Genomic DNA, 60,948 nt, shown 5'->3' with positions numbered 1-60,948 from the left:
TCCAGCACTTCACCACTGAGAAAGGAATGAGAAACTGAGGCTTTCTGAGAGTATGCCATGGTGCAAGGTCACACAGCTGAAGGAGCTGGGCCATTCTGCTGCTCCCCACTTCCTGTGACCACAAGGCAGGCGTGCACGGCATGACGCCTAAGTGGCTGCAGTTCCGGCAAGTGGCTCAGTATGGAGCACACGCAGGCAGTGGCGACTCCCACACCAGCTTCAGACTGCTGTCCTTAGTCAGTGGTTCCACGAGCATCTTTTGGTCCCGAGAGAACCTGGAGTAAGACCTGGAAATAGCTGAGTCCTGCCCCTCCCTCTTCACACACACACACACACACACACACACACACGCACACGCACACGCACACGCACGCGCATGCACGCACGTAAGCACGCACGCACACAGACTGTGAAGAAAACTCGGGTTGGGAGACCTTAATCTATAAAGTGATTTCCGCACAAGCATCAGTACCTGAATATGGTCTGCAGAACCCATGGAGCAAACGCTTGTAACCCCGGCACTGGGAAGGTAGAAACAATTGGATCCCTGGGAGATCACTGGCTGACTGGCTTAGCTGAATTGGCAAGTCCCAGGCCAAGGAGCGGCTCTGACAACCTGGGTTCAATCCCCAGGAACCACTTAGTGGAAGCAGAGAACCCATGTCCCCAGACCTCCACCCCACCCCACCACATACACACATACAACACGCACAAATGTAAAAAGCAAACTTTAAGCCTGGGTGAATGAATACATCGGGGGTTGGGGACCAGCCTTGGCATACACATGTTCACTTGGTACATGAACACACACCAACACCAAGACTGATGAATTAGCTCCTTTCGACTCTCACTGCCATCTTTCTGGGTGAGAAATCCTGCGGACACTGACTCGAGGAGGCACAGAGGCCTTTCTGACGTAGATGTCTTCAGGAACTTTTGTTGTATCTGTGCAGGTTTATAATAGCTCCGGTCTTCTTTTGTCTGTGGGGTTTTCTTTTAGAAAACAGGACGTTTTCATTATTCATCTAAGACAAGAAACGTGCAGCCCTTGAGACGCTTCCCTCCATAAACTGTAGAAAATAAATCCATCCATGTGGTTTAGGGAAATGGACAAAGAATAATAATGTTAAAAATAATTTAAAGCAAATTCCCAGGTGCGGCCCTCTCTGACTCTTTCTGCATAGAGTCCATTATCGGCCACCCCTCTCCTTTAAGTGACCTGCCTTATCTCTGTATTACTGTTTACCCAAATGAACTCCTTAATTTCGCTGTAAACTCGGTGCTTCCTGCCTCTCCATCCCCAAGTTTCCATGCAGGAAGAGCTTTTGTTCTCATCTGTCACAACGCGGCAGCTGAAATCGTCCCCAGCGCTAACGGAAGCGCCATAAATCCACGATAAACGCGAACGTTTGAAAATTAAAATTCCTATCTTTATACATATCTTTTAAAGTGGATTCGGGTCTACAGAAATATATTAATCATGAGCCTCGGAGAATGGCATGCTCATCAGCGATGGGGCTTTATCTGGAGCCTTCCCCACCCTCCTGCCTCTCCCTGACTGTGATAATCATCACTTGGGATCCTGGGTTTTCATCCTGTTGTCTGAAGTCATCTCCCTGGAAACAGAGCCTGTACCAGTCTTCTGTAAGTGATACCTTTGCAGGGGACCAGCAGAGTGAAGCAGGGCGAGGGAGTTGAACATGGATGACTTGCCTGACTCTGTTGTCAACAGGCCCCATCCTGACCGCCCCCAGGATATGTGGAGCACGTTGATGCCCAAGTATCAGTCCTACCTTGAGGCAAATAATTAACTGTTTCTCGTCTTGAACCAGATAGAGCCACATTGGAGAGGCGGGGTAAAGGAGAAAAGCATAGCTTCCTAACTGAGGCAGACTATTTGGCCAACATCAAGTCTCTAGAAAGGGGAATAAGGCCTGGGCCAGCCAGATGGCTCTGCGAGTAAAGGCACTGGCTGCCAAGAGCCTTTCCCAGAACCCACATTATAGAAGGAGAGAACTGAGTCCTGAAAGTGGTCCTCTGACCCGCATGAATGTACATGTACATGCACACCCGGGCACGCACACGCGGGCACATGCGATGCATGAGCACATGCACACGCACACACACACATATGCACACAGAGGGGAGGGGGGATAAATGTGGCATTTGTTTTCTTTTGTTTTCTTAAAGCAGGAAGGAAGTGAGATTTGAACAGTTGGCAGTGAACACTCACAGCAACTAGGATGTCAGTGCATTTTACAAGGAAGAAGGGGTCAGGGCAGGTCTTCCCTTAAATAATTTTACTAAAATTTATATGTCTTCCTTATATATGTATTGTGTTGTGTGGGCATGTCCGTCCATGTGTATATCTGCGTGGGCAAGCAGTGTTAGCTTTCTAAAAAAGAAATCATTAGATTTTGGTTGATATACAACATGTCAGGATGTGACCAAACCGTACTTATTTACCAACGTCCGTACTGATGATCTGTCGAGCTATTTCTAGGTCTTCACTGTGATTACCGTTGTTTCTATGACTCTTCTCACATAAATCTCCCATCGAATCTCTCAGGTTTGCTGCTGGGGTGGAAGTACCTGGGTCATAAACTGTAAGCTTCGGGAGATAGTGAGGTAATGGTTTCCACACTAGTGGTTTTACTAATTCATCTGCCCGCTAAGAACGTGTAAGAGACCCTTCCGTTCGCATCCACTCGGACGTTTCCCTTTCTGTCAACAGAATGAGCAGAGTGGTATCTCACTGCTAGCTCGTTCTGAACGCCCTCCATCCCTCGCCATCCCTGTCAGACATACTTCCTTCCTCTTACGTGATATGCTTGCTCAGATAACTTTACCCAATTCCCCCACCAGGTTATTTGTGTTTTCTTCCCTATCTCCAGGCCTGCATACATTCTTTGTTGTGTGACTTATAACTTGCTTGGCTGTGTCTATTAAAAAATTAATGCCCTTGGTTTTATTCTAGTCACGCGGCTCATTCTTTTTTCTCATGCTTACTTAAGGAATCTGAAGAAAAATCTCCATCTGAGGGCAGGGGCCAGAAACGGAGCCAGGTTACAGGTGGGTCACAGAGGCAAGCATTGTGTTGAGTACAAAGACGTCCAGCTGGCGGGTGTGTTCTGGTTATAGAAGTAGACATATCATTCTATTAGAGCTGGGTGCCCATTAAAAATTCTAATCATAGACTGTAATTAACTTTCCTTGCTCCGACGCCTGCTCCTTAAGCAGCCTCCTGATTATAATTTGGCTGCCCATGTATCTTGCCTACAGGGGGAGAATGTACTGAGAATATACTGTTCAGGCCGACGTGAGGATCCAATCCATTAAACAGTTACATGCCATGATGTAAATTAATAAATTCGTATTCTGATTTTATCATCTGCCTCATCCGGGCTCAGGAGGCGTGAGTCAGCATCCCCGGGTCTAATCAACACGGAAGCTGTGGATATCAAGCTTCTGGGCTGAAAACCAAGGAACTAGAACCAGCCAGAGTGAAATCACCAAGGTAACGTTGCCCCAGAGGCCCCTCTGCCTGATGAAATAGGGCCTGCGCACATGTCATGCGATAGGGACAGGGATTCAAATTTACTTTTGACATTATAAAGAGCTGCATATTCAAGACTGTGGCTCAGTTCCATTCAGGTGAAAGCAAAGAATAAAGGATGATCATAAACCTATATTGAATATTTATTGGCTTATGAGGACACACCAGATGCTGCCCAAATCCTAGGCAGAAGGTTAAGATTTACAGACATGATTGAAAACAGGAAGAAAAAAAAGCCCCCCAAAAACAGAACCCGCAACACAATCAGGGCAGATGGTATGTGCTAAGGAGAGATCAGGAGGTGTCTGGTTGGTGATGAAGTCTTGTTCCCGGTTGGTACTCAGGGTCCAGGATGCAAAATAGAAGGTGACCTTGAACACAGGAGGAAAGAAGCCAGGAGGCGGAAACACAGGGGACACCAGAGCTCAAGTTGGAATGTGCTGAGGGCCTGAGATTGTCCAGGCTATAGGGATGATTTAGGAGCTGTGGGGCAAGGGCAAGATTTCTGAAGTGAGTTTAAAAGGCAGAGCGGAGAAGAGGCCAACAGACAGATGGTGCTCACCGAGTGATCTGGGAGTCTACTCCCCGTTTCCTCCGTGACTCGTGTGGGCATCACCTATAGTACAACTGACCTTTCTGAGAGTCTCAGTAATGCCAAATATAAAGAGAAGAGGGTAACAATAACAGATATCATCTGAACACTGAGCTTTGGGATGGACAAGAGTGCTCAAGCCAACAACAACAACAAAATAATAGAGAGGAGCCAGGTGTGGTGATGCCCATCTTTAATCTCTTTAATGTACTCCGGAGGCAGAGCCAGGGGCATCTCTGTAAGTTCGAGGCCACCTTGGTCTATATAGCAAGTTCCAGGACAGCCATGGCTACATAGAGAGGCCCTATCAATAACAACAACAGTAATAGGAGTAGGAAGAATAAGCAGAACAGAAAGACCAATGTTGATGGTTCAATAGGATTTGTTCCTCAAAGAAAAGTGTGTTTCTGAGCTGGGCCCCACTCTTGGGGAGACTGGGGTAGAAGCACTGCTTGACCCAGGAGTTTCAGGCTAGCATGGGCAACATAGTAAGACCCTGTCTAAATGAAAAAAAGAAAGAAAAACAAGTCAGAAAGAGGGAAAATACAAGGAGTTCTAAAGATAAGCACTGTCTCCCCCAGCAGTTCCCATAGCTCCCCCTTGGAGCCAGATCCCTGGCCTGGCTAGACGTAGAGACCAGAGCCACCAGAGGTGTTCCAAAGGTGAGGCAGCCACATCCATGCCACCAGGAAGTAATGACTATGACTGGGGCCTGCCCAACCATGCATGGGTAGAGAGGCATACCAGGGGCTAGCAACATAGCAGGACCAAGCACTACACTCATGGGAGAGCTCCTCACAGGCCCACCAAGATGTCACTCTCTAGGGAGCAGTGCTGACAAGAGAGCCAGCTGAGGTCTCTACTAGCCAGGAAGGCTCCAACCCACGCAGGAAAAGTGATCTTCTTTAACAGCGGCCTCCGTGGTGGCTTATGGGTAAAATACAAGCGCTCCTTGACTAGTAGAGGTTGTCCTGCACATGCTCCATGATCGTCTTCAGTCCTAGCCAGGTCTCCTCTGCTGTGGGGATGATCTGGCTGGCCGGCAAGAGGAAGCCATAGTGCCCAGTGTCTCTCAGCTCAAATGTGAAGGCATACTTGATGCCGTTGTCATACGCCCAGTCGATGCTGCTCCCGCTAGCTGGGTCTGTAAGTCAGAAGAGGATACCATTGAAGCCGACTTCCCTCCAGGGCACTGTGGGAAAGGGCTAGTGCTCTGTCTGGGTGGTGTCTAGGATATCTGTGCACTGTGTGAAGATGTGTGGCTGTGATTGGTGTAATGAAAAGCTAGACGGCCAATAGCTAGGCAAGAAGTAAAGGCAGGATTTCCGGGGATAGAAAGGAAGAGGAGGGAATCGAGGCACTCAGGAGATGCTACGGAGATGTGGAACGAGTCAGACACACAAAATGGGAGAGAAGTAAAAGCCATGTGGTAGAATGTAGATTACTGAAAATATGGGTTAATTTAAGTTATAAGAGCTAGTGGGAATTGATAACATCTCCCTGGTGTTATTTGATAGCTGGTGGCCCAAAGGAAAGTCCAATTACAGGATGGAGTTCTTTAGAATCCAGAGCTCTTTCTGGAAGTCACCAGGTCCTAAGACATATATGTTCAAAAGGGCACATTGGCTCCATCCATAGGGCTTATCCATCTTGCACCATGAGATTCTGTTCAAGCCTCAAGCTAAGAGATTTTAATCCTCATTCCCAAGGCTGGGGAGATGCCTCAGTGGGCAAACTTCTGCAGTAGAGTTCAGATCCCTAGACTCCACACAATGTTGGTTAGACATGGTGGCCCACTTCTAATCACAGTGCTCGGGAGGCAGAGACAGGGTATCTTCACAGCAACCTGGCTAGCAAGACCAGCTGAATGGAAAAACTCTGGGTTCAAGAGACCCAGCTTCAATAAGGTTGAAAATGATTGAAAAAGACAGTGAATTGCTCTACCTGCATGTTCGAATATATGTATACATGTGAACATGCATAAACACAAACATATAGCATGTATACATATGCCACAAAATGGAATCACCATTCCCATTTTCTTACTAGATCACTGCAATCCTCCAGGAAACTCAAACCTAGCATGTTCGGGACAGAAGGAGACAGGCATCCCCCTCTAGCCCCAGCGATCCCTGTCTCCTTGAAATGGTGCCCTGTGTCATCCTGTTTTAGACAGAATAAGGCTGGCCTCATACCCGGAGTTAACAGGCTACTGCAGAAAGTTGTTATGCCAGCTAATGTGGGTCTGCCTTGCTTGTCTTTGGGCCACTGGTCTGGGGAGAACCAGCTGTCACTGTTGTAAGGATGCCCAGGGTGCCCAACAAAGAGGCTCAGTGAAGAAATGCAACCTCCTGCCAGGAATCAGCATTAATTCACCGGGCACTGGAGCGAGCCACCCTACACGCAGACTGCTCCCTGAAGTCTGCTAGACTGCAACCTGGGAACACAGCTGGACTATGACCCTCCTGCAAGACCCTACCCCAGAGCTGTCCACATAAGATGTTTTTTTAATTTTTGACCCACATAAACCGGGTAAGAAATATTCATCATGTTAAGCTGGGAAGTTTTAGTCTAGTTTTGGTTTTTTGTTTTTTTTAACACAGCAAGAAATAACTGATACACAGGAAAAGGAAACACATTCCTTGGGACTTCCCTTGCCGGAAGACTTGGAAGACATGGGAAGTCTATTTTTCTCCTTCTTCCCAGTCACACTACTAGAGCAGGAAGTGACCTACAAGTGGAAAATGTACTGTCACTCATAAAATGACAATCATCACTAATAAACTGATGACGGCAGCAGATGTTCTCTTCCCAGCATCCGCCATGAGCGGGTCCCCCATGATATCTTTATCTTTAAAATCCAGTGATTTTTTTACTGCCTTAGTTTATAGATGGGAAAAGTCAGGTCTCCGGGTGGGAAAGCAGCTAAGAAAATACATGCAGAACATGACAGAGCTGGAATTTAAGCCAGTTTCCTTTCAAGTGGTCCATCCAACCAATTTGAGGTCCATCTGGTGGATTAACACATCTGATAACGTAAGATCAGTCCCTTCCTTTCCCTTATTCCTGAGAACTGTTTCTCATGGACATACTTCCCTAAAGATATAGCTTCCGCGGAGATTGTATGTTCCCAAGGGAATGGAATGGGCTCTGCTATGCTCTCAGAAATCCTTGTGTGATCCCCACAATATGTGTGCCCTGAGAAAATGCTCCAGCTAAAAGCAAACAGTACCTAGCATGTCCAGTGGTTCTTTATATGATAAACTCAAATACTTCATAACATACTTGTAAAATATCAGAAGGAAGCAGATAAGATTCAAAGTGATCATGTTCATAAACTCCATTTTATTTAATTCCTTACTCAATGTGTACCTACTCTTGCTTGTTTTTGCACGTATACATGTATGGGTGCTCATGTGTACAAATGCATGTGCAGACGCATGTATGTGCATATGCATGTGGAGACTGGAGGTCAACCTCAGATGCCATTTCTCAGTGCTGTCTACCGTGTGTTTCAAGACAGGGATTCCCACTGGCCTGGAACTCACTAGTGGTGCTAAGTTGTCTCCATCTCTTTAGCACGAGCTTAAATGTGTACAACACAATGCTTGGTTTATATGGGTTTGAGGGATCAAACTTAGTCCTCGTGTTTGCAAGAGAGCCCCTTACTAACCAAGCTATCTCCCTAAATCTTTAAACACACACACACACACACACAAATACGCATGAATGCATGCACGTAGGCACGCACATGTGCATGCAGGAATATACTATTAACACCGTTCTACACGTTCTAATTTTCAATTAACACTTGATGATCATTCTCCATCAGCACACATTGATCCACCTAATTCATTTAAGGGCAGCTTCATGCTCCCCTGTATGACTGCAGCAATTGTGTTATGGTCTAGCCCTCTCCTAATGGGCATTTTAGATGAACACCAGACGTTCGTACTGATAAGTAACGCTGTCACAAACAAAACCATGGTTTATCATAGTCTCATGAGCCCCAGAGTGTACCAGCTTAGAAGCCCCTGAGTGAATCAGAATCAGTAAAGAGAAAAGGAGCGAGATGCTTGGGGACAGGACAAGTGGCCACGACAGCCTGACAGGAGGAAGGAGACATAAGACTCTGAAGAGCAGACAAACCTGTGGGAGGAGGTGGGTGTCACGTGACAGACATATATGAGCATGACATATATGCATGAGAACACTACTATGGAGCTCATTATTTTCTATAATAACTTTAAAAAGCATTAATTTAAAAAAAAAGCAGACACAAGACTTAAAGCATAAAATGGGGTGAAGCTAGTTAGCAGAAGGACCTTATATCCCAAAATGACATATCAGGTCCTCAGGATGTAATAATTAATCCTCAGAAAACCACTCAAGCGTGGGGGTGGGGAGAGGCTGAACTCTTTTCTCTGTGCTCTGTTTAAGAAGGCAAGAGAGTATGAATTACTTTCATCTAAAATGATGACGCTAAGGAAGGGCTAGCACTTAAAGGTACAGATGTCAACCACGGATGTGGCACATGCCAGAGCCCCTGGCTGAGACAGACTTCTAATATACAAAAACCAATTCCTCTTCTAGAAAGCAACAGAGGCAGAGAAGACCTGTAAGAGGACCGAGTCTTGAAGTTTTCCCCGCTCTTAGACAGCCTGGGGAGAGCCCTCCTCCTCCTCCTCCTCTGAGGCATCTGGTGAGTATCCCTTGACTTGACACAGCTCATGCTGGGGGAAAGAATGTGTTTGATGTGGGAGAACAAGGCCATTATTTAAACTGATGTCTGACCCAAAAGCAGGGACCCTGGTGACCCACAAAGATCTTGGGGAAGACCTCCTCAAGGGAAACCTAGCAAGTCTTGCTTCACTCTCTCATCGGCCATCACTTCTGGCTGATTAAGCAGGGGGTGGAGCCAGTCTCCAGATGTGTCCTCTGAAGAGTTCCCATTTAACCACACTAATAGCAATAAACTATGAATAATTAATGGATTGTTGCTGCAATTAGCAAGACAAACACCAGCATCGTGCTAACTGCTTTATGTTGCTCTGTAGCTACACACACAGAGATGAGAGAGCTGAGATCAGAGGCAAAGGAGACAGCGGTTGCTATGGAGAAGGCACTGCTGAGGGACAACTCCATACAAGGGAGCAGAACTGTTCTTCCCATGTCGACATTCACGCTTGCCATTTAAGCCAGAGCTGCGCCGTATGACATTCCCCCATCTCTTGAAGACAGACTCCCAAAATAAGAGACTTGGCAAGATGTCAACAGAAACTGCCCAGATGAGACCAGAACAAATAAAGTCCTCCAAAAGAGGCCATGGGTGACAAGCTTCGAGGCCATGTTTAGATTCGGGGACTTGGTAGATTTCTTTTCTTTTTTGCGAGATCCTGATCATAGTTAGAGGACTCCTTACCTCTTGTTCATTCTAACACCCATATCATATCACTACCACCCATCTCCCGACACAAAGCTGGGAGTTTCCTCTAAAATGGATCGGGAGCTGGGGAAGCAACTCAAGCACGAGAACCTGAGACTGGATCCCCAGCACTCACACAGATCAAAGCAAACATGGTGGTGTGGGTCTGTAACCCTCGTGTTGGTGCGCAGAGACAAGCAGATCCCTGGAACTTGCTGGTCAGTCGGTCTAGCCAATCAGTGAGAGACCCAGTCTCAGAAGAGAAAGTAGGAAACAGTAGAAATTAGACAGCACCCAACATTGACCTCTGGCCCCCACATGCACATACACACATGTGTACACACATGCACATGTGCAGATTAAAACACACATACAAAAATGGCGGATAGGCTTTTGATAACTTTTTGATAAAACATATCAGGATTCTTAATCCAAATGAGGAATGTAGAGTCTACCTGCTGACAGGTCCTAACTCATCAAGGGCACATGATAAACACGAGAGCGGTAGTGACCCAGGTGAAGATGACAGACTACAATAGCCATTTGTCACAAAGTCCTAGCATGAATTCTGGTCTAGAAGTAAAAAGTAGAAAAAGACAAGATCTCCTGAGTAAATTGGGAGCATGGGGCCCTTGGGGGAGGATTGAAGGAGGGAGGAGAAAGGTGGGAAGGGAGCAGAGAAAAATGTAGAGCTCAATAAATATCAATAAAAAAATTCTGGTCTGCTCTTCTCACTGTCCCCTTTTGCGTGTGCACACACATCTCTGTCTCTTCCCCTTCTCTCTCTGTGTCTCTCTCTGTCTCTCTCTGTGTCTCTCTCTGTCTCTCTGTCTTTCTGTCTCTCTCTCTGTCTCTCTCTCTGTCTCTCTCTCTCTCTCTGTCTCTGTCTCTCTCTCTCCCTCTCTCCTTTAATAAAACTTTATGCCTATTTTCTGTGTCTGTGCCGTTAACCTACCTCTGATCTCTCGGAGTCATCCTGAATTCTTCCTCTTCCCTCTCTCTCTTCTCACTGTCCCTTTGTGTGTGCACACGTGCCTTTTTCTCTCTTCCCCCTTTCTCTCTCTCTCTGTCTCTCTCTCTGTCTCTCTGTCTCTCTCTCTCTGTCTCTCTGTCTCTATCTCTGTCTCTCTGTCTTTCTCTCTCTCTCTCTCTCTCTCTCTCTCTCTCTCCTTTAATAAAGCTTTATGCCAAAAAAAAATTCTGGTCTAACTACTAAAACAATCAGACAATAACAAGGAAGTAAAACCTACATCATTCTTCCTGCACCCTTTCAAGTTTCCTCCCAAGGCGCTTTCTAAATACCTCCCACGCAGGCGTACTCACAGACGGTGGTGCAAGTTGGTCCTACTTGGTACTTGGTGCCCGAGTGGGAAGCCAGAGCTTCGGCTGCACTCCTCGCCACGTCATCCTGGGATGTGAGCAGAGATCAGTGAGCTCTCGGGAAGCATGCGCTAGAGACTCTGGCTGGAAGAGCTTCCTGCAAGTTCTCCTAAGGCCTGGAGAGCTACTTGCCAAGCCTGAAGGGATCTAGTTAAGACAGAGTACTGAGATATCCTATGGGAGAGGAAGGTCATGTTCAGGAACATGACTGAAGGCCAAGTATGCTCAAGAGAAAAGCCTTGAATAGAGAACCAAAATTTGGTCCACATCTAGCCATGAGTCTGGGTGGGACTTCTTCAACACACAGACTTGTGGGCTAGTGGTGGCCTGGGAACAGAGTGGAGCCCCAGCAGATCAGCATAGGGGCAAAGGCCTGCAGCTATCCTGAAGATGCCATTCTTACTCCTACTGGTCCACCTATAGATACCTTTCCTATTCCAGGAGTGAGTCACAGCTATGACACAGAACCCCAGGCTATGACCTATGACCCTTACTTCTTCCTTAACCAGAGCGAAGGTGCCTCCCCTTCCCATTATGGCGCCAACCACAGTCTTTAGCAAGTAGTGAACCTGTGTCATGTTCTAGTTAGAAAATCAAGTGTGCAGGCTGGACAAAGGCTTAGAACTCAGAGAGACGAGAGAGGGACTATCTCCTTTCTGTCCCTAGTGGGTCTGATGTCACAAATCAAAGCACAGGGAAGTATTCTCTAAGGCGCCTATATTTACCCTCAAAAGCTAATATAATATAATATAATATAATATAATATAATATAATATAATAATAGATCAGCCAGCCACCTTGGCTGTGCCAAAGTCAAGTGGTCGGGGACTAGGCAGAAACCCTCCATCACTTACCAGCTCCTCAGCATCTGGGGCCTTCTTGACTGTGTACCCATAGGGATACATCAGCAGCTGTGAGTAGCTATGCAGGTCAATGAAGCATTTGAAATCCCCGTGCTTTTGAATAAAATCCACCACTGACTTCACCTCCACTTCGGAATTGGGGTGGGAGCCATGGTACACTTCAGAGCAGGGGTTATGGCTGGCCCCTTCTCCTGCGGAGGAGAGTTGATCAGTAACAAGTAACCCAAAGGCCAAGAAGACAGACATGAGGACTGTCAACCCCAAGTCTGACTGGAATGGTAGACAGGGATTTATCAAGATTTCCCTAGGAATCTATTCATGGCAGGTACAGATTCTGGGGAAGGGATAAGGAGGGAGTTTGGGGGTAGGGGACGTTGCTACAAATGAGAAGGAAAAGTATTGTGACTTCTTTAAGTGGATAGAGTTGACCTCGTATTGTGCTAATAGCAGTTGTCATAAATAATTAATGTCACACTCAAGAACAAGTTGTAATTAATAAGTGTGCTTGATAATTAATATGAATACCAATAAATAATGAAAATGACTCCATTTATTCTGGTGTCAACTTATTCTATTGGTTCAGGTCTTAATGGCCAACTGCTGCCAAAAATAATCTATTGTTGTGGTTTAAAAAAAAATCCCTTGATTACTTAACAGGTATTTAGATAGATTGCTTTCTGCATTGTTTCACAGGAGAGCATGCCTTGGCGTGAGTTTGTGTGTGTGTGTATGTCTGTATGAGTGTGTGCATGCGTGTGTGTGTGTGTGTGTCTGTGTGTGTGTGTGTTTAAGAGCGAGAGACAGTCATGACTGAGTGGCTGGCAGACTGGCTAGCTGGTTACCATCCTCCAATCATTATTTTCCCTGTGATTTTTATGACAGTTCTATATAATTAAAATAAATCCACTCAAAACAAAATACTGGGATATACCAGGGTATAGCTCAATGGTAAAGAGCTTGCCTGGCACACACAGGCCCTGGATTTGATTCCCGGTACAGCAAAACAGTAAAATAAATACAGATAATTTATTTTGTTTTGCTTTTGTTTTCAACACAGGGTTTCACACACAGATTTTACATAGTCCACATTGGCCTTGAGCTCGTAAATTTAAAACTGGAGGGTGAAGTTTATTTGGTGATTTTTTTATCAGTTATGTAATCTTGAGATTATCCTTGAGTTTCAAGAGCAAAAATCCATTCGATGGGCAAGAAGAACAAAATACATGTACAATAGGTGGTACTTTTGTGGGAATGGCTTTTAAGCAGCTGGATCTCAGAATCCAGATCACCTAATTCTTGCTTTCCATGTCTGCTAGCTGCTGATTAACACTAGCAAGCAGAAGAGGGGCTGCTAGAATTTAAGTTTTGCTACAGGCTCTTGCCCATTAGGGTGACAGTGCTAACTGTTCTCTCTTGACTTGCCATCAGGAACCCATCTACTCAGCCACAATTTGCTCAGGCAAAGCTGGAATGGCCAGGGTTAAAGAGGGGCCTTGGAATCATGCATCTAAAATGCGTGTGGTTTTTAAAATATTAGTGTGAAAAAGCAGTTCAGTAATGGAGCACTCTACTAGAATGTGCAAAGCCTCACCACAGCAAATCAATTAGGTAAATAAATAAATATTTGAAATTAACATAGCCATAATCATAATGCAAAGACCGTCTGACCCACTGTTTTCTCAGGACAGAGATTATTGAATCATTTCCTTTCAAAATTACAACCATAAGACTTAAAAACAAAACCGAACACACAGACACAGAGAGCCTCAGGGAGGTCCCGGGGTCTCTCCGTGAATGGAAGAAGACCAGCAGGAAAACTGGCTTCCTATCCCACACTGCAGGAATTCGTGGACAGGTTCATCCAGTGCTGTGGGGGTTGACTCCGTCTCCCCACCTACCTGCGAAACTGGCATTCCAGTTTCTGTTTGGATCAGCTCCAATACAGCGGCTTCCTGGGTTCCGGGACCGTGTCTTCCTCCATAATCGGTTCTGAAAAAGCCCCCAAACACTCAAGGTATGTCAGGATACAGGAGCATACTCTGCTTTCTCTGGGAGCTAAGGACCACAACAGATGGGCTGAGCTGCATGTGCCCTGCCTAGACTCCAGTCTCCATGGCCTTGGCATTCTGCTGTCAACCCTCACGGGGGAGATGGTGCACCTCTGGCTTTAAGAAGAAATTTGGGGCCAGGTATGGTGACACCTTTAATCCCAATACTTGAGAGGCAGAGGCAGGTAGATCTCTGTGCATTTGAAGCCAACCTGCTTAACATAGCTCCAAGCCAATCAGGAACACATACATGATAAGACAGCGTCTCAAAATACAAACAAGAGACAGTGACCCCCTCAAACTGCCCTGATGAGAACTTTCTATAGAAGAACCAAGCTGGTCCCATCTGGATGTATTGAATCCTTATTGTCTTGTGCAGAAAGGGAAGCAATGGCCACTGAACAGCACCCATGCCACAGACGTACATGGGTCCTATTATAGTCTGAGGCAGTCACCTGAACTCAATCATGCTCTCAAACAGGGAATAAGGGAACAAATTAAATCGCACAACAAAGAAGCCATCAACCAAACGCGGAATGTAAGACATTCCAGGAAATTACTTAGTTTCTCCAACAAATGAATGACATTTTAAAAGGATGTGTTTGGGGTGCCACTGGATGAATAAAGACATCAGAGACACAGCCGCAGCTCCCGTGCACAGACCTTATTGGATCCTGACTTCGACAAATTGACTCCTAAGAGATGTGTTTTTTTTAAAATAATGGGGGAGTGTTTGAGGATATTAAAGAACTTCCATTAATTTTTCAAAGGTGACAGTGCAGTAGTGGGTTTGGGGTGTTTTTTATTATTATTATTATCAGCAGCTAGAGATGCATGCTAAGGTCGTTGTAGATGAAATAACATGATGTCTGGGATTTGCTTTAAAATATGTCAAGAAAATAAATTGTGTGGGAGAGAAAAAGATGAATAGAAGATAGGTAAAACGTTGAAAATTGTTCAAGACCCACAATAGAGAGTTCCTTAGACTATTCTCTCTAAAATAATAATAATATATTCCCTGGTGGGTCTCAGCTCAGAGGATGACTGGGAGAAGAAAAACCCCAAAGGAGCATCTAACACATGCGTTGGTGGAATTCATCTCCAAAGGCACTAGCAAAATACGGAATCCAACCAGGGAGTTGAGCACAGGCCCTAGCCGTTTAGAATTACTCACATGGGTTTGTGTGTACACATATCCGTCAGGATTGGCTACAGGCAGTACGAAAATATCCACTTTCTCCAAGATGGAGGTGACAGCTGGATCCTTTTGGTAATCAGTCACAATCTAAGCAGAGACAACACCCTTGTCAGCAATATCACGGCAGGGTGGGTTTGTAGGTCCATCCAGGTGTTTCCCTGAGATGTCCAGCACCCTGCTAGGATGGATGCTCTTGAATGGCCTCTACCCTCTGAAGCCCCCACAGGTTCTCTGTAAAGCCCTCCCGAGTCCCTTAAAGCCTGGGGACAGGACTGCATGACAATATTAACTGTCGAGTGACAGGAGGTGGCTCTGTTCACTCCTTCCACGTACTCCGCCCTTCTCTCCCAGCACTGACTCAAAGGAGTTTCTTGAAGGAGGCAAAATGAGAACCCAGGGACCCTGCAGAGCTTGGAAGGGGATGAAGATGAAATGGATCTCAGTTAGGTACTGAGTGAGGGCCTGGTCCCTTTCGCAGGGCCCACCTTTGAAATCCGTTAGATTGTTAGCAAGCCGGGTCACTTGAGCACAGCGAGACGGCTGACGGAGGAGCTTTGACGGTTTACTTCCCCCACCTGAGAAGATGCCAACCTACTAGGTCTGTGCAGAGTAGCTTCCTACCTCCTCCCCTGGGCCCAGCTACACAGGATGGATCTGTCCCCCCACCCCAGGCCCACCAGAACCCTTGGCTAATTCCGGGCGACATGACCTTCCTCGCAGTCCAGATGGCAGTGGCCTGTGAGATCCACTCACGGGAATGGATGCCTGCATTCAGCCAAATGGCTGGCCTCTTCTTGCCTCCTCCCGTGCTGAACTGCAGAAGGGAAGAGAGGTCGAAAAATGACCTGCCGGTCCCCGTCTCTCCTCACCTCTCCTCTCCCCAGCCCGCCCCTATTCATTTAATTCATTTAAGATAATTCAGAGACCAAATGTTCCTGAGGGCACCGTCTATTTATCGGGCTTATCCGTGACCTGGGAGCTTAATTGGTTGGCTGCAGCTCTGGGCAGCCCAAACCTCTCCAGCTTTGAGAGCAAATGGAAAGGAGAAACAATTGGTATCGTGGGTCAGAATGCTAGTGTGGTTGGAAAGAATAGTGTGTCCCTTGAAAGATCTCGAATGGTCTCCCAACAGAGAGAAACACAGGGTGCACAAACCAGACTCTTCTGCTGATGTAATAAATGAATTCGGTTTTAAATTGCCAAGGAAGCTTCACTATAGCTCTTTGTAAATAGTGGTAATGAATTCTGCTTCCTGCCTTTGCCGTAGCACAGGGGCTCTATGGGTCAGAGCTTGGTGCTAATGAAGCCGGGGTCTCTATCAGATGGGCAAATAATCTAAACGTAATTATTTTAAAGGAGCCAGCTCAGTGGTGTGTCTCCCCTCCTGCCGGTTACTTGCCATAAACTTGGCTTCTACGAAGCTAAGGGGTTGGTAAACTCTTAGCATCTCCAGTTGTTCTGTGGTTTTTATGCCCAAATTCCTTTCCATGCATTCAGCTGGATTATTTACACATTTTATGTTATCGTCATAGCTCTCTACCTCTTTTGCCAAGACAGACGTGAATCTGTTAGAAATATCTGGAAATGGGCCTCCTTGCAGCCAACAACCCGAGGTTGGGCTTAGAGTTACATCTACTCTGATGTAAGCGACCTGAGATCTGTGCCTAACTGGCTAGGTGGGAGTGAAGGCAGACTGTGGGCATCTGAGAGTCTTAAGGAACACTAACAGCCTCTCCTTTGAGCCTCTCAGAATGGGATATGCTCTTTCTAACACCCCTACAGATAAGAGCAGGGGATTCAATCAGATCAAAATATCTGATTAAGCAAAGATGACTTGAAACTACAATCCCTTCCTGAGAACCAATGTGGTTAAAAAGCTGGACTCTCTTTGGCAGACCTTAGCTGGGTACTGGAAATTACCATCCAGAAGTTTGTGTCAAGTCAGGACCCTTAGAAGGGCCTTAGGCCTCACCTTTAGAACATACATGGGTCGCTTTTCAAATGTCTCTCCGATCTTCACTCTGCTTGCCAGGTCGGGGAAGTCTGTGGCAATACTGTCCATCTCGTGGTAAATCTGAAGTGTGGAAAAGTGAACCAAGGGCACTTTTTAAAGATTTTTTTTAGTGTTTTGAGTTGGGGTTTTCCTATGTAGCCCACCCTAGTCCTGAACTTGGAGTCTCCCTACCTTACTCTTGCGAAAGCTGCAATAACAAGCATGTGCCACTACTCAATAATATTTTAAAATTCTGTTCCATTGTGCAAGGCACACACCTTTAATCTCAGCACTCGGGAAGAAGAGGCAGGTGGATCTCTGTGAGTTCAAGGTCAGCCTGGTCCACAGAGTAAGTTCCAGAACAGTCAGGGCTATACAGGGAAATCCTATCTTGAAAAATCAAAAATTAAAAGAATAAAAAATAATTCTATTCCATTATGGGCTGGGTATCTGTGAGCCTTATCTTGTCACTCTTGAGTTCCTTGTCGAACCTTGGGGTTGGCCACATTACTGGCATGGAGTACTAAGACAGGGGATTGCCTGCACAGCTACTTTCTGCAGTTTTCTAGAGGATACACATGTCAGTTGTCTGCAAAGTTGTAGTCCACTTAGGTAAAGCAGAGAGACTTAAACAGATACTGCTTCAAAGTGTGGTTCTTGGCATCATGCTGTACTGGATCATCGGAATAGGCCTGCCTACCAACACTAAATTGTTCTCTACCAGAAAACAAAACAAAACAACAAAAACCATTCACAGTGTGTATGTGTCCCCCACACAAACAATACAAATAAAGTATAATATAAAATTAAAAAAAGAAGCCACATGTGGTATGCCTTTGATCCTGGCACTCAGGAGACAGAGATAGGTAGATCTCTGTGAGTTTGAGGCCAGCCTGGTCACAGAGTAAGTTGTAGGGTATCTAGGGCTACACAGAGAAACTCTGTCTCAAAAAAAAAAAGCTAAAATAAAATAAGAAATATAAAGATGGCTCCATGAATAAAATGCTCACCATGCAAGAGGACCTGAGTCCAGGTCCCCGAAAAACACATAAAAAGTTGGGCAGGAAACTGGTCATCAAAAGGACAAATAATCCAATTTAAAAAGGGGGTACAGACCTAAACAGAGAACTCTCAGCAGAGGAATCTAAAATAACTGAAAGACACTTCAGGAAATGCTCAACATCCTTAGCCATCAGAGAAATGCAAATCAAAACGACTCTGAGATTCCATCTTACACCTGTAAGAATGGCCAAGACCAAAAACACTGATGACAACTTATGCTGGAGACGTTGTGGGGAAAAGGGAACACTTCTGCATTGCTGGTGGGAATGCAAGCTGATACAGCCCCTTTGGATGTTAGTGTGGCGATTTCTCAGAAAATCAGGAAACAACTTTCTTAAAGACCCAGTAATACCACTTTTAGGTATATATACAAAGGATGCTCAATCATACCACAAGGACATGTACTCAACTATGTTCATAGCAGCATTGTTTGTCACAGACAGAAACTGAAAACAACCTAAATGCCCCTTGACCAAAGAATGGATAAGGAAAATGTGGTACATTTACACAGTGGAGTACTACACAGCAGAAAAAAAATAATGACATCTTGAAATTTGCAGACAAATTGATGGATCTAGAAAACATCATATTGAGGTAACCCAGACCTAGAAAGACAAATATCATATGTACTCACTCATAAGTGGCATTTAGACATAAAGTAAAGAAAACCAGCCTACAAATCATAATCCCAGAGAACCTAGACAACAAAGAGGACCCTCAGAGAGACATACATGGATCTAATCTACTTGGAAAGTAGGAAAAGACAAGATCTCCTGAGTAAATTGGGAGTATGAGGACCAAGGGAGAGAGTGGGGTGGGGAGAGAAAGGGAGGGGAGCAGAGAAAAATGTATAGCTCAATAAAAACAATTTTAATAAAAGAAGAAAACTGGGCGTGGTGGTGTGCACTGTAACTCTAGTGATAGGAAACACAGACAGGAGGATCCCTGAGGCTCACTGGCCAGCCAGTCTAACTAATCACTGATCCCAGGTTCAATGAGAGCCCCTGTCTCATAAAAATAATAAATAAGGTAGAGAGTAACAGAGAAATAAAATTCTTGTTTATCACACAAAGGTCTTGGAAGGTTGAGTATGTAACTCAGTTAATAGAATACTTGTTGAGCATTCATGAGCCACTGGGTTCAATCCCAGGACCCCATAAATCAGGGGTGGTAGTACACACCTATAATGGTAGCATTCAGAAAGCAGAAGGATCCTGAGTTCCAGGTTATCCTCAACTACATGGGAAACTGAAGGCCATGCCAACATGCTATGTAAGACTTTGTCTCAAAACAAAGGGGAGGGGGGACATCTTGAAAATTCTTCCAACCCACAGACCCTAGAGACTGAAGAAAAAGCAGGCCTCTGGGAACAAGATGCCATAGGCCACGAGAAAAAGAGAGTCACCCACAAAAAGTTAAAACAAGCTGACTGTGGTGCAGCCCACCTTTCATCCCAGCACTCGGGCCGCAGAGGCAGGAGGATCTCTATGAGTCTGAGGCCAGCATGGTCTACAGAGTGAGTTCCAGAACAGCCAGAACTACACAGAGAGACCCTGTCTCAAAAAAAGAAAGGAAGAGAGAGAGAGAGAGAGAGAGAGAGAGAGAGAGAGAGAGAGAGAGAGAGAGAGAGAGAGAGAGAGGGAAGTTAAACAGCAGACTGTGGCCATTGATGACTTAGCAGGCACAAGCTACCACGTCTGACAAAGTGAGGTCTGCATTTGACTCCTGGCACACATATGATGGAAAGAGACAACTGGTTGTCCTGTTGACTTCCACATTAGTTCCATGGCACATGAACACCCATACACATAGATAGATAGATAGATAGATAGATAGATAGATAGATAGATAGATAGATAGATAGATAGACAGACAGATGAGAGGGAGATAGAGAGATAATAGGCAAGAAATGTATAGGTAGATAAATGGAAAATATTTTAAAAACCTCCAAGCTATACCAGATGTGAGGTGCAAATTCACATGTCAACCATCGCCACACAAAGACTTGAAATCAGAAACCCTGGCAGCAGCAAACATGGGATTCCCACTGGAGACCTAGAATAGCCTAAGTGGTACCAGGACATGAGCCGCTCAGAGTTGGTTTTAGGAAGAACCCAGAATGAGCTGGCCGAGAGAGAGAGAGAGAGGGCACAGTCACAGGCCTCTGGGAACAAGAGCTAGCTAGAGGTCACTTCACTGTACAAGGGGCACCCGAGTCAGTGGGAACAGAAGCAAGCAGATGAGAAAGTAAGACAGACAGACAGCTGGAAAGGTAAGTGAATGGCCTCTCTTGGTCCCTAGTTGACATTTGCAACGGGCTAGCTCAGCTGGGGAGGGCACCACATTAGTGAGGCTAATGTGTTATGGGTTTGATCCCTGTGTGGGCTCTGAGCTCTGCTTTCGCCCGTGGCCTGAGACTGAACTGAACTCCTAACTTTATCCAGCTGTTTTGCAGATGTATGTCATTGGTCACAAGAGGGCTCAAGGGGCAGAACTGTTGGAAGTGTATACAATAAACAAAGCTACTGACAACCATGGGAAAGAAGTAGAAATAGTTGGCCAGCCTTTGAACTAATCCCTCATCTGGAAGAAAAACAACTTGAGGTATACGCCTCATGAAAAATTTGCCAGGAACATGGTGTTTGCACATAGAGAACAGCACGTATTAAGGTAGAGGAGGGAGATGAGCAGTTTAGATTTGGGAGGTGGTCCCGAGCTAGGAGAGTCTGCAAGCTAATGAAAGAGACACCTGGGACAAAAGAGACCCACATTGTGAATGATACTGTTCCATTCGGAGGTCCCTTTTGACTTCTCAAGTTCCAGTATCATATGAAATTATCCAGCTCCAAGTTTTTCATTTGAAAGTTTGGCTTACCTTGAAAGTCAGCTACATAAAGTGGTTTCTAACTACACACAGCACCAAATTGCACCATGGAACGAGTATACAGTATAGGGAGTCATGATAAATGAGTGGAAATATTTGGTTAACCTTGGAAATAACCGCTTGTCTGCTTGCCCGGAGTCCATGGCATTTGATTCTGTGCTAGGGATTCCAATGGGGGAGAAGGCTGAATTACAAGGACTGAAACGACCATTATATCATGGTTTCCTTTAAAGGGCTGCTTGAACGGGGTGTCTGATGGGGAAACCGCAGCTGTGTTTCACGGGCACATAGGTGCTGGTGGGGGTTAAACAACCAGAGGGGAAGGCATTAAAAGTGCACACATTTCAGCCCCTTCCGTGAAGTGATACCGTGCTGAAGTTGGATGGAAGGAGAGAGGTTACAAAGCTGGGCAGGCGGAGAGTGTTGGCCTCAAGTGTGCTTTGAAACACTTACGGCTTCCAAGGAATGGTAAGATCCGTAGTTGAAGCTGTCGCCACTCCGCTCTTGCCCTTCACTGTGTTGCATTTCTTCGTCTTCATTATCTAAAAGGGCCTGAGAAAATAAAAAGACACAGCAACATGGTAAAGAAGGGATCCCCTGGAGATATAGGTTTTATCTGGGTGCAAAGATTGGCCAAGATGGCTTCACCCTCAGGGTAACAAGCAACACAAATGTCCAAGGTCTAAAGGGGCTAGAGGCCGTAAATTATACAAACCAGAGATTACAGTTCAAGAGAAGGTAAGTTCATGCTGCATACAGCTAAAAAAATCTCTTTCATCTTAACTATATCACATTCTAATGCTACTAATTCCCAAAGGGTTTCCATTAATTCTGTGGGGTAAGACAAAGGAATTATCAGTGTTCATAAACTTAAGGTCTTTACTCCCTAACATTCTTGGTTCTATTGAAACTTTTCTGCATGTAAAACTAGTGCAATGTTCATACCCAGAAGGAGAGCTATTTGTTGATTATGCAGTCAGTGTGACACAATTAAAAATAATAACAAACCATCCTGCCTTTCATTTAAGAAAAAAAAAGAGGGAGGGTCAGATTTTTTCCCATATATCTATAAAACCTTGCTTTTTAATATCCGATTTCCATTATCCCCCACAAACCCGCTTGCTCCCTGGAAGTAACATGCGCGCAATTCGGCTTTTCTACAGTATGAAATCTCTAGGTATCAGCTCGCATCTGGCATCCAGTGGTTCTGAAGCACACAGCTTGAGAAGCCATTCAGAAACAAAGAAATTCTTATAAGCACTCATACTTTGAAGGTTCCTGGCAGATGTCTGAGACATGTGAGGATGATTAATAAGCTCACAGCTGCTCACACCATCAGGAAAAACCCGGGCCAAATCAACAATTAGTCCATAACCCTCCTCAGTGAAGGAGAGAGTGTGAGTCAGGGGCACCATCCTGCTGTTGAATGTAGGTTGTGGGGCCGTATGGCGCTGTTCCCTCTGCTGGGAGCTATTGGTGACATTCCCGCTTTCTCAAAAGACACCTCTTCTGATTGGTTCCCAGTACTCCCCCCCCCCCACACACACACACTTGCCTTCTAACTTCAGATATGAAAAAGGGAGATGAATGATTACCTACGGAAGCATCTATGGTGTGCCAGCTACTGTTAGATGTATTCTATATAGCTGATAGAAGCATTACCTCTATAAACAGTTGAAGTGGGAATCATGATCACCATTTTAGCAAGATGAAATGGAGGCTCATGAGGGCCCACGCTTGCCCAAGGACACAGACTAGTGGTTAGCAAAGTCAGGACATAGATGGAGATCTGTGCAGCTACCTATCCCTACAGCCCACTCACCCCGGAACGAGTTATTACACTCTGCTTCCATCTGTCTCAACTTCTTCACCTGGGAAGCGAGAAAGGATGACACTGGACATTCTTAAAACCTCCCAGGTCCAGTCTTATTGGTGGCTTCATCTTATTATGCAAGACCAGCGAGAGTTCCTGGCCTACCCACCTGGAGGTCTTCAATTGTCACCGAGTAGTCTAAGCCTTGGGACTTCAGGAAGGACTTGACAGGCAGCAGGCTGACAGAGGGGACGAGGATGTCCATGGGCCGACCCAAAGTGGAGGGAGATTTCCAGACATTGAGCTGAGGCGAACAGAAACGCATCCGGTTAAAAAAAATAACAAAACAAAACAGCTCGGGTTAAAACACGACATGAGCTCCGGTTCTTTAGAACCACCGTCGGAAGCCAGGGTGACCCCTGAGTCCTGCCCAGGGACAGACATCCCCCATTTCACTGGCATATCTGGTCAGACATGCGGCCCAGAACCCAACAAAGCCCAAGAGGCAGCGAGGGCTACAGGAAGCCAGAGCCCGCCCCTCAAGCCTCCCAACAAACAAAGCAGCAACACTGAGCCCGGCAGGCCTTCTCCCCTACACCTCTCTCACACGCTGCCCACCCGCATGACTGGCATGTTGGCTAATGCTCCATTATGAGCGGAAAACACGCGGGGATAAAAACAAACACAAGGATTGTTCCCCCTCAAACTCGGAATGTTCCAGAGGACGAAGAAGAACCACATACCTTAAAGTGGTCCGAATTCACTAGCTGAGTCAGTTTTCTGATCTCGTCTTCATTTCTGACATTAATCCTAAAAACTTGGTCCCTGGAGAAGGGGAGGGAATAGGGAGAGGGCGAGAACGGTAAGCGCTCAGCTGGCAAGTAGACCCCCAAACCCACCATCCCAGACAGGGCTGTTCTGCGTGGAAGGAAATAGTCTAGTCTTTGGTTCTAATGTATAGCCATTAAAAACAAGGCTGTGTGGCAGGGATGGAAAAGTACTTATGTCTAACTTTAAGGGGGATATTAAGTGAAGGAGCAGGACGCGGGATTGTATGCACGCCATGATTACGAGTATGAAGAAAGCAGACGGACTGGAAGTAAAACAGACAACGGAAATCAAGTAACCGCTGCCAGGGCTCGTTTGGGTCGTGGGATTATGGATGGCTTACTTTTTCCCCTCTTTGTATCTGTTTTCTGCAATGTGGTCATATTACTTTATAATGAAAAACATATATATTTTTTACAGAAAGGAATGTCCCTGAGTGAGGCTCCAGGCTAACTCAAGACATAAAGAAACACTTCTTCACTGTCAAAGGCGAGGGCTGAAACCCCAACGGAGGGAACCTTCAAGCCTGGAAGAGTGGGGAACTTTTGGGAACAGACCCTCTATGCCGGGAGGCCGGGATGAGTGCACTAACTATTCCTCCCAGCCCCACAATTGTGCTTTGCAGTGGAATTGAACGTGGACTAGGTAGGGTATGAGGCTCAACCTGAGATTCATGGCTGCCTAGCGGGCCCTGAGAGCGCCCGGAAGAAGCCTATTTAGTGGCAGCCCCCCCTCCTGTCACTTGTCCTGTGCTTGTTTCCTATGCATCATTCAGCTTCTGCAGCGTTGGCAGGGGAAGAGGGCCCCCAAGTCCTGCGTGGGTGGGAGAAAGCTAGGCCTGAAAAGCCTTCTTTGAGCTCTCAACTCGCAGAGAGCCAGCGGAGCCATTAGGCGTTGCTAGGTGACGGCTCAAATGAATCCGCACTCGATTCTGTCACATGCGTCATCTCTGACAGGAGTGAATGCCGGAGGAGCTGCTGGAGAGGGATGTGGGCTGAAGGACCTGTTGACAGAGTAAATGGTTCTGTCACAGGGAACTAAATGTGAGGCTCACGTGGAGGCTCCTCACCAGAAAACCGGTTCAATCCGGATGGACTTCCAGTGTTTCACTTAGTTCTGGAAAGTTCAGATAAGAGCTAGGCCGGGTACAAAAGACGAGGCTCACTGCAGAGCTGTTCTCAACACAGGTGACCGGACTGGGTAAGATGCCAGTACCCAGTCTCACACCTTTTCACCCTAGCCGTCCTCCTGGGGTCCCGGAGGGAGGCAGCTAACAGCATCCCATGAAAACAGCAGAGAGTCCTACAGGAAGCCTAGTTTGGCTTCTCCGCTGGACCTGCAACGGTTCAGAGTTTGTACATGTCCCACAGATCTCCAGTTGAAAGGTAGCAGGCTTTAAGAGGTCGGATCTAAGTTGGTTTTGTGGAGTCGGTTCCTAGAAGAGTAAGTTTAAAAGACGGAGCATGGCACCCAAGACTCTTTGGCATCCCATCTTGCCACACGATCCCCCCTTCTCACATATGCTACCTCCATAATGCCACACACAGCCACACACAGGAACCCTCACCGAAGGCAGGATAGACAGGGTAGCCCAATCTTGGACTGTCCACTTCCAAAGCTATGAGTCAAATAAATCTTTTTTTTTTTTCCTTTGAATGTGTTCCAGGATGTCAGTTAAGAGTAATTACTAACCTGACTGGACTTTAAATTACCCAGGAGACAAGCCTCTGGGCACACCTGTGAGGAGCTATAGAGGTGAGGTGGGAAGAGCCAACCTAAAGGAGGTGGCCTCAGGCTTAGGACCTAGACTAAAATAGAAATGCAGTTAACATGGGTACCCGTGGCTCCCTTTTACAGATGCAAGGGACCAGCTGCTTCAAGTCTCTTCCACCATGACCTCCCATTAGGATGACCCACATCCTCGAACTGTGAGCCGGAATAAGCCCTTCCTGCCTTAGGCTGCTTTTGTCAAACTATTTTATCACAGCCACAGAAAGAGTAACGAAAGCACCCAGCTTCAAGTATTGTGTTATAGAAACGGAGAGTTGCCTAATACGTAACCCACGGGGCCTGCAAAGAGTTGGACTACATACAGCCCAGAAAAGATGGAGTATCAGACTACATTTCTCTGTCGCAGGCGAGCAGCCTTGAAGAGGGTTTGGTGGAGAGGAAACACTCGTAACTGAGAACGAAGGCCAGTTTGGCAGACGCACACCCTGTGTCCACTATTTCCAACACTCCAGAACAGGAGTGTCTTTAAGATGAGCATGCTAGGTGCCAGAGAGGCAGTTTGGCAGTTAAGCGCACGAACTGTTCTTGCAAATGACCCAAGTTAGGGACTCAGCACCCACAGCTGATTGGCTCACAACTGCCTGTGACCAGCTCCAGGGTAGCTGATGCCTCTGGCTTCCTCAGGCACTCGCATGCACATACCCAGATGCGTAATTGAAACTAATAACAAATCTTTCTTCAGTGCACATGCTAGAAGGAGTGACATCTTGGGTGGCAAATTAGGCCTTTTCCAAAGAACACTGGCCAGAGTGGTCACAGAGAAAGGGGGGTGGTGGTGGAGAAGGACCAGGGAAAGAAAGAGGGACAGCTGAAGAACTCTTTGGAGTATGAAGAGCAGATGACACATTCCAGGCTCTAATGTGTACGCATGTTCCTCTCTCCAACGTGGTGATGTCACAGCCGAACTCCCATGCTTCCAAGCACAGTCCATGACACATGGGACTTTAGCGGCTCTGGAAAAACGTTCATGGCCCATTCTCTCACGTTCTAATGAGCCAAGCTACACAGGTCAAAGACTCACACACCTGCCGTGTGCAGGAAGAGGCAAGGCAGACGATCTGGTACCCCATGGAGCACCTTCCCCGTCTCCCCCACCTTTGCATGCTCTGGTTCCAGCTCCCCTGAAAGTTCACGTTCATTCTACGCAGATGCCTTTGTGTGCCTTTGTACATGGTAAGCACCTGGTAGGCAGCACCTGGTAGGCAGCACCTGGTAGGCAGCACCTGGTAGGCTCCAGCTAATCTTCAAGACAAGGTCATGTGACGCATGAAGCTTTCCCTAACCACAGCTAAGTACAATAAATAGCTCTAAAAACTGGTGGTGGTGGTAGAGTAGGGTCTGCCATCCTCCTTATGAGCATCCGCATCGTGGTGTCGAAAAGAAGAGCGGCTACCATGCAAAGGGCAAACTTTTTCATGCCTTCATTGACCTCATCTCTGCTGGGAAAATTCCCTTTCCGGCTCCCGAGGGGGCAGCTGGTTGAGCTCAGCCTGCTGCACTAGCTGGAATTCACTCAAAGACCTTGCCCTTCGGCTCTTTCTGGAAATGGCCATTGGCCTGGGGGAAGGGAACTGTTGGGATTCGCAGGTGTTTTTTCTGCCCCTCCTGCCCCACGTGATTGTTCTAACAGCTCTTCTGGCTCTCTTCAACTCCTAGGACACCGAGATATCTTTGGCATCATGACCGGTGACATCTGCTCACTCACCCTCACACCTGTCCCATACTGGAGAAGCTCAGTCATTGTTCTGGCAGCTCAGCTTCTACCCCTCCCCTATTACCAGGAAGACAGCTGACAGTGGTCAGTTCTCTGTGCCTCTCTCACCTACATCCCAGCCCAGGCTTAGCAGCTGTGACTAAAAGTATTAAGAGGTGACCTCAAGAAACCCTGGGATGCTTGCCAGCTACCAGCTCTGCAACTACTTCCTGTTCTCCACCTGCCCAACACCTCCATGTATCCTGGCCACTGTCTCATCCTTAAGACACCTGAAAAGTAGGGCAGGTGATACCAGGAGAACGAGAGAGACTGGGGAGCTAGGAGAACCAAGCTGCAAGGGCAGGAGATAGGGTGGGGGGAGAAACCACCATCCTCATGTCCGTTACCCAGTCTCCAGCCCGGCTTCCCAACCATAGAGATGCTCAGAGTCCAGCTCCCCTACGGCCTCTCCGGCCACTGAATTGGGTGTCCACGACATGCTGATGGACCCAGCAAAGATTCTTCTACCTCCACTGAGGTGCCTACTACGAAGTAAGAACAGACTGGGAGACACCATGGCACGTTTGATTAACACCATTTGTAATCAGCTCCTGCACAGGGACCCTTTGTGTGCACAGCTCCTGCCGCGAATCCTCTAGGACCCAGCCCCCTGCTGGCTCAGCCCCGGTGCCCACTGTATCAAGAGAAAGGTCTGCATCCGGAAGAATAGAGATTTTTTTTTCTGCCACATGAATAGATGCAGTGGGAGCCTGACAGCTCAATGCGTCAGCCCACGCAGCAGCGAGTGTAGTCATGGCACACCTACTGCTGAGCTGCCTGCGGAAGAATCTTCCTCCTTGGCCACCTGCTATGCCTAACCTCTCCGAGCTGTTTGGCAGCAGGGGCAGGTAGGAACCGTCATCCCCATAAAAATTACTCAATCTCATGTAAGTAATTGCTTCAATAACCAGCCCTCAGGTCCCTTTAGCCAGATAACATAATAGAGAATAAGCTCGCATATACAGGTAGATCAGTGGCACAGAGCGTTCCGTTTGATTGACTTCTGCTACAGAAAAGGGTATGAGCTTGCTTTCAGCATTCCAGCTTCCTACTTACCAGCTAAGTAATTTGGGGCAGGTTCCTTAACCTTTTTAAGACCGTTTTTTTTTTTTTCCATGTTTAAATTGAGGAAAATAACACCCTTGCCTGACAGAGCGGTTACATGATCCATAAGAGGATGCAAACGAAGGCTCTTTGCAGAAGGCAGAGTGCTCCGCAGTGATGAATTATTCTAATGTGGTCCTCCACCCGGGTACCAGAGCATCCCTGTCATTCCCTGCCTCTCCGACGTCCTGTCCTCCATCAGTTCCACAGTCTTCTGGGTGGAGCGTGTGACCCTGTGCGCACACACACACTCACACAGAGGCCTGGTGTGCATTTCCATAGTGTGGCTAAGCAAGACCCATTAAACCTCCTCTTTCCAGAAGCCTGGGAAACCACCAACAATACATGGGCTTCACCACTGACAGAGAATCTGTCCCCAAAGCCTGTGACCCAGCTTCTCCCTTTAAGCCTTGCAGAAACTGACAAAGCCTTTCTGGCTGTTCTTCCTAGGCAATGGTATAGGAAATGCCTAGAACTGACCTTAGAAAGAGAGAGGGGGAAGACCCAGAATTAGGAGATTGGGGAGATGGGGAGGGCCTGTGGAGACCACTAGCTCTGGTTTCACAGAAGAAATACGGTGTCAGAGAGAAGTGGCTGATCCAGGATGACACAGGGACAGAAGAGATATAAAAGCCCCAGTCTCTCCCCTAATCTCTACCACCTCAAGTCTCATCACTCCATTTGGCTCCTGGATTACTGAAATAACTAAATAATGGTAATATAGTTCAGAAGAAACTCACCCAAAGAATTTGTCTCGGCCGCAGATGCCTGACCCAACAAGGGCCCCAAAGAACAGTAACCATCTCATGTCTCCCAGGTGCCAATCACACACTGACTGAATCAAGCTGCATTTATAAAGAAGCCCGGGGCAGACTCACATCCTCAAGAATGCTAACATGGTTCTCCAGCATCTTTCCAGCTCTGACAAGGCAGGCCCCCGGCCAAGGCCTCCTCCATTCCTTTCCAGTGATGAAGGCCCAGCCTCTCCGTCTGCAAGGCAGGAACTTGCTCCACAGGCTGGGAACGTCTTACCTAGGGTGCCGCATTGCTCACCGCTTGGCATCTAAATGGTGTTCTTTGATGGAAAGATCCCACACTGCTAGGTGGAATTCATACTGATGGGAGAGGCCAGTTTGTAAACCCAGGATGGAGTCACCTCTAGAGAAATAAACAACTGTTTGGGAAGCGAAGACGACCAAACAGCCTTGAGCCAACTCCAAGATCACACACTTAAGAAGCCTGTCCAGGGAATTCAGCAGAGCATATCATAAAGAAGAGTTTATGGGTCAAAGGCCTAATTCTTAGGATTCCATTAAGAAAAGAGAAATATGGGTGGTAAATGGTATAGGAAGAAAGTTATTCTGAATAAATTAACAGTTTTCCTTGGGATCTAAATGACAGATAAGGCTTAATGATGTTTGCTTTGAATTTATTTTTGAAATTTTATTATTTATTTATTTATGTGTGTGTACATGTGCCTGTGTGAGTTCACACAGACCGTGTGTGTGCAGGTAGATCTCTTCCAAGGTCAGAAGAGAGCATCAGATCCCAGCAGATCCCATCATCAGATCCCCTGGAATGGGAGCTATAAGCAGTTGTGAGCCACCATGTTAGTAATGGGAATCAAACTCAAGTCCTCTGCAAGAACTTATGCAATATTTTTTAATTGATTTTTATTGAGCTCTACATTTTTCTCTGCTCCCCTCCCTGCCTCTCCCCTCCATCTCAACCCTCTCCCAAGGTCCCCATGTTCCCAATTTATGCAGGAGATCTTTTTCTACTTCCTATATAGATTAGATCTAGAACATATGCAATCTTGACCTCCAAGACATCGCTCCAATCCCAGGCTTTTTAATTGTTTTTGTTTTTGAGACATGAGATCACTTTTTATCCCAGGTTAGCCTTGAACTCACAATCCTCCTGCTTCAACCTCCCAGGTGCTGGGATAACAGGCCTGAGCCACTAACCCCAGCTTTCTTTAAAGGTATTCTAGAACTCACTATGTAAGCCAGGCTAGCCTCAAACTCACAGAGATTCTCCTGCCTCAGCCTCTCAAGCACTGTGATTAAAGGTGTACGTCACCATGCCCAGACTCAAACCTGTCTCTGATCAAACTAAATAGTAAGTCTTCCTGAGGTTTAGCTACCCTGTGAGTCTGGAGTTGGCAGAATAAGTGGACATTATTCATGACATCAGTGACTTATTTTCAGGCATATGGCTTTGTCCCAGAAACCCCAACTCATCCCTTCCCACTGTCCCCATGGGCTCATCCTTCTCATGTCTGATGAAGGGTAGGGTAGTACACAGAGCCAAGGGTCATGGCTGGCAGCATTGAGATTTATTCTGGCACTTGTTAAAACAGTAAGGAAGATTTTATTGGCGATCATTGCCATGGAGATCATGGCTATTGTAGTAGGAGGGGCTAGTTTCCTCTTGGGGCCAAATGCAGCAAAGACAGTAGGAAGAGGGGATCAGTAGATGGAAAATTACTAAGAGGAAGCATCAAGGGAGGGGGATTCTTGCTAAACTAAGTCAGGTCAAGGACATAACATCATCAACAGTGAGGGATGAGGAAATTAATCCTATCTTGATAGACAAGGGTAGTATGACTTACCATGTCTGTCTTAATACTGGTCCTGACAGGGCCAAAGAACCAACCTAATAAAAAGGGAGGAGGAGAAGGCACTGAGTCCCAAGGGCCACCTCCATCAGATGTGGCAGAACTGGGATCCCTATCGTCTCTTCCTGTGCCAGAGCTCTGTGTCCTCCCAACACTTTAACTGAACCTACACCTTCCCTATCCACCAGAGGTGGGACTCTGGCGCATGTCAAGCCAGACTTCATCTTTGAAGTTAATAGTAAGAGAAACAAAGACTGGAATCAGCTAGAAGCATGATAAAAAAAAAAGAACTATTTAGTTCTAGACCCAGAGTTCTAGATGCTGAATCCCATTTCCCACTGTCTCCCAAGGAATACCATCTATAAACATATAAATGAGTAAAGAAATCTAAATCATTAATGGAAGGGCATGTCTAAAGAGAATTTATGTGTAGGCAGAAAGACAAACTCAATGGGGCAAGAGGCAACAAGACCAAAGTGGTGTAGGAGGTTTTTCTGTTCATGTGTTGCTTTCATTGGTTAATGAATAAAGAAACTGCTTTGGCCTAGTTGATAGGGCGAAACTTAGGTAGGCAGAGAAAATAGAACTGAATGCTGGGAGGAAGAAGGGCAGAGTCAGAGAAGCCATGGATCCTCTGTCAGAGATGGACACCAGTTAGAAACTCCAGTAAGCCACTGCCACATGGCGATACACAGATTAATGGAGATGGGTTAGACTAATATGTGAGAGTTAGCCAATAAGAAGTTAGAGCTAATGGCCAAGCAGTGTTTTAGTTAATACAGTTTCTGTGTGGTTATTTTGGGTATAAGCTAGCGGGGCGGCCAGGACAAACAAGGGGCCCTCTCCTCATATAACACCAAAGGATACACAAGAGCCAGATGCCTGGCATTTTTCTGATGTATTGAGTGAATGAAGGAACTTAAATCCATTGCTAACTCTGAAATGCTGCTCTATTGAAAACAGCAGTTCTCAGCCTGAGGATGGCATATCAGACATGCTGTATAACAGACATTTACATTATGATTCTTAGTAGTAGCAAAGTTACATTTATGAAGTAACAATAAAATAATTTTATGATTGGGGGAGGTCACCACAGCATGAGGAACTGTATTAAAGGGTCACAGCATTAGGAAAGTTGAAAACCACTGGTTTAAAATAAAGGGGCTCAGCTGGTCATGGCAGTCCATGTCTGAAACTTGAAGTCATAGCATTTGACATACTGAGACAGGAGGATCACCTGTCTGTACTACTTAGTGGGACCCTAACTCAAAAAGGAAGGAAGGAAGGAAGGAAGGAAGGAAGGAAGGAAGGAAGGAAGGAAGGAAGAAGAAAAGATGAAGGACTGACACTTGCTACAAGATTAATGAGCCTTGGAAATATTTTGCTATGTGAAATCAGCCCCACATAGAATGATGAATGCTACAGAATTTCAGTTCATGCGGTACCTGCCCTCGCAAAATTCATAGACAGAGAGTACAATAATGGTTATGAGAGGCTAGAGGGGAGGACAATGTCGATTTTCCAATTAATGAGTAGGTGCTCCAATGGGAGATGCCATGAGAAAGTTCTGGAGATGGACACTGGTGACGGTGGCACAACATAGTGCACACACAACACTGCTGAGCTTTCCCCCTCAATAATGAAGAACTGTACCCTTAAGAATAACCAACGGGCCAGACATGATAGCTCACGCCTTTAATCTCTGCACTTGGGAGGCAAAGGCAGGTGGATCTCTGTGAGTTTGAGGCCAGCCTGGTCTACATAGAGTTCCAGGACAGCCAGGGGCTACATAGAGAGAGACCTTGTCTCAAAGACTGATCACAGGACAATTCTCCCTTGAGGAGCCCATTGTATACTTTAGTCTCTCTCTCTCTCTTTGGGGGATTTTTTTTTTTTTTTGGAAAGCCTATACTCAAACTCTTGGGTGTATCTTACTCTCTTCTGAGCTCCTCTTATTCTCCCTCTTGCTTTTTAAAGATTTATTGATTTGATTTGATGTGTATAGGTGTTTTGTCTACATGGGTATCTGTGTACCTATCATACCTGGTACCAGGAGAGGTCAAAAGAGGACATCAGATCCCCGGGAGCTGGAGCTACAGATGTTGTGAACCATGGCGTGGGTGGGAGTCAAATAGGGGTCCTCAGCAAGAGCAGCCAGCACTCTTAACACTGAGTTAATATCTCTAGCCCATGTCTCTTTTTCTTATTAATATATCTTTGTTTGCCACTCCCCCCCAAAAAAATTATCAACAGCCAGGTCTGGCAGCATGTGCCTTTGATCCCAGCACCTTAAAGGCTCAGGAGTTCAGACCCAACCTCAACCACATGAAACACTGTCTGAAGAAAATAAAACAAGAAATTTGTATCATATGTAACTTATTACATTAAAATGTAAAGGGTGTTGGGAATAGTTCACTTAGAACAGGTTAAACAAAAAGACACAGGTACAACACAGGGACTCGTGGCTTTGGGACAACAGAAACTGGAGAAACAGGAGCTAAGAATGAAGCTCAGTGGAGAAGGGCTCAGCTAGCAAGGGCAAGTCCCTGGATTCAAATCCCAATCCCACAAACAAACAAGCAAACAAACAAAATGAAGAAGAAAGAAAAGAAATGCTTAAATTCCAGGTTAGGGATAGAATAAGGAATAATCAGAAGCCAGTTTTGCTTTACACCAGAGATTTTAATGGTGTCTGTCTATTCTGCAGATCCCTAATAGGGGTGATCTCGTACATGCTCCATGATGGTCTTCAGGCCAAGCCAGGTTTCTTCTGCTGTGGGCAAGATCTGCTTGGCTGGCAGGAGGAAGCCATATGAACCCGTGTCTCTCAGTTCAAAGGCAAATGAGTATTTGATGCCAAAATCATAGGCCCAGTCGATGCTTCCACCACTGGCTTGGTCTGAGGGCAGATGAAAATGAGATGTGATTTCATTGTCTCCGTTAACCTCCAGCACAATGAGAGATGGACCAAGGCCCTCTATGCATGGGCTAGAGGAACAGACTTAGTCTCTCACAGAAAAAAAGCACAAGACTAGTTTAAAATGAAAGAGGCGTTCAAATGGACACTGTACTTGGTCTTTTTTTGGTGCCATCAGGGAGCTTCCAGCTTTATTTACCCATTGGGAACTTTGCTTGATGCCCTAACTGACACCTTCCCCAGCTTAGGGAGGCCACGCCATTTCCTTCTTCAGAAGGCACACTTGTCGTTTTCTCTAGTGGGATGAAACGGATTACAAAGCGAGTGAGTGACTTGGTCCCTGCCTCAGGGAACTCTTGCCATAAGGGTAGAGCAAGCTCTTATGTGATGTCAAATCACATGCCAGGCGCTGGGGATCGTGGGTAAGCCAGTACAGTGATATGCATCTGAGCTAAGTCTGGCTATTGATGTGGCACGTGATTACGATGAAGAAAGATGTCATTAGGCTACAAAGTCCTGAGGCATTCATGACTCAGAATGACTCAGAAAAGATGAGCAATGCCTGGCCCCGAGGCCCCTCCCAGGGAGAACAGGTTAGGGTAGAATTGGAGGAAGCTACCAGGTACCTTAGAACAGAGACCAGGGAGGCTACGGGGACACTCAGGACTGGTGTTGGGAATTACAAGTTACCTAGCCTTCATCCAAAAGTGCTGGGAGCAACAGTGTTTTAAATAACAGACTTTTGAGAGTTTGGAATGTTTGTATATGCATAATAAGATCTCTTGGGGTGAACCTTAATCTAAAGGTAAAATTGATTTGTGTTTTAGGTGTAACTTGTATAGCCGTAGCCCAGAGATAACTTCATCACTACCGTTAGCACACCTAGCTTTGGCTCGGGCCCACCATGTAAGATCAGATATGGAATTCTCCACGCATGACCTCCCATTGTCAGGGGAGAGTTTTAGAGCTGGGAGCATCTTGGGTTTGAGAATCTCAGATCTGGGATGCTCAGCCTCTAAAGCCTAGGAGTTTCTACGACTAGTGACTTTCATTCCCCACAGCAGCCACCACAGTGCTTAGCAAACAGAAGACACTAAATGGCTACTAACTCTCTTCAGTGGATCTTTGTGGGTTCCAAAATCACCACCTTGAACCTTTGGCTGAGCCAATCTCACTAAGAAGGGCAGAGAGGGTACAAAGTCTGGGCTTCAGACAGAATCTTGACCCTGCAAACCACTAGCTGGTAACCTAAAGCAAGCCAACTTTATCTCTAAGTTACAGAAGATCTGTGTGTCAAATGAGGACGACCTGCAACGGGAACGAGACCCGAGAAGGCGGCGGGCGGGATTACAGCCCTTGTTTGTGCTCACGAAAGAAAGAGTTATCAAGCCCTTTTATTCCACCGATCTTTTGAGACTCCCAACAAGCCATTTTACAGGTAAGCAAAAACAAGGGAGGGTAAGTAACTGGCCCAAGGTGATTGGGTTCCAAAGTGGCAGAACTACAATTCAGATCAATGTTTCCGTCTCCGAAGGTTGTTTTCCTTCTCTCGTGACTATGGGAAGGTTTTCAAAGCCCTCTGCAGGCAAGAAGCTGCCCAGGAAATGTCTCGCCTACCAAAGATGTGCAGCTGGCCACTGTTTGGAGAAGAGCAGGTGCTCAGCCCCCAGCTGCATGCCAGCCTGAGTCACAAGGCAAGCGCTTAGCTAGTTCCTAGAGTACCAGTGTTTCTCCAGGTGGCGGTGAGGCAGGATCTCAGAGTCAGTACTGGGCAGGGCTGCAGTCAGGAGTTAGGTGAAGGAAGTACCAGGTTCCACGGGCTCATAGGGCAGATCTGTATGTATCTGATATTAGCTTATTGGAACTATCTTTGATACCTGTGTCCTCAAAAAGAAAAATACATAGCCTTCCAAGGTCTGGCAAGGTAAAAGAAAAACTTAAATCTCTTATAATGAAATGGGTGAGACATGTATTGGGGATTGGGATTCAGGGATACCAGGATAGCATTCTGTTGAGAGGCTAAACTCCAGCCTTCACCCCAAGGCTGCCAAACAAAGGCAGGTACTTCTCAAACAAGTTGTCGTCAGGGTCCTGGGTTAGATCCACTTCTCTGTGCCCACCGCCAATACTCGGGGGCTCTGGAGAGTTCCCTAAGTGCTAGAGATATGGCTCAATCAGTAGAATACTTTCCTATCATATATGAAGGTCCTAGGCTCAAACCCCAGCACCATATAAGCCTAATACATTCCATGCCTGCAATTCCAGCACTCAAAAGTCTGGGGCAGGAGGACTGGATGTTGAAGATCATCCTTGGCTACACAGTAAGTTCAAGGCTAACCTAGACTTTATGAAACTCTGCCAAAAAAAAAAAAAAAAAAAAGGTAAGACCAAATTCATATGGAACATGGTTTTGAAAGTCTCAAAACCTCCAAAGCTATTCATTCACACTGGGTGGTTAATCTTGCCATGGGACTAGATTCCTAAAAGGAACTTATAAAATATAAATAGTAGCTTTATCTTACATAAAATTGGACAAATCCAAGAACCCAGTAACTGAGATTTATCAGTAAGATAAAATAGCAAATAAACAGCATGTAATTACAAAACACTCCACAGGAAGAGATGTTAACTTTAAACAGATGAACACAAAATACACACAGGCATTGGCTCCAGTTAAATATGTTTGGGTTCACTGACAGCAGCAAAACCTCATTAATGAAACTGAACATGATAAGAAATATGTTGAATACTGAATTATTTTTCCCATAAAGTTTTTTTTAAATTACTGTAGATAGCAGGAAGAGAGTGAGAGAAAGAGAGAGAAAGAGAGAGAGAGAGAGAGAGAGAGAGAGAGAGAGAGAGAGAAGCCAAAAGCACTTAATCAAAAAAGAGAAACTTCCATGACCAATCATATCATCAGAAGTCCTTTTTGCATTTCCACGAAGGATTTTGGATCTAATGAGTAAACCTCACTCCTCTGCTTTCTAGAACTCCCATTAAAACAACCTACCTAGATGCCCTTCAACCGAAGATGGATAAAGAAAATGTGGTACATTTACACAATGGAGTACTGTTCAGCTGTAAAAACAATGGCATCATGAAATCGGCAGGCAAATGGATGGAACTAGAAAAACCATCCTGAGTGAGGTAACCCAGACTCAGAAAGACAAACACGGTATGTACTCACTCATATGTGAATAGAAGATATAAAGTAAAGCAAAGGATAACCAGACTACAATCCACAGCTCCAGAGAATTGGGAGCATGGAGGGCGGGGGGCGGGGAGGGCCAAAAAACATAGGAAGCAAAAGGCGGGTGGATCTCTGGGAGTCAAAGGCCAGGCTGCTCCACATAATCTCCAAAGCAGAAAAGCAGACAAATGAGAAAGAAAACTGCAACTAACAAGTGGGCATCCCCACAAACACTCCCTCCCCTCCCCGTGGCTGAGGCTATATCAATATGCACGGTATGTCCGAGAACAGGTCTCTTTCCTCTGCAAGCCCTCCCCACTTCTTGGCATCCACACTGGGTCAGTCATTACACACGTATAGATGTGTATGCATATGCATGTATCTTATGAAGGCAAACAAGAGCAGCCTCCCATTCCGAATCTCCCCCCCTTCCCTTCTCACCCACTCCTCTACACCTACTCTGGCTAAGGCCGCTAATGAACTAGGGAGAAACATTCAGTGGAAAATGTTCTTTCCTGTGTGTTGCCCTTTACGTGGCCTTTATCGTTTTATCCACTGTCTCGTTTTTAATAATTGCTCTTCTTTCTGAAATCCAAGGTCCCTCTGCTTAGTTCTCCGCTGCCTTTCTCCTCTCAAGGTTCTTCCCACTCCAGATACCGCCTTGCTTCGCCTCTGTTACCACTCTCTCCGCACAGCTCTTCCTACTCAAACTCCCTCCCTTTTGGACCTCCCTCCCTCCCTAGTCTGCTGAATCTCAGGGCCACATCATCTGAAGGCAGCACACCCTACAAGTACTACAAGCTCAGTATTTTAACAGCCGAATCCTTGTTCTTTCCAATGATCCCCTTTGAAGATCCAGAATGTCCCCTCAGTGAGTAGCACAACCCAATGACCTTCAGCAAGAAACTCTCCACCTCTGATAAAGGACAGGGGAGCCAACAATGGCTTTGTGTCCCAGATACTGCCCATGCTAGTGCCATGTTCTAGCTTGGGCCACCGTCTCCAACCCTAACTCCTCCCGGCTCCTGCTCGAGAATGCACCTACGTCCAGCCCATCACAACTCAACATCCCCTCAACATTTCAACCGCTTCTCTGAAAACTCCAAAACAGCTTTCAGAATCCTTGGAATTAAACTCAAAGTCTTCATATAACACACGCAGCCCATATCCCTCCGGCTTCCTGCCTCGCGTCTTTCCCCCCAGCAACAACAAACTTGCTTGTGGGCCTCAGAGTCCTTCATTCAAGTCATACTTCAGTACCCTTGGATCTGACTAGCTGGATCCTTTGCTCCTTCTTTAGCTACCTAATGGCCAATCTTTAAAGCCCGACTTTTGTCCTATGTGAAACTTCTCCAGAGCATTAAATCTCCCAGCACAGTTTTATAATACTCTTGAACCATGCATAACCTACTATGGCACATACATACTAATATTCCTTTGAATTCCCATTCATCTCTCTTAAATATGACCTCTGAGCAGGCAAGATGGTTCAGCAGGTGACGGCACTTGTTGCAAGCTAGATGATCTGGATTTGATCCCAGGAACACAGAAGGTAGAAAGAAAGAATTGATGCCCACAAGTTGTCTTCTGACCCCACATATACATGTACAAACACACACACACACACACACACACACACACACACACACACACTAAATGCAAAAGAAACAGAGCTCTTGGTCAGTTTCTTATATCTCAGTACCTGGCGCCATGCTCAGCACATGGCAGACACTGACTGAAACCTGCTAAACAGGTGAGTGTTGGGGCATGCGCTCTTCTAGTTTCTGAAGGACCTTTGGGCTCGGGGCACTGTGGAAATGGACACTCAGCTGTGTAGTTTCGAGTTCCTTACTTCATATATAAGGAAGGGTCATTTAAGTGGTTCAGAATTCAGGGTGCGCCGAGACCGCCCGCAGTACCCACTGGAAGGCAGAAGAGGCTCACAAAGTCGATAGCAAACTACTAGATTTAACCCTGCCTCACCCCCTTCCTCTTCTCCCCATTCCATGCACAGACAGCTGCCTGTCATGGCACCTTTCCATTGAACTGTCCAGGGGGGTCCCGCTGTTGCTATTTGGTTTGCTTTTGAGTTTTTGATACAGGAAACTGAACCCAGGGCTTTTGAACCCTGTGCATGCTAAGCACATACTCTACCACTAAACTAAGTCCCCAGCCCCTAACCAGGTCCTCTTAAAGGGGCCACATCCATTTATCCCCCACCCTTAGCCCATGAGCTTACTCAAGGCAGGAGTCCCTCTTAGCCAAGAAAGGGAAGACCTAATAAAACTGATAAAAGAGCATGAGCTTTGGAGTAAGTTCTGATAAAGAGATTGTACATAATGGTATCGAGATGTAAGGTCCTGGACAAGCTCAGCAGACAGCATAAAATGCACAGATGCAGGAAGTCCTTTGTTATCACATAATAAGTATTTCATGGGGAGCCCAGACCTTCTGAGGGAAGCAGGCAAGCGTGGGCTCTGCGTGTGAAGGACTACCCCTTTCACATGCGGGCATCTAAACGTGTTAGCCCAAGTTCAAAAGGTGCTTTCCCCTTTAGTAGGTCATTCGTACAAACTTTTAGCAAATTAGATACTTACAGATGACGGAGCAGATTGGCCCCACTTTGTACTTGGTGCCATGCAGTCCTGTCAGAGACTTGGCAGCCTTTTGGGCCACTTCATCCTAGAAGGAAAAGTAAATGGGTAAAACTTGTCTCTTCTGGTAGAAGAACACAGACCGGGAAGGCCTGGTTACGTAGTCTCCTTTTCTCTCAACCATTTCACTAGAAAGTAAATACACGTGTTGTTCCCCGGCCTTCGAACATACAACAGGGCGTGGCCATCTTTCGTTATCCAGGCGTTTACAATGCTCCAGAGAGCATCATTTTGCCGCTAGTCCTCCTTGTTTAGAAACCTAATTGAAGAGTATGGTGGGCAGACAAGTCACTGAGGAAAGGGCTTTGTTGCTAAGCCTGAGAACCTGAACCCAATCCCTGTGACTCTCCCAGTAGAGGAAGAGAACCAACTCCTGCAAGCTGTTCCCTGACTTACACACACACACACACACACACACACACACACACACACACACACACACACGTCGTTTTAAATTTTTTAGGAAGTGGGGCTGGCCAGGTGGTGGTGGCGCACACCTTTAATCCCAGTACTTGGAAGGCAGAGGCAGGCAGATTTCTGAGTTCGAAGCCAGCCTGGTCTACAGGGTGAGTTCCCGGACAGTCAGGGCTACACAGAGAAACCCTGCCTCAAAAAAACCAAAACAAAACAAAAATAGTTGAGTGGGCTTAAGTGGCCTAAAGAGAACATATATGTACTGACCTCAGGATGTACCTAGGAAGTTGGGTTTTTTTTTTTTCCCTCCAAGTTGATCCCTACACTGGCTTATTTCCCTACAGTTGTCTCTTTTTCCAAGAAGCAGAGCTCAGCAAAAATATTTTCCATTACTCAAGGGTTCCAATTTTGACTGATTGAGGCTTTACTGTCCTTGCTAAGGATAAATGTAAGGTCTTGAACTTGGGTCCAGGAAAACAACTGTACAAATACCAGATGGGGAAACCTGGCTCAGCCCAAGCCTCTGAGAGCCTGGGGGTTTCAGTTGTCAGCAAGCCCAGCATGAGTCAACAGCACCAGTGTAACTGCCAAAGAGCTAAGGTGACCCTCAACTGCATCCCCGAAACTGTGCCCTGAGAGTGTACGGGAGGTGGGATAGCCACAGCCACACTCTGTCCATGCTGGTTGACAGCCTTCTTGTTCACTTTGGGGAATACCTTTCAAGAATACAGACAAAGCTGGCACTCAGGAAACAGCAACTGGGGAGGGAGTGGAGCCCCATATTGTAAGTCCTTAAAGGAACCAGGGTAGTTTGCAGGCAGGATTGCAGTAAGGGAAGGCCCAGGAGAAGTGGGTTTCTAGTCGGTAAGCAATTCACAGACTCATCTCCTAAAAAGAACAAACTTCGTCCGCATAGCCAGATGCTAAAGCAGGGCTGGGAGGTGAACAGCAGAAAGGAAAAGCTCTAACACTCAGGCTCTCCCCGGCATGATCAGGCTCCCTCGAAGGCAGAGACCACCGCTCCCGGCTGCAGGCTACCCGGCTGTCTTACACATGCTTGAACACGGGATTTGGACAACTGAAGGTTATCTAGGTGCAGGTATAGGTCTTGAAAGTAGAAAAGAGACCTCAAGAGGGAAGAGGTGTTTCGAAGGGCACAGGGGTGGGGGCATGTTATATGAAAGGGGAAGGAAGGACAGTGGAGGATAGAGAACAGGGAGCAGGAAGGAAGGACAGTGGAGGATAGAGAACAGGGAGCAGGAAGGAAGGACAGTGGAGGATAGAGAACAGGGAGCAGGAAGGAAGGACAGTGGAGGATAGAGAACAGGGAGCAGGAAGGAAGGACAGTGGAGGATAGAGAACAGGGAGCAGGATGGAAGGACAGTGGAGGATAGAGAACAGGGAGCAGAGGGATGGGGAAGAACATGGGGGCAAGAATCCACAGAAGCAATTTTTAATGCCATAATGAAACCTTATACTTGGTATGCTAATTTTTAATAAAAAAATAAATTACATTCAAGTAAAAAACAAACAGTGGGATCAGTGAGTACACATAGGTTCCTTCCAACCCTGACATTTTTTCCCCAGATGTAACTTTGGTAAGAAGCCCCCTGCAATCCTGAAAACTGCCCTAACAAGTCTAAGGCCCAAACTGAGACAATGAAGACACGTTTGAACTGGAGCTGTCTATTCTGTCAGCCTGTGGCAGCTGACAAAAAATCTACTTGAAGGTAAATCGTCCAAAAGGTCTCAATTCCAGGCTTATCCCTAGCAGATGGGTTTCAAAATCAAGCCTAAAAGCCAAATTGGAAATGTTTGCACATTCTCTTCATCTGGGAATAACTGTTGCTCAATTGTGAGCAGCTTCCTGAGATGTTACCATCTGACCCAAGGCTGCGGCCAATCTGCTTGTTTCTGAAGGGGGAAAGATGACAGAAGGAACTGAGTTAGGGAAGAAAGCGTTTTAAACACACATCATCCTTCCAGCACATTGTCATGTCGGGTCCCAGAGCCAAAGGGCTCAAGAAAGCCCTAGGTGAGGAGTAGGGAGCTGTATTGACTAGCACAGAGCATCTATCCAGCAGTCCGAGAACACCAAGTCCACATCCGGGAGGCTGATTAGGAAGTCTACCCCGGGAATTAATGTTCATGGCAGGCGGCTAAGGCCAGTCAGAGTGGTTCACACCCGAAACCCAAGCACTCAAGAGACTGAGGCAGGCAGGAGGATCATAACGGTGTCATTTTAGAGCCAACCTGGACCAGGCTACCTGAAGTAAGAGCCTGCCTCAAAAAGAAGAAAAGAAGCCGGGCGGTGGTGGCGCACGCCTTTAATCCCATCACTCGGGAGGCAGAGGCAGGCGGATCTCTGTGAGTTCGAGACCAGCCTGGTCTACAAGAGCTAGCTCCAGGACAGGCTCCAAAGCCACAGAGAAACCCTGTCTCGAAAAAAAAAAAAAAGAAGAAGAAAAGAAAGGCAGATTTTTATATCATCTATGTAAAGGTAACATTAATTTTTATGGATTCTACTCAGCAAAGAAACTCAGCTTACATTGGGTGTAGGTCTTCATAACTAGCATACCTCCTCCTCGGTACCTAACTGTATGACTGGCACTTGACTTGGCCACCCAGCAGATGTGGTTGTTGAAATCGAAATATGAATGTAGGAACTCACCAGCTCATCGGAGTTCTCTGGGTTGGTACATTTATAGCCGTAGGGGAACATGAGTAGTTGGGAGTAGCTGTGGAGGGTAATGAAAGCTTTAACTTTGCCATGACTCTTGATGAAGTCCACAATGGATTTCACTTCAACTTCAGAGTTGGCCTTGGGTCCATGGTATGAATCAGAGCAAGGGCTGCTACTGGCTCCTGGTCCTGGTGGGATGAAGAAGAAGAAGCCTACTTAGGACAGTAGCTTGAAGAAGGCACTGCAGGATGGAAGGGTTACCACATGCATGACTAAGTTCCTCCTGTGTAAATCAGAGAAAGCCCACCCTTGGGTTAGATCGAGTCTCTGCCTCGGAGGGCGTGGCCAGAAGACTAACTGAACTCATCCTGGACCCAGCTCTTCTTAAAATACGGTTCTTTTGTATGGCAGAAAGAGCTGTCTGGTTAGATCGCCTCCCCTCTCTAGGAGCTGTTAGAAGAAGAGCTCCTGAGCAGGGTAGGGGGTTCTGTAAGTTCCCTTTCTGGGACCTCTTCCAACCTGAAGAGTCCAAGAGCAGAAGTTTCTGTGTATCAGTACTTTGTGACTGAACCAAGTCACAAAGCCAGAAATGTGAGGAACCTCTGACATTCTTTCTGCCCTGGAGAAGCCACCACATTTGACAAGGCCGCCTTTGGCCTTGATTCTTTCAACAGTGATGGTTGCTCAGGAGAACTGAAATGGGGGTCACTGTAGGCCTGGCAGGGCTGAGAGGCTTCGGGAGCAGGTGAGGACTGAGATTTCCCAAGCCCTCTAAGTGAACTGGGTAAAATCCATGTAAACATAACCTCTGCCATCTTAAGTAAAAATTATTTAGAAATAAGGTTTCAGAGGGGGAAGTGCCGTCAAATTACTGGATACGGTTCAATATTCAGGCTCTGGCGCTTTGATTATTTTTTCCTATGCGCAAAATAATAAGAATAATAAATTGTTAAAGCAATGAACGAAGTTATCACTCATGCATATCCCAGCGCATGTCCCTAGTGGGTCCTGTCTCAGTTCTGCAACTCTCGATAATTCATTTGGTTTACAAATATTTAATGATTGCGCTCTGTGGTGCAGACTCTGTGCCAGGTATTAGAAGAAAGCACACAGCCCAGTGTTTGCAAGGCTTAATCTGCATTGTCAATTTCACTGGATTTGGAACTCCTAGGAGAGACACCTCTGGGAGCTCTGAGGTCTTTCCAGAGGCATTCAGCCGAGGAGAGAAAACCACCCTAGAGTCAGAATGTGGGTGACACTCCCCCACAGGCTGGGGTACCTGAACGCAGACAGAAGGACAAAGAGGAGGAGCCAGCTGAGGCCCAGCTCTCATCTCTCTGCTGTTGACCGGGAACGCAATGCACCCACATTCTTATATTTTTGGTTGTGAGCTTAGCCTTTAACGGCTGAGCCATCCCTCCAGGCCATAGTGCACCGCATTCTTTATGCTCCTACTGCCACTGCCATGATGGAATGTTCCTCCAATCTTGTAGCCAAAATAAGCCCTTCTTTCCTTGAGATGCACTTTGTCAAGTGTGCAGTCAAATCCATGAGAAAAATCACTGATGCACTGGTACTGGAAGTTCGCAGGAAAAACAACAAATTGCAGTTCTGTGATTAGTGAAGCAAAGGTTTAACTGGTGCCTAAAAGCATGAAAGAAACCCCAAGCAGCCTGCCAGTGGACCCCCCAAACAGAAAAAACTGCAGTCAACAAGCCAGATGAGCAAGCTATCTTTTATCTTTGATTCTGTTTCAAAAATCCATTTCTTAATTCCATTTGTACTTCTTTTTTGTAAGTTTTCCTTCTCGAAGCATCTACCAGATGATGTAATGCTTGTTTTCCTAATAGATCCTAACCCCCTCTAGCGGTTGGTTCAACGCTTCCTGCGCTCCCGCCATTGTGCAAAGCCTGGTTTCTTCAGCTCGGATGCTGACCAGTGCCGCAGCCTGAAGAGAAAGCAAGATGTGAGCTAACCACACTAAACGCTGCCTGGAGCTGTGACAGTGTTGCACTCCCTCCCATGAAGGGGAGAGGCTTTAGTGAAGTGTTTTAGAGATGTTTTTAAATGACTTGAATCCTAAATAAACTGAACAGCCTGACAGCACTGCAGAGCCCCGGCAACGCAGTCGGCCGCCCAGACTGCAGTCTTGACTGTCCCTGGAGATGACCACCCCGCACTCACCTCCGAAATTTGCATCCCAGTTCCGATTAGGATCCACACCAACACAGAAGCTTCCAGACCGTTTAGACCGGGTCTTTCGCCACATACGATTCTTTAAAAATCCCAGCAAACAGGAATATGGGGGAAGAAAAGGTGGTCATCCCTGTTGATCTGCAGGTCCTTTCCCCGAGTACTCCTTCCCCTGGCTCCCTACCTTCGGAACTGCACAGGATTTATTTTGCCCACAGCTGTGTCAAATGGTCCCCACATAGGGTTCACTTTATGTATTTCCTCTCTCAAATAAATGCCTGCCAAGCCATGTTCCATAAAACATGGCTCTGTTCAATGCTAAGCCACTACCACAACAAAAAAGGGAAAGATGGAATTTCTGAGAGAATGGTTTGGGGAAATGTGGGGCTAAATCGGTAACCTTACTACAGAACTGTCAAGGGTGTTTAATGTTTTAATGTTTTTTAAGAACCTCTGAGAGATCAGAGGCAGCCTTTCTTTGCTCGCCTGTGGACTCTGCATTCACGCAGTGTGCCGGGCTGTGAATAGAGACTCTAAGTCCCTTTGAAAACGCTAGTCATTGTCATTATCTGCTCTCCACAAGAAGAAACTTAAAACTCGGATTCGTTTTGAATATACGTGAGGTCGCAATGCCACAGTGGTGTTTCTGTCATGCTATCTTACAGGGAGGGAGCCTACATAACTCCTTTTAGTGATATTACAGAGGATTTCTTTGACAAATTGTAAGTAAAAAAATGCTAGGATGCATTGTGCTGCCTGCTTAACTCATATGGCAATCGAGTTGTCAGCAGGTAATAGCTGCCTCCTCTTTCCTATCAGTCCCACACACGCATGGATACACACACACACACACACACACACACAAGCATGTGCGTGCACGCGCGCACACACACACACACACACACACACACATCTCAGAGATAATTGGGACAAGTCTCCTAGGTGACTCACTGCGAACACAGCTCTCTAATTGTCCAGCATAACAGCGGAAACAGGCTCTGGCTGAGTCGACATGTAAAGACATCGCATGTCAGAATAAGGAATGATTGCCAACATTTCCCTTTGCCTCATTTCAAGGCCACTACTGAGAGATTAGGCTTTCTGCTTAGAGCAAATCAAGAACAGAAAGACTACTTTTGTTTGGTTTTCCAAGCTCCTGCATGTCCTCTTAAGCCCTGTGGATGTTTAAAAAAAACAACAACAACACAAAACAACAACAAATAAATAGATTAAGTGGCTTACAGTGGTGTGGGAGAACGCATACCCATCAGGGTTTGTGACAGGCAGCAGGAAGATATCCAGGGTATCCAGAAGGGAAGTGATGGATGGATCAGTTCCATAATCAGAAGCAAGCTGAGTAGACACATGGAGTTTTCAGTATTGCAAACCAGAAAACACACTGCAAAATACTATGGCACTGTGGTTTTGTGCTTTGGTTTCTTGTTTTCTTTTGTTTTATTGTTTTTCCAAACATGAATTAGGAACCATTGTTAATCAATGGGAACCTTCCAAATCCCTTGCAGAACAGTCTCCTACAGCTTAATACACACACCAATGTCTATAACTTCCCTTTCTGGTGACAATAATTGTCTGACATTAAATAAATGTCAGTTATCACCTATCTGGTAGAAGTAGCAACACTTTCTCCCTAGTATTTGCAGTGACGTCTTTTGCAATGGTTGGGCAATGACATGTGTGGTTTATTTGGATCTATGAACCAAATTATAAAAACTTAATATTCCTTAATCCTCCCGTGGGGTGACTTTCCAAAAGAACTCGACCAACATCAGATTACTTAAATATGCGGGGATTTTGCTAAAGGTATAGAGAAGCGGTTAAATTCCATTTGGGGAATTACATTTTGACTGCAATCAATTGCAGGAGAGTTGAAGTTTCTGCCGGATTAAAATTTATTCATTTCCTGTGCTCAGCCATCCTAAGGCATTACTATTCAACTGTTAAATATCCATTTCATAATACCCTAAAGGTAACCGCATTTTAATTGAAGGGAAAAATGTATCAGTCGGCATGCACGTGGTTGCACATGCCTGAATGATCTGATGTGGATTGATTTCCTTTGCTCATGAATTAACATTCTGATTTATAGCGTGTCATTTTGGAATTACTTAAGAAATAGCAGCCTAGGTCACACCCAGCATCGTGTCCTGACTCTTGAGCCAAGGACCATCAGAATCAGAGTTTGGCAATATTCACGACCCAGACACCCCAGCTCATTACACTTTAGATCTGTAGGTCAAAGCAAACTGTTCTTGCGCCTATTCCCATTTGCTCTCTGAAGCCCTTTCAAGATTTTATAGGAGAGGCACTTCCCTCAAAGTATTGAGCTTCTCTCCTGGTACTAGGCTGAAACTCGAAACCAGAGGCCCCGCTGGCCACCCTTTTCAATGCTTCTGGCCTGCTGTGTTTTTAGCAGGGGGGCCCAGGGGCACAGTACCGTGATCCTAGATGGAGTGGAGCAAAGAAAAGAAAGATTGGCAGACTTTGTTTCCTGCCGGTGTTGTAAGAGAAGGATTTGCCGGAGAGTGCTTGCAATCAGGCCCACCGGGACAGTGTGTGTTTACTTTGTGAGTCTAACTCCCAAAGGACAAAGTATGTGAAGAATTTTAAGCAATGACCTTATTTGCTGTCCACAGCGCCGTGGCTTGTGTAACCCACTCTCGAGCGTGGATGCCCGCGTCTAGCCAGATGGCTGGCTTGTCTCCTCCCGTGCTGAACTGCAAAACAAGCATAGTGCAAGCACAGCAATGGAAACCGCTCCTTCCCGTAGGTGCCTCCCCCAGGGTCTTTCTCTGTCCCCTTTCTGTTCTCGACAGGATTAAGAGAACAAGAGGAGATGGACAGGTGACACTGGCTTGATTCTTCTGTCCGTTTGTTTGGCCCCTTTCTCTTAACAAAAGCTTAAATGGAGATTACAAGCAAAGCAAATTTTTCCTCCCTTGATGTTTCTGAAAAAAAATTATCGTAGTTAATGTAATGAAAATATGCTCACATGTTGTTAACTGGGGAAAAACAGATTCCGGGGAGTATGTCATGTACATGCAAAAGACTAGTTCATGTGGAAGCCAGCATGGAAGCAAATGTATGAGGGGGTGAGGGACAGACAAAATGAAAAAATAGCTTACAGCTCTCATCCTATAGTTGTGAAATTAGAACCGCCAGACCTATTCCTAGCCTCCCTGTTTGTTGGTTGGTTGGTTCCTCTGTTTTCCAATGTTTTCGCATGGATTGTGTTATTTTAGTTCTAAGAATCTCACCAGAATTTTCCAGGTCCTTCATCAGAACAGGACGGCAAGCCCCCACGGCTCTCCAGAGTTTCAGTTTTATGATCTAAGTGACTGGGTTATTTGGAACAGTGGCCTTGCCAATTGGATCAGTAAATAGGGAGGAAAAGATTCCTTTTGCACCATCAGTTTCTATCTCTGTGTGGCATTCTAAGCGCAACAGATTAAGGTAAATGAGAAATGCAAATTCTTGCAAAAAAAAGTACATTTCACAGGTTTGAGAAAGTTTTGGTGAAAATGTTTTGAGCCTTTTCCTTCGAAGTGCTAAGATGTAACAAGTTGGGAACCTTAAAAAACAAACAAACAAAATGTCTCAACCACCAAACCACTTGGAAAATCGGAGGTCAGGAAAAACCAAGGCAGAGGAGAATTTGGGGTTCCCTGACTCAGCGGCAGGCCAGCCGGTAAAAAAAAAAAAAAAAAAAAAAAAAAAGGGCAGCAAGCAACCCCAGGCCAAGCTTCCTGCAGTAGGCAAACTACCCCTCCCAAGCCCGCTTTGGGGAAAGCGCTCTGGAAGTCCATCTGTCCCAGTGAGTCAGTTGGTTCCTAGCCACAACGTTTCCAAATTTAGCAGGACGTTGTGACATTACCTCCCCGCCACACACACCCCTTACAAACTCTTTCTAGGAAGTCTGGGGAAACACTTTTTGCTGTTTTTCTGAACAAAGTGCAAATGGTTGAAACTATCAACCCAAAGACTCTTTGGGGTGAACCTTCGCCGTTTTTCAACTGTCACCTAAAAACAAAAAACCCTTCATTCCAGGGACTTGCCTTCGAATTTAGTTGTCCGTCATCATCTGCACACATAGAAACTTTTTTTTAAATGTAGTTAGGGCAATTACTAGTTGTTTTTTATTTTGTTTTGTTTTTAAGCTGCCTTTAAGAGAGAGAGCGAGAGGAAAAGAAAAATCCGCAAAGAACTCCCACTTCGATTAATTTCCCAGTGCTCGTCCTCCCTTTCACTCCCTCCCCTCCCCCTCCCCCCCACCCCCCCCCGTGCCCGCCGCCTCTCCTGCTCGGCTCCAATTGGTGCTCTCCGCCCGGCTCCCGGCGAGCGCATCTATCAGGACAGAGCATTAATTCTCTCCTGCAGACCTGCGTCAGCGTGCAGGAAAAGAGAAAAAAAAGGAAAGGAAAGAGAAAGGGGGGCGGGCGGTGGGGGGGGGGGGATGCTCAAAACCAGCAAAGACCGGTTAGGATAAAAAAAAAGAGAGAGAGAGAGAGAGAGAAAAGGGTGGGAGGAGGGGGTGGGGGTGGGAGACCTGCTTTGCAAGCCGAGCTGGGAGGAGCGGGATTCTAGAAGCATCGAGATGGGAAACAAAAGTCTCTGCCCGCTTTATACCTTGAGCACATTCATGGGCCGATTCTCAAAAGATGAACCGATATTCACTTTGCTCACTAGACCAGGGTGCTCAGCCACGAGGTTATCCATTTCTTGGTAAATCTGAAAGGTTTAAATGATGAACAGGCATCTGTTATTTAGTGACTGAGCAAATGCAGCTAACAGGGTCTTCTCACCCTTCCACTCCCGGTCTCCCCGCATTCCGGCTGGAGGCGGCTGCAAGCCATCACCCGGGTGATGAGTCACTCTGAAAAAGAGAAGCCATCTTGCCGCCGCAGAGCCGGTTCTTTCCAGTTCTGTGCAAATGTAAAATGGCACTTGTCTGGTTTGCCTGTGGCCTGTTTTCCCCCTAGACCCTGTCTGGCAGGGAAGCCTTTCGCCCTCACTAGTAAACCGCAGTGGCACCAAAAGAGATGTGACCGGCTTGCACTACAAAATACAGCTGCGCTAGCGCAGGCCCCGGCACAATGGGGACAGCCTCCAGCCACTGGCTACTCCGACCCCAATTTTGAAGGCTCATTGAGATTCTGTACGTTCTCCACATATCCAGGCTGCGACCATTACAGAAACAGAGTATCCAGCTGTTGCCAGCATTTGCTGTCGCAAACACCTATTTGTTAGAACGGCAAGTGGGGGAAGATACCCTTTTTTATTCTTTCTTTTAGTCAAACTATCACACTTTTTTCTGGGAGGGGGTTGGGAAGTAATAAGACGCACACACAAATATATATTATACAAGCGACATAGCCTCATGTTCAATTGCACTGATGTTTCTGGCAGTAAAAAAAAAAGGCACAAATCCGTTCGAGTCATATTTTGCCTCCAAATTATTTTAAATAGCATTTTAAATGCATTTTAAACTTCTTTATCTGGAGGCTTAGTGCCCCTTTACTCTTTCCTACTCTGTGCTTCACCCCTGAACTCCCCAGTTGCCACTCACCCACAGCCAGGCAGCACAGAGAAATAAGCTAGCATCGGCTTTCAGAAAGGCTCTTGTCACATTAGTAAGTGCAGTGCTCTCCTTGGACCTACAGAGCAGGGCATGGTCCAGGCGGAGAAAGAAGGGATTGAGACCAGGAAAGGCAGAGACTAGACTCTGCTACCGTACGACCTTGGATCAATGTGCAGTTTGGGAGCCAGTGACACCCTGGTGTGGGTAGGATTCAACAGCTTCAAAGTGGCCCCTGATACATCCAAGACCATAGTTAATCATCGCTATTGAGTGACTCTGTAGCCTTTGCAGCTTGGAAGTCAGCAAAGGAGTGTTGTGGGAAGAGTGTGAAGGAGCTATTTGTGGACTCACTTAACGCTTCTGGACACCTCCAAAATAACTGTGGCTGTGGGGCTGGACAAGCCGACTTCAGTTCCTGCACTAAGCAGGCACTGCCCATGAAATCTGCTAGGAAATACAAGGAGCATAATAGGGCTGGAGAGATGGTTCAACGGTTAAGAGCACTGACTGCTCTTCAAGAGGCTCTGGGCTCAGTTCCCAGCACCCACTGTCTGTAACTCCAGCTTCAGAGGCTCTGACACCCTCACACAGACACACACGCAGACGAAACACCTATGCACATAAAATAAAAATAAATAGTTTAAAAAATTCTGCTGGGCAGTGGTGGCACACAATTTGCCTTTAATCCCAGTATTTGGGAGGCAGAGGCAGGCGGATCTCTGTGGGTTCGAGGACAGCCTGCTCCACTGAGCAAGTTCCAGGACAGCCAAAGCCACACAGAGAAACTGGGTGGGAGGGGACGACAATATATCTATGCTATCAAATCACCAGGTAGACGTAGCCTTTTCATCAGGGAAAAGAGGGGCTTGTTTCTCTGATTCTCGTTTTGAAATGCCTACCTCATCCAAGGTATGGTAGGCCCCAAAGTTGAAGTTACCACCTCGCTCTCTTTGCTGATTGAACAGCATTTCTTCACGCTCTTGATCCAACAGAACCTACGATAGAACAAGTCTATGATTAGCTGCCAGCCACACATCCAGTCTGGTGGTGTAAATGAGGTGCTGACACTTGGTCCCCAGTACCAAGCTTTCCTCATTGTATGCCTATCTTGTCCATCGGCTCTGGGTCAGACACTTCTCTTATTCTGGTAGCACTCTGAAGAGAGATTGGGCATGCGTGGGCTGGGGGCCAGGCAGCAGCTGCAGCCCAAGGGTGACAGCACCTTCAGGCAGTCTTGTGGCTCAGCCTGCCTTTCTGAGTTAACCTCTAATTAAAAACTAATTGAATCACAGATTGCTTTTCTTCCTTTTCCATGAAATGCTAAAAGGACTAGGAGCTGTGCCTCCCCACCAGTCTGCAGCAGAGTTCACACTGACGGGAGGCCCACGGGAAACCCACAGGTCCCTTTCCCGGCAGGGTGGAGAGGACCAGCAGGCCTCTGGAAGGCTGCTGTTTGGCATACTTACTTGAACGTCTTCAACCATGATGGAATAAGCAATCCCCTGGGACTCAAGGATCACTTTGACTGTCTGGATGTTGCTAAAGGGGACTCGGACGTGGACTCTTTGCCTGGGGATGGTGGGTGATTTCCAAAAATCGAGCTGAAAGGGATAAAGGGCCAAGTCAAGGATCATTCTGGGAGAAATAGAGAGATGTACCCTGAAGGATCTCGATAACGCAATGTGTTACCTAGTTTATTTTGCATCTACAAAATCAGAATCACTCTGAATCCACTCTCTTAGAGCAACAAGAGTTTCTCTGTACCAGAGCATCAGCAAATACATTATGTTTTTTAGTACATACATCCCACGGCTAGATATTAAAATTGGCAGAGGAACAGATGATTTTAAATTATGGGAAGTCTTAAAAAATAAAATCAATCTGGCACTCAAGTGATCCAATTCTTTCATCATGGGATATTAATGCCATAAATTATATTTTAGAAGGGAAATAATGAATTAAAGGTGTTCAGCGGTCTTTCAAAGTAGCTTTCAGTTTTCATCCTTTGTTCCTTTTCTCAATAGTCCCAGGAGAGATGTAGAAAAATGGTGTATTTTTCTTCAATTTTCTGATTGTGAAAATGAGTCTCACGGGGAAAGAAGGCGGTCTGCTCAGTGCCATCGAGTTGGGACTAATGCTCAGATTTTTGGAAGCCCAGCTCCAAGTCCCAGCCTCCCACATTACCTCAAAGGGGTCAAGCCATGGTCCAAGCATGCCATGCTGGCATTACTTACTGGACGGAGCAAAAGCTGATGCTATAGCCAATACCTGAAGATGCTCTTCAGCCTCCAATTGCGCCAGAGTTTTAATCTGCTCTTCATTATTTGGGATGATCTCAAGCACTTGGTCCCTAAGAAATATTAACCACAGACATGACCTTAAAAGCAAAGCTTGTTCACCATTTCCTGTGTGTGGCTTTCTGCTCCCATCAGCCTCCGCGTGGAGGAGATGAATGCAACAGTTCATAATCTCTCTCACAAGCCAGAAACTAATAAATTGTACACTGACCCACGTCCCCAGAACAAGGAGGTGATCAAACGGCTTTATTTCCTCCAAGGAAACATTATCTAAATAATAATTAGGAGGTGTGCCTGCTGCTAGCAGGAAGCTTGCCATTAAGGTTCCTTTCCTTGAGCTAATGAGTATTTGTCAAACAACACCTGCCTCTCATAAAGTACTGGGTTCTAAAACTTGTCTGTGCCTGCTTTTCAAGGAGGAAAGAAAGAAGAAGGAAGGAAGGAAGGAAGGGGGAAAGGAGAGTGATTAATTTGGTGCTTATAGGAGGAATGAGATCCACATCTGGGGAGATGCGAAGTTTTCTAGTTTGTTTGTTTGTTTTTCTTTCTTTATTTGGTTGCTCTTTGTTTTATTTGGTGGCTGAAACTACATCAGGGCACCATCTCCGGGTCTCATGATGTAAACAAACTCAGGGCACAGCTAGCAAAAACTGAGGCCCAGGCAAATCAAATGGTGTATCATACACACACTGGCGCACATGCTCTAAGAAAGGGCTATCACAGCCGAAAAGAGAAACCCCCAAACTGGCGAGCAGATTGTCAGAAAAGAGTTTGGGGAAAAGAGCCTTTTGCTTAGTAACCGGGCCTTCTTTCTCCATCCATTTTCCGGTTCCTTGGTGGTGTTGAGAAGGACCTCAGCCATGAGTCATACCGGTTCCAGCGCACTCCCGTGTAACCCGCAAGTGGCAGACCCCAAGGTCTTTCAGAGCCTTCTGCCTGCGAGTCTCCATCTGCCACAAGTGGTCTGAAAACTCTTCCATTTGGGACTCATTAGTTTTAGTTAATGCATGGAATCCCAGGAGTCCTCTTTTAAAATGAGGTGCTGGGAAAAGTGACACATTAGACTAGTATTTCCCGGTGTGTGTTCTAAAGAACAGCAGAGCCTGGAGTTCCTCAGCCAAAGTGGGAGGGGTGTGAATTAAAAAATAAAAAATCCCGCATAGACTTCTAATGCATACTTACTTAGTCAACAGTCTAGAAACCCTAAAGTTATTTAACTCTTTGATTCTCAAATTGAATTGACTAGCTACTTTCATGGAACAAATGTATTAGAAGGCTTCATTAATTCCCTTAGAATACTCTCCAGAAATGCTCTCAAACCCTGTTACAGAACTGTGGAACCAGGACTCATGTAAGGAGTCTCACATCTAGAAGCCTGGCAGTAGGGTTGGCAGAGGGGGAGGGGGTAGCCTAAGTTATATATGAGTTCTGGGGCTGCCAGGGCTCCAGAGTGAGAGCCTATCTCAAAAACAAACAAACAAATAGTAAAATCAAAGCATTTCAGAGCAGAGATGAGTCCGGCAGCCAGGAGAGACATTAGCTGAGACCCACAGCCCTGGCTTTCCTGGTGTCGGAGGCTCTGCTATCCAGATGAGAAATCCGAAGAGTGGAGGACAAAGGCTGAGGGGAAGGAGTCTCCAGCAAGGTCGGAAGTGGATGGGGAGGAGCACCTACCGTGTGACCCTTGAGACAAGCACAGCAAGGCTCCTCCTTAATGCCCATCAGCCCCACACTCTGACGGTTGCGAGAGACGGGCAAGATCAGACTTGGAAAAAGCATTTTTTTTTTTTTTTTTTTTTTTTTTTACAAAATGGAGTCCTTCCTGTCACATCCCACTAAAATGTCATCTAGGACCATGGGAAAGAAAGAACAGGTCTTGACGTCATGCTCCAGGATGTATCTCACAGAACCAACCTCCCACGGGGGAAAAAAAAAAAAAAAAACCAGCCTGCCCTATCTCCAAGGCTACTCTCACTTAGCTGATGATGAAGGAACTCCCAGCCATAACCTTAAAACTAATGTTGCTCAGTGGTTGCCCTCACTCGACAACTCCCACAGGCAACAATGGGGCCAAGGCACTGCCACTCAAAATCCATTTCTCTGTCTTAACAAAATCCCTTCGCCTTTTCTCCAGTCTCTGTGCATAGTAGAGGCCACCACGGACTGTGCAATCCTATTCTTTATTCCCAAATAGATGGTCTCTTGGCTTTCGACACTCTCCTTCTTTTCTTTCTTCCATGGCCAATCATCTCTTCCTTGACTAAGTCCTATTTTCCCCACTACCGCCACCTCCACCCCCCCACATTAATCTAAGAGAACTCTTGACAACACTGAATGCTTGCACCCCTTATTCTCTGACCAAGTTATGAACAAATGAGACGCTTCATGAACCAGGTAAGCAGGATTCAAATAAACACTAGAGTGTATCACTTACCCCACAAATGTTTCTTGACAGTAGACATGCCCAAATAGGGCACCCAATAACAGGATCAACCTCATGCTCAAGGCTTTTCCCAGAGGTCAGCATTCAGAGCCCTTCTTGAACTTTATAGGGAACCCAGCCGAGGGCTATTGGCCCTCCGAGAATTCAAGAGATTCCCATGTGGTAAAATTCTCACCTGCTGGTGAAATTCTCAAGGTCACAGATACCAGTGTGTGCTATCTCCGATCTGTATATTTTCCCCCTTTTAAGGTGAGATAATAAATATCAGTGGAAAGAAAACAGAATTGCCACAGCACACCAAGGGCAAATCAGACACTTAGGATTTGGAACATAAAGTACCACTAACCCTGTTTGGTGATAGAAGCCAGATTAATAGACCCAGAGGTTAAAGTCCTTTCTGGGTCTCTGGTAAAAAGAAAAGAATGGGAGGGGGGGCAAAGCATTTATAGCAATTACTTAGCATCCTGTCTATCACATTCTATTAGTTTTCCCATTCGTTTATTTTTATAGTGTTTACCCTGAGACACTGCAGCCACTCCGTCCACATCTGCCGACAGTCCCTGTAGATGTGGCCCGGTCTAGCCCTCACACTATATTAAATAAACAAAACAGAATGCCTTGTGATTTTTAATTCCTCACTGTCTCTAAAGTGATCCATCTGCATTTGTAGCAAATTAATACCTTTGTTGCTTTGCTTTTTCCCGAAATGAGAATGTCTTTCCGATTAGAGCAGTAAAGACACTTGTTGAGAAAGTCAGAGTTTAAAGGAAGCATTTCACTTAGTTTCTCCATCTAAGAAAACCATTTGGTATGTTTCTCTGAATTTCTTTGAACAATTTAAAGCTCTCTCTCTCTCCCCCTCCCTCCCCCTCCCTCCCCCTCCCTCCCTCTCCCCCTCCCCCTCCCCTCCCTCTCTCCCCCCCCCCCTCAGATTGTCCTCTAGTTGGCTTTGGAGCTGACACTGGCCTTGAACTCCCAATCCTCTGTGTCTAGCTACCAAGTGCTGGGATTACAGGCATGGTCTTTCATACATGGCTTGGTTTTTCTGAAACAAACATTGTACTAACAAAGATTGTTTTTAGACAGATTTGTCTTTGTCTAGACACATAAATCTTAAATAATCTAACTTTAGTCACTACTTACAAGGAAAGCAGGCAGACCTATTTTCTTCTAGGAATCCTATTTATTACACTGTAGTCAACCGCGCAGTATATTCAGCCTGGCAAGAAGCAACCACAAACAGCTGCAGGGAAGTTTTCAACTTCCCTTTGTATATCAAAATTTTTTTTTCTGAACACACTTTAAATCCCTGGATTTAACTTCTCAAGTAACTGCTCAAAAGAGAAGGTGCATATATCATGTTTCTAGATGAAGAAATTACTGCATCAGTCTGGTTTTTGTTTCTCTTTTTTGTCTTATGTTTTTGTTTGATTCTAGATTTTGTTGTTATTGTTGTTGGTTGGTTTGGTGTGGTGTGATTTTTTTTGTGGGTTTTTTTTTGGTCTTGTTTTATTTGCTTTTGGGTTTTGGGGATTTTTTTGTTTTTGTTTGGTTTTTGTTTGTTTGTTTGTTTTATTGTTTTCGAGCCCAGACTGGCTTCAAACGACCTCTATAGCTGAGGATGACTTTGAAATTTTGATCCTCCTGCCTCTACCTCCTGAATGCAAGGATGGCAGACTTGGACCACCACGCCCAGTTTGTGTGATAGGGATCAACCCAAGGCTTTGTGCATGCTAGGTAAGCCCATCACCAAAGGAGCTACCTCTCTAACCTCTGGTTCTTCTGTCCCTTAGAGTTGGAAAGCAGGGGTTGGAGAGATGGCTTGGTGGTTAAGAGCACTGGCACCTCTTCCAGAGGTTCTGAGTTTGATTTCCAGTACCCAACTAGTAGCTAACAGCCATCTGTAAATCCAGTCTCGGGGGATCAGGCACCTTCTTCTGACCTGCATGTGCACCAGGCACCCACATAGTACACAGCTATACATTCAGGCAAAAAAGACAAAAATAAAAACTGTACACACAAAATAAGTACAATTTAAAAAGAAAAAAAATAGTGAGAAAGAAGATAAACCCAAGAAGAGAAGTCAATAATACATCTAGTCTTAAAGTAAAACAGAATCTACTTGGAGCATTCATCAAACGACCTCAAAAAGACGGCCTCCAAGCCAAGTCTCAAGGCCAGTAGGCTACTGTGACAGAAAGACAAGAGGCTCTTAATTGCCAGTGATGGGCAAACTGGATAGGGGGAAGTTGGGGAAAGACCTGCACACAGCTGAGTCAAGGAGTTATAGTGGCACACGCCTTTAATCCCAGCACTCGGGAGGCAGAGGCAGGCAGATCTCTGTGAATTCAAGTCTAGCCTGGTCTACAAAGTGAGTTCCAGGATAGGTATAGTGAGACCCTGCCTCGAAAAAAACAAACCAAACCAAAAGGAGTTCAATTATCTGTCCTTTCAAGGAGGAATCTTTGTACTACCCATGAATTCAAGCTACTGCACACGTTAGGGGCATACCTCTTCTTCCCCGAAACAGTTAATGGGGACAGGCTTGGAGCTGCAGTAGACCCTTGCGTCCAAAGGAGAAAGAGCACTTGAGGATGATACCCAAATGAGGAAAATGAAGATAATAAAAACCAGAATCAGAAGCTAAAGAGACTGTTCACTGAGCAAAGCACTTGTCGAAGAAGCCCTACAGCCTAAGTTTCATTTCTGGAGCCCAAGTAAAGTTGGAAGGAAAGAACCAACTCTGCAAAGTGGCTTTCTACCCCTCCCAGTAATTATAACAAATAAAAAATCTGAAAATAAACAGCTGAAGCCGGGCAGAGGTAGCACACGCCTTTAGTCCCAAACTCGGGAAGCAGAGGCAGGCAGATCTCTGGAGGACAGCTTGGTCTACAGAACCAGTTCCAGGACAGCCAGGGCTACACTGAGAATCTGTCTCAAAAAATAAATGATAAAAAGAAATAGCTGGTCATGGTGGCACACAGCTATATCCAACTTAGGACGCTGAGGCAGGAGGATCTTGACTAGCCAGCATGGGTTACACAGCAAAACCCTGTAAGAGAAAGAAAGAAAGAAAGAAAGAAAGAAAGAAAGAAAGAAAGAAAGAAAGAAAGAAAGAAAGAAAGAAAGAGAGAGAGGGGGGGGGGAGGGAGAGAGGGGGGAGGGAGGGAGGGAGGGAGGGAGGGAGGGAGGGAGGGAGAGGGGAAATGGAGGATGGGGCAATTAAAGTAATACTAGAAGAAGCTGGAAAGCAGGTAAGGAAGCCTTAGTGGGAAGCTGGAAGAGGTCTTTGTTCCTGTTTCTGACCAGGTAAAGCATCCATATCACGACAAGGCATTGCGTTTTCCATCTTCTAATTCTACAAACAGGATAACATACACTAAACTACATGTATTTTAATCAGGCTGTTTGATAAGTTTTGCCATAGATACATATCCAACAACACCACAACCTATGTGACACTGCATGCCCCTCATCCCTGATAAAATCTGTTTCTGAGAGTCACTGAGGAAATCTCCAGGCAAAAAGAGGTCATTGAGCAGAACCCCCACCCATACAGATCCACCCCTAAAGAAAAGAGCTTACACACACACACACACACAGACACACACACACACACACACACACACACACACACACACCGAGCTGGTCTGAGATAGAACAGACTCCAAGAGCACTGTCCTCCGGCTCTAGTTCCAAGTTTTTAGGCTCTATAGGGCCCAATTACCCCAAGCAATTCTACTCAGTTCTAGGAAAAGACCATTTTTGACCAAATGTTCCTTTATCAACGAATCCTGGGGGAAGGTGTAATTTTGAAGGAGAGAGCAGATAGGGCCCATAAGAAAATGGTTCTGATGGTATGTTACTCCTACCAGGGTGATGCTAGGCATGCTTCTCAGGGTTTTGCCCTTTAACCCCAGAAGGTGAAACAGCCTCACCACAGGCTACAATGGATGTTGTACAGAACCAGATGAGACCCAACCACAAATTAAATCCTTCAGAACAGTTTCCAGACGCCCAAGGTCCTCCACATCAGAACTCCGGACATGGCCATCTTTGTGGCAGCATGTTTATTCGCAGCAGAGTGAGTTTTGCAGTGGAGTTAATGAACTCCGAACACCATTTCAGAACATGGTGCTTTGACTGCAAAATACACAGAATTTATGGTTTCAATCAACCAAACTTTAAACAAAAATTTTCACCCGAGTTGCCTGATTATTTGCAGCCCCTTTAGAACAAGACACCTTAAACCTCTGCGGAATGTCTGTGTTTTGACAAGATGTGAGTGTTCGCAGAAGCTGGGGAGGGCATACCAGAGACCTCCCTACCATCTTGGCAACCTTTTGCAAATGTAAAGTTATTCCGAACATGATTCTAAGATAGAAAATTTATTTTGAAAGTGAAGCCTTGCTGAACATAGTTGCATATGTCTGTAATCCCCCCACTTAGAGGACCAAAGCAGGGAGGATGTGAGGATTAGTTGTTCAAGGCCAGCCTGGGCTGTAGGAGACCCTGCCTGGAAAAAAAAAACAAAAAAACAAAACCCAACAACTGATATAGACAGTGGCAAAAAAAAATACACACACACACACAGACATACACACACACACAGACACACATACACAGACACAGACACACAGACACACACACACACAGACACACAGACACAGACACACACACACAGACACACACACACACAGACACACACACACAGACAGACACACACACACAGACACACACACAGACACACACACAGACACACACACAGACACACACACACACACAGACACACACACAGACACACACACACACAGAGCTAACATTTAAAGAAGACGAAGGGGTTCCGAGGTAGAGCATTTGCCTGGCATACAGAAGTCCCTGGAGACAATCCCCAGCATCTGGCAATACAACATTAAATAAATAAATATACAAATAAAATTTACAACTTATAAAATTTAAGAAGCAAGTGAGTCGGTGGGTAAAATTTCCTGCCACCTGATATTCTGACCCTCATAGAACTCACAAACAGTTCTCTCACCTCTGTAGTACACCTTGACACACATGTATAGACAAACAACACAAGCACATACATACACATGGACACACAAACAATCTTTTTATATAAAAAAATTAAAAATAATCATCTGTGATAATTGAAGAATCCCTTGTTGTTTTGTTTTTCTTTAGTTTTGTTTTTTTGAGATAGGATCTCACATAGTCCAGGCTAGCCCAAACCCTGATCCTGAGGATAATTTTGGACTACTAATCCACCTCTTGAGTGCTGGGATTACAAATGTGCATCACCAAGCCATCTTTTAAAATGCTGCTTTTTTTCTCTTTTTTTCTTTTTCTTTTTCTTTTCTTTTCTTTTTCTTTCTTTCTTTCTTTCTTTCTTTCTTTCTTTCTTTCTTCTCTTTTTTGGGGTTTTTGGTTTTTTCAAGACAGGGTTTCTCTATGTAACAGCACTGGCTGTCCTAGAACTCACTCTGTAGACCAGGCTGACCTCGAATCTATAGAGATCTGCCTGCCTCTACCTCCCGAGTGCTGGGATTAAAGAGGTACACTACCCTCAACCGGCTAAAACGCTATTTTTTAAAGTGAAATGCTCTTTTTTATCCAATCAGATTATTGAAGTTGTTACATTTTGCTGG

At 45.8% G+C, this 60,948-nt stretch overlaps 2 protein-coding genes across 3 annotated transcripts; both read right to left on the bottom strand.

Moving 5' to 3' along the window:
- Positions 1-3,675: 3,675 nt before the first annotated feature.
- Cpa4 (carboxypeptidase A4) lies at positions 3,676-29,098 on the bottom strand. 2 transcript variants are annotated; one of them, XM_038318900.1, is made up of 11 exons: positions 29,031-29,098; positions 23,558-23,639; positions 22,984-23,118; positions 21,455-21,553; positions 17,035-17,136; positions 15,772-15,876; positions 15,039-15,149; positions 13,715-13,805; positions 11,808-12,007; positions 10,897-10,981; positions 3,676-5,292 (listed from the first exon to the last, which is right to left on the bottom strand). In XM_038318900.1, exons 1-11 carry the CDS (start codon positions 29,096-29,098, stop codon positions 5,105-5,107), a joined length of 1,266 nt encoding a protein of 421 aa, XP_038174828.1. In that variant the 3' UTR covers positions 3,676-5,104. The 2 variants fall into 2 exon arrangements, with proteins under 2 accessions (XP_038174828.1, XP_038174829.1); XM_038318901.1 differs by lacking the exon at positions 21,455-21,553.
- A 4,523-nt stretch (positions 29,099-33,621) lies between these two features.
- Positions 33,622-55,353, bottom strand: Cpa2 (carboxypeptidase A2). The gene is made up of 11 exons (XM_038318902.1): positions 55,289-55,353; positions 52,826-52,907; positions 52,024-52,158; positions 51,457-51,552; positions 49,606-49,707; positions 47,598-47,696; positions 46,204-46,314; positions 44,953-45,043; positions 42,757-42,956; positions 39,615-39,699; positions 33,622-33,809 (listed from the first exon to the last, which is right to left on the bottom strand). The coding sequence occupies exons 1-11, from the start codon at positions 55,351-55,353 to the stop codon at positions 33,622-33,624; spliced, it is 1,254 nt and encodes a 417-aa protein (XP_038174830.1).
- Between the last annotated feature and the right edge of the window lie 5,595 nt (positions 55,354-60,948).

Source organism: Arvicola amphibius, chromosome 2, assembly GCF_903992535.2.
Source record: "Arvicola amphibius chromosome 2, mArvAmp1.2, whole genome shotgun sequence".
Classification (NCBI taxonomy): domain Eukaryota; kingdom Metazoa; phylum Chordata; class Mammalia; order Rodentia; family Cricetidae; genus Arvicola; species Arvicola amphibius.
The sequence above is the reverse complement of the archived record's forward strand: the minus strand, read 5'-3'. Positions and strand labels throughout refer to the sequence as shown.

Coding starts and splice junctions, on each gene's coding strand:
- Cpa4 (XM_038318900.1), bottom strand. CDS start 29,098: ATGAGATGGTTACTGTTCTTTGGGGCCCTTGTTGGGTCAGGCATCTGC. Junction 13,806..15,038: donor ATGTGTACACACAAACCCAT/GTGAGTAATTCT, acceptor GGGCTTTTTCAG/AACCGATTATGGAGGAAGAC. Junction 12,008..13,714: donor CTGGAATGCCAGTTTCGCAG/GTAGGTGGGGAG, acceptor TCTCCTCCGCAG/GAGAAGGGGCCAGCCATAAC.
- Cpa2 (XM_038318902.1), bottom strand. CDS start 55,353: ATGAGGTTGATCCTGTTATTGGGTGCCCTATTTGGGCATGTCTACTGT. Junction 46,315..47,597: donor CGCTGTGGACAGCAAATAAG/GTCATTGCTTAA, acceptor GTGTCTACTCAG/CTTGCTTCTGATTATGGAAC. Junction 33,810..39,614: donor GCCAATCTGCTCCGTCATCT/GTAAGTATCTAA, acceptor ATCTGCCCTCAG/ACCAAGCCAGTGGTGGAAGC.